This window comes from Neoarius graeffei, chromosome 21 (genome assembly GCF_027579695.1).
Source record: "Neoarius graeffei isolate fNeoGra1 chromosome 21, fNeoGra1.pri, whole genome shotgun sequence".
Taxonomy (NCBI): domain Eukaryota; kingdom Metazoa; phylum Chordata; class Actinopteri; order Siluriformes; family Ariidae; genus Neoarius; species Neoarius graeffei.
This window is the reverse complement of record NC_083589.1, coordinates 61,901,418-61,973,506: the sequence shown is the minus strand read 5'-3', so window position 1 is coordinate 61,973,506 and position 72,089 is coordinate 61,901,418. Positions and strand designations below refer to the sequence as shown.

Sequence of the window (72,089 nt, the reverse complement as noted above, 5' to 3'; positions counted from 1 at the left end):
TGTAAGGAGATGTTTCTTTAACATTTATGGAAGGAGTGTCCGGTGTCAGCACTTTGGAACAGGTCAGTTAGTCAAGTTGTCTGATCTGAGACAGAGGACTTTATGCTTTGCAGTTTCGCTCTTTCTCTTATTAACACTTTCACCACTGCAGAATTGAATAGTGTTGAAAGGGTTAATGTAACGAAAGGAAAAAGAAAGGCTGGTGAGGAAATGACTGCTTATGACAAGGAATAACTTGTCTCATGGATGTTGAAGAACATTACATATTAAACAAATGGTAAAAAAATACAATGCGTCCTTCTTTAATAAAGTAAAAGTTGTAATCGTTGGCAAATTGCTGTGGTGTAAGAGGAATAAAATACTTCAGTATGTGCTGTTATCAGAAAATAATCAACTTCAGGGTAGTAACAGTAACTCTGCTTCATCACAACATCCTGCCATCCCATGATTATTGTCCTATAACAGCATGACACAAGTGTTTTATTCCTTACGTGATGCACTATGTCATATTTTCATTGATGAAATACAGTCTGTGGCTGAACCTGTCTTAGCTAGCTAGCTAATTAGCTGAAGTTTGTTACATCTAATCCATTAGCCTTATCATTAGCGTCTACTTCCTGTCTTCAACTTTCATTTTATGTACTATATTAAAGATGCTGACTGCAAAGTCATCTGAAATGTTCAATTTTTTTATTGTGCATGGCATTTTCCTCTGTCTCACAAGAACAATATAATGTGGACAAACGGGGTGTGATCATTTTGATGTCCTGAGGGTCACTTTTCTCTGTTTTGGGACATTTTCCTCCCTCTTGAGGTAAACAGTACGGCCCTACGGAAACAAGAAACAGCTGAATGCGAGAAGCTTTAACTAATTAGCATAATTTTGGAACTGCGTTACACCAAGATGGTGATGCGTGGAAAACATCGTGACTCTGCATCGACCTTGGAGAGTTTTGAGTCACAGGGATGCAATTTGTGGTTGACATTTGCGAATCGATCCATGAAACAAAGGACAAATATATATTTTCTCCGTTACTGCTTGTGTGTTCTTGTTTCTTTCTCTGTAAGATCAAAACATTAGGTGTATAACTCTATACTCGCTACTGTGGAGTCAAACCCATGCATTCTAAGGCTAAGAGAGCTAAGCGCTAGCTAGAATGATTTTAGTTATCTGTCCAGAAAAATGGCACATCGTCTAATCTTCTTCTATTTTGGAGTTGCACTCACTAGGCAAGTTTTCCTTTTCTTTTCCGCTGGTGGGAGAGCCGAGTCCACCATGTTCGCACACACTGACTTGTTTTGGTTAAAAGTAGGTCAAATAGACACGCTCCACGGTGGCATACCTGTCAACCCTCCCGTTTTTCCCGGGAAATCCCTTATTTTGACTTATTTCCCGCTGTCTTCCCGTTTTTTTATTTTCCCGAAAATATCCCATATTTTCACAATATAAAAAAGTCGGTAGGTCCAGAATTCATGACGCGCCTCTGACAGGAGTTTACAGCAGGAAGTCAGGCCATGAATTCACGTCCCCACCCTCTCAGGCATCAGTAATTACATAACTCCGTCCGGAGGCGAGGCTGAACAAGTGATTAGGTCCAGTGTTGCCAGATTGGGCGGTTTCCCGCCCAAGTTGGGCGGTTTCAAGTGCATTTTGGCGGGTTTTGAACATATTTTGGGCTGGAAAACGTCAGCAGTATCTGGCAACACTGATTAGGTCTGAGGTGAAGATGGCGATGCTAATAGCTAAGAAAAACATTAGCCTCTCTTTCTTTGATGATTTCAACAAGTGCGTGGCTGGAATGTTCCCAGACTCTTCCATCACAAAGAAATGTTCCATGGGGAAAACGAAAGCCTCCCAAATAATCAAAGGTTAGCTACATATGTTTACATTAAGTATGTCCTGGCTAAGACCTCATAAATAGCCTAGTGTCAACTAATTGGTGTATTAACTGTTTTATCCACTCATTGTCTATTTTATTTTCTATCTGAAACTTACCCATTTTAAATCACTCTTGGTTTAATATCTTATATTACTCTTTATCTCTTTATTACTCTATCTATCTATCTATCTATCTATCTATCTATCTATCTATCTATCTATCTATCTATCTATCTATCTATCTATCTATCTATCTAGTGTTCCGAGGCCATGACTATGGTAAAACCATAATAAATTGCAATGGAATTGAATTTATTGACTGGTTATATAATGACCTTTCTTATTTTAACATAAGATACGTATTTTAGCCCTTAATTTGGGAAATAACTGGTACCACTGAAAGCAAATAAAAATAAATGTATAGTTTATTCACAAATGCACTCTATAAACCATAAGCATATTGAGTTTGGGTCTTGGCTATCACCAACATGCACCAGAGTACAGGAAATCACAAATACTAGATAGAAAATTGCCCCCCATTCAACTACACACCCACTTTTGGTGAAGGGTATGACTTTCCGAAATTTTCCCTTATTTTGAGTTAAAAATCTGGGAAATATCCCTTTTTTTTCAAACCTCAAAGTTGACAGGTATGCACGGTGGTCACGAGATATTGTTGCTCACTTGCTTTGGCAGTCTCTGGAATCATAAAATGTGGGATGCTTTTAATCTCGGCAAAACATTTACACACAGGATACACAGCGTGTGTGCGCAGCAGCGAAACATCTCAAAACTCCAACAGCAACAGAAATAGAACATTTTGCCCAGAATTCAAGTTTGCAGTCAGAACCTTTAATATAATATTCTACATATAATTCATATTATAAAAAGGTATGAACTTTACTGTGAGCATCTTCTGTATGTTGATGCATGTTTTGCTTGCACTGATTCTGACTGAAACCACAATCAAAGATGTAACAAGTTTAACTGTCAAATGTAGTGTAAAAAAATGAGTGTAGAAGAATTTCAGATGTTTTTGGTCATTTGTTTGAGGGTGCACTCATTGGGCTGGTGAGATCCTGGGAGAGGGGGCTGTCAGGGCCACGTGCAGCAGGCAGGGGGGTGGAAGGAGGCTTTTCCGTGCCGGGTGTAAAATTCGATTAAGTAGGGGACGAGCGTGTCTGAACGTGGCTGTTGTGCGGGCCGGCTCGCGTGGCTGTGGGTTCCCAGTGTGTGGTTTGTGAGGTTAAGTGCTGTGAGAAAGAGCTCCATTATACTGAGTGAGAACTGCGCATGTGGCTGGCCCACTTGAGCCTCTCTCTCTCTCTCTCTCTCTCTCTCTCTCATTCAGAACTGCGTTGTGCTGAAAGCCTTCCAAAAAAAAAGTTTCATTCTCTCTTCCACCACCTACCTCCTCCCTCTCTGTCTCTCTGTCCTCTCTCTTCTGTTTCTGTCATGCTCTCTTGCTCTGTCTTTTCTGTTGAGGAAAAAGCGAGCATACAATGGTGGTGGAAGGGACCGAGCGGATTCCTCAGCACCCCTGTGGACTGCCGACTCGGCAGAGCTGTGAGATTGTACTCATGGGGAGCATGTGCAGAAGACTGGTTCCTCATCAATCAACCACATGAATGCAAATGTAAACAACAAGCACACACACTCCATACTTTCCATAACCAACTCTCAACCTTAATCCAAATAACCAAAACCAATCGTTTAGGTACAACCCCGATTCCAAAAAAGTTGGGACAAAGTACAATTGTAAAAAAAAACGGAATGCAATGATGTGGAAGTTTCAAAATTCCATATTTTATTCAGAATAGAACATAGATGACATATCAAATGTTTAAACTGAGAAAATGTATCATTTAAAGAGAAAAATTGGGGGATTTTAAATTTCATGACAACAACACATCTCAAAAAAGTTGGGACAAGGCCATGTTTACCACTGTGAGACATCCCCTTTTCTCTTTACAACAGTCTGTAAACGTCTGGGGACTGAGGAGACAAGTTGCTCAAGTTTAGGGATAGGAATGTTAACCCATTCTTGTCTAATGCAGGATTCTAGTTGCTCAACTGTCTTAGGTCTTTTTTGTCGTATCTTCCGTTTTATGATGCGCCAAATGTTTTCTATGGGTGAAAGATCTGGACTGCAGGCTGGCCAGTTCAGTACCCGGACCCTTCTTCTACGCAGCCATGATGCTGTAATTGATGCAGTATGTGGTTTGGCATCGTCATGGTGGAAAATGCAAGGTCTTCCCTGAAAGAGACGTCGTCTGGATGGATGGCACGGTGAATTGTGTTCACAGATAATTTTCTCTGGAAATATTCCTGAGCCCATTTTGTGATTTCCAATACAGAAGCATGCCTGTATGTCATGCAGTGCCGTCGAAGGGCCCGAAGATCATGGGCACCCAGTATGGTTTTCCGGCCTTGACCCTTACGCACAGAGATTCTTCCAGATTCTCTGAATCTTTTGATGATATTATGCACTGTAGATGATGATATGTTCAAACTCTTTGCAATTTTACACTGTCGAACTCCTTTCTGATATTGCTCCACTATTTGTCGGCGCAGAATTAGGGGGATTGGTGATCCTCTTCCCATCTTTACTTCTGAGAGCCGCTGCCACTCCAAGATGCTCTTTTTATACCCAGTCATGTTAATGACCTATTGCCAATTGACCTAATGAGTTGCAATTTGGTCCTCCAGCTGTTCCTTTTTTGTACCTTTAACTTTTCCAGCCTCTTATTGCCCCTGTCCCAACTTTTTTGAGATGTGTTGCTGTCATGAAATTTCAAATAAGCCAATATTTGGCATGAAATTTCAAAATGTCTCACTTTCGACATTTGATATGTTGTCTATGTTCTATTGTGAATACAATATCAGTTTTTGAGATTTGTAAATTATTGCATTCCATTTTTATTTACAATTTGTACTTTGTCCCAACTTTTTTGGAATCAGGGTTGTGGAAAAATAAAACTGCATCTTTTTTTATTTTTTATTTTTTAAATAAAACTTGTGTGCACCAGTCAAAAGGCCAAACTTGTCAGATATTCCTATCCTTGTGAGGAAATTTGGGCTTCAAGATATAAAAACATACCCCTAAAGGTACAATAATGTACTTTATTTTCTAAGACTGCACAAACACAGGTCCAGATGGGACGCTTTTCTTGTAAAAACATATAAACATATTTAATTATCTCATCTCATCTCATTATCTCTAGCCACTTTATCCTGTTCTACAGGGTCGCAGGCGAGCTGGAGCCTATCCCAGCTGACTACAGGCGAAAGGCGAGGTTCACCCTGGACAAGTTGCCAGGTCATCACAGGGCTGACACATAGACACAGACAACCATTCACACTCACATTCACACCTACGCTCAATTTAGAGTCACCAGTTAACCTAACCTGCATGTCTTTGGACTGTGGGGAAAACCGGAGCACCCGGAGGAAACCCACGCGGACACGGGGAGAACATGCAAACTCCACACAGAAAGGTCCTCGTCAGCCACTGGGCTCGAATCCAGGACCTTCTTGCTGTGAGGCGACAGCGCTAATCACTACACCACTGTGCCGCCCCATATTTAATTATATTTTATTTTATGTATTTACACAAAATGTTGAAATATACAGCATGAGTTTTGCATGATGCATGGATTAAATAATGAAAAAAAATGTATCAATTTAATTTTAGGCTGAGGTATCATCTTTGTTCTGATAAGACTTTTAACAAAAGCAAACAATTAGGAAGATAAATATTTACAATAAATTTCATCAAGCACTGACCATCCTCTGAAAGGAACAAGAGCAACACTTCGAAGCCTTGATGCTGGCCCAGCAGGAAGATCGGCAGGTGTTCTGGCACCTGCTTGCGTCAACAGGAGTGTTGACCATCACCGCAGCTGGCACCCCCACAAAGATGGGCCTACAGGATGATCCAGAAGCGTTCCTCGCCCTCTTCAAGCAAGCAGCCGAGGTGTGGGGGTGGCTGCTGAAGCAGCGCGCGGTGCATCTCCTCCTGCTCCTGACTGGCAAGGCGCAGCTCCCTGCTGACAGCCAACTGGTGTATGCTGACCTGAGGAAAGCCATCCTGCAGCAGGTCGGCAGCGCCTCGAAACAACATCGCCAACGGTTCTGGACGATGGCATTGGAGGAGGTCGGCCGGCCGTTTGCATTCGGCCAGCAACTCCGGGATGCCTGCCGGCGGTGGCTGAGGGCGGAAGACCACGACGCCGACGAGATCATTGATCTGTTGGCACTGGAACAGTTCATGTCTTGACTTCTGGAAGGAACAGCAGAATGGGTCCAGTGTCATCGCCTGGCGTCCCTGGAACGAGCCATCGAGCTGGCGGAGGACCATCTGGAGGCGGCTCCAATGGCAGGCAGATGAGTCTTTCCCCTCACTTCTCTTCTCTCTCTCTCTTTTCCCCCGTCTCTCATTCCCCTCCCCACCCTGTTCCCCAGCCACGGAGGCGGCGGCCGGCTCCTCCCCAGCTGGCCCGTCGCACCCGTGGTGTCCTCCCATCTCCCTCTTCCGTGTCTGTGTTGTCTCCTCCTCAGGTGAGTGACACCCATAACACCAGTGCAGAGGAAAAGCCTGAGCCGGTGTGCTGGCGTGACGGGGAGTCAGAGCATCTCCAGAGTTGGAGCTCCTCAAGGGAGGTGAGAGCTGTGATCCGGATCTCCGACGTGCCAGAAACCGTCCCCAATTGGGCCGGAACGTATCACATACCGGTAAGTGTTCAAGGGGATACATATCATGCTTTGGTGGATTCCACTTGTAATCAGACCTCAATTCACCAATGCCTGGTGCAAGGTGAGGCATTGGGGAGAGCACAAGCGGTGAAAGTGTTGTGTGTGCACGGGGATGCTCACAATTATCCCTTAGTGTCCATCCATATTCTATTCCTGAGCCTAATGCATAGAGTAAAGGCGGCAGTTAGTCCTCGTCTCACCCACTCGTTGATTTTGGGTACTGATTGGCCAGGGTTTAAAAAGCTGATGGAATATTTAACACATAGTGGGTCCTGCACTAGTAGGTCACAGGAAGATCCCGGTGTGGCACTGACTGGAGAAGCTGTCACAGAGCCGTCTACATCAACACCGCGTCAGAGTGAGAAGCAGCCTGCTCCTCCTCTCTCTCTCGGGGATTCCCTTGGGGATTTCCCGTTAGAGCAGTCGTGAGATGAGACTCTGCGGCATGCGTTTGACCAAGTGAGAGTAATCGATGGCCAAACTCTTCAGCCATGCGCAGCACCAACCTTCCCTTATTTTGCTATTATTAAAGATAGATTGTACTGAGTGATGCAGGACACTCAAACGAGTGAACAAATAACCCAATTGTTAATCCCAAAGAGCTGTAGGGAACTCGTATTCCATGCAGCTCACTTTAATCCTATGGCTGGACACTTAGGGCAAGATAAAACACTAGCCTGAATAATGGCCCGGTTCTATTGGCCAGGGATTCGCGGGGATGTCCATTGGTGGTGTGCGGCATGCCGCGAATGCCAATTAGTCAATACCGTGGCCACTCCAAAAGCGCCGTTGCGCCCTCTTCCTCTCATCGAGACCCCGTTTGCGTGAATTGGGATGGATCTCGTCAGGCCATTAGATCAGTCAGCACGGGGAAATAGCTTTATTTTAGTTCTGGTGGACTATGCAATGCGATATCCGGAAGCAGTGCCTCTCTGCAATATCTCAGCACGCAGTGTTGCGGAAGCGCTCTTCCGCTTTATCTCCCGGGTCAGGATTCCGAAAGAAATCCTGGCAGACCAAGGCACTTCGTTTACGTCACACACACTGCACGAACTGTATGGGTTATTAGGGATTAAGTCTATCTGCACCAGTGTCTATCACCCACAAATGGATGGCTTAGTAGAGCGATGTAACCAAACACTCAAGAACATAATCTGGAAATTTGTAAGTGAAGATGCGCGTAATTGGGATAAGTGGCTCGAGCCCCTGTTATTCACAGTACGAGAGGTCCCGCAAGCCTCCATGGGGTTTTCTCCCTTTGAATTATTATATGGGCGTAAGCCACGTGGCATTCTGGATGTGCTATGGGAAAATTGGGAGAAGGGACCTTCACTGAGCAAAAATGAAATCCAGTATGTTCTTGACCTGCGTGCAAAACTCCACACCCTCACACACCTAACCCAGGAGAATTTGTGGCAGGCACAAGAACGTCAAAGCCAGTTGTATGACAGGGGCACATGCCTTAGAGAGTTTACGCCGGGAGACAAAGTGCTCATATTATTGCCCACGTCGAGCTTCAAATTAGTCACCAAGTGGCAAGGGCCCTTTGAGGTCACATGGTGAGTCAGGGACATCGACTATGAGGTGAGGTGAGCGGATAGGGGCGGGGCATTGCAAATCTACCACCTCAACCTTTTAAAATGCTAGAATGAGGGGGTCCCCGTGGCGCTGGCGTCAATAGTCTCTGAGAAGGTGGAGCTGGGGCCGGAGGTGAACAAGATAACATCTCAGACCACTCCGGTCCCTTGTGGAGACCACCTCTCACCGGCTCAACTCACGGAGGTGGCCAAGTTGCAAAAGGAATTTTCCGACATGTTCTCACCCCTTCCTGGTTGTACCCACCTCATAGAACACCACATCGAAATGCCCCCGGGGGTGGTAGTGTGTAGCCGCCCTAACTGCTTGCCCAAACATAAGAAAAAAGTGGTTCGGGATGAACTCAAGGCCATGCTCGAAATGGGCATAATCGAGGAGTCCCACAGTGACTGGAGAAGCCCAGTGGTCCTGGTTCCCAAGACCGATGGATCGGTCTGGTTCTGTGTGGACTATAGAAAGGTCAATGCAGTGTCTAAATTTGATGCATACCCAATGCCTTGCATTGATGAGTTGCTTGATCGGTTAGGCGCTGCTCGCTTTTATTCGACACTGGATCTAAAAAGGGATATTGGCAGAACCCCTTGACTCCTCTGTCCCGAGAGAAAACGGCCTTTTCCACACCGTTTGGTTTACATCAATTTGTCACGCTCTCTTTTGGGTTGTTTGGGGCACCTGCTACATTCCAGCGGCTTATGTACAGGGTCCTCCGCCCTCACACTGCCTACGCGGCCGCCTATCTGGACGATATAATAATCTACAGCCATGATTGGCTGTGGCACTTGGAACACCTGAGGGCCGTTCTAAAGTCGCTAAGGCGAGCGGGCCTCACAGCTAACCCGAAAAAGTGTGCAATTGGGCGGGTGGAAGTACGGTACCTGGGGTTCCACTTGGGTTATGGGCAGGTGCGTCCCCAAATTAACAAGACTGCAGTGATTGCAGCCTGCCCGAGGCCCACGACCAAAAAGGAGGTGAGACGGTTCCTGGGGCTGGCTGGCTATTATCGTAGGTTTCTACCTAATTATTCGGACGTCACAAGCCCACTAACCGATCTCACTAAAAAGGGGGCTCCAGATCCGGTCCAGTGAACGGAGCAGTGCCAACAGGCCTTCTCTGAGGTAAAAGCTGCACTGTGTGGGGGGCCACTTTTACAGTCCCCTGACTTCTCTCTCCCCTTTTTTTTGCAGACTGATGCATCGGACAGAGGGCTGGGGGCTGTTTTGTCCCAGGAGGTGGAGGGCGAGGAGCGCCCCATGCTGTACATCAGCCGGAAACTGTCGATGCGTGAGAGTAAGTACAGCACAATTGAGAAGGAATGTCCTGCCATCAAGTGGGTGGTCCTTGCCCTCCGATACTACCTGCTGGGGTGCCCTTTCACTCTCTGTTTGGACCACGCGCCCCTCCAGTGGCTCCACCGCATGAAGGATGCCAATGTGCGGATCACCCGTTAGTATCTCGCCCTCCAGCCATTTAAGTTCGAGGTGATCCACAGGCCGGGGGCACAGATGGTGGTGGCGGACTTCCTCTCCCGTCGGGGGGGGAGTCAGCTTCAGGCCGGACAGCTTCCCGGCCTGAGTCGGGCAGTGGGGGTATGTGGCAGTGGGGGCATGTGGCAGCGGGGGCGTGGCCAGGCAGCAGTCTGTAAATGGAGGGCGGGGTCAGGGAAGGTAAGTGGCTAAGTCATTCCACCTGCTGTCAATTAATGTGTGTGTGTTTGTGTGTGTTTGTTAGAGGGATGGAGCATAAAAAGAGGGAGAGAGCAGAGAAAAGGGGCTCCCTCCTGACCACAACGCATGTGTGTGTAGAGTGAGTGAGTGAATGAATGAATGAATGAATGAATGAATGCAAGCTGAAAAGCTAGTAGTAAAGGGAAATAAAGAGTTTGTGTGTGACCATCAACTCACCTGCCGTGCTTCTGTGCTCCACCCACTTCAGGAACTGCCACAACCACATTCTGCTCACATTACAAAGGCATGGCTGTGGAAGAAGAGGACATGTCCCCTCTGTCCCCAATAGAGAATGTGTGGAGAATTTAGAAGCGAAAAATATGACCATGATGACTCTGTACTGTTCCACACCTGTTTACCTGTTTACAGGAAGAACAGGACAAAAATAACTCCTGAGACACTTCATCACTTGGAGTCTTCAGTCCATAAACATCTTTTAAGTGTTGGGAGAAGGAATGGGAACATTATACACATTATGAAGTGGGAAATGATTTACTGTCCCAATACTTTAAAAATGTGTTGCAAAAATCAAAATTTAAATGTTTTTATTTTGAACAAAAGAAAAAACAAAACAATAAAATTCATGAGGTGAAACATCAAATAATGTGCTGCTGTAACTGATTTGAGGTTGTAAAATCAATGTAAAAAATATCAGTCCACAGATTACACAGTGTGTACTTTAGGTTTGAACTTAAAAAATGTCCATGAGGTTTAAGTATGAGCTGGAATTTGATTGTAAATGTAGTTATTTTGATATTGACAACAAAGGTTTGCATTCCCTGGAGCATTTGAGAAGATAAAAATGAAATGTAGGTTCATCCTGCAGCATATGCCCGTGTGTCTTATGTGTCTTATTTATTTATTTATACTGTAGCTGGAGGATATGTAAAGAAAACTGTTGTAACTCTGCAGTTATAAAGGCAAACAGTGGGCATCCATCCATTATCTGTAGCCACTTATCCTATCCAGGGTCGTGGGCTGGAGCCTATCCCAGCTGACTATGGGCGAGAGGTGAGGTACACCCTGGACAAGTCGCCAGACTTGGCGTCTCTATGTGTCATCACAGGGCTAACACAGAGACAAACAACCATTCACATTGACATTCACACTCACAGTCAATTTAGAGTCACCAGTTAACCTAACCTGCATGTCTTTGGACTGTGGGGGAAACCGGAGCACCCGGAGGAAACCCACGCGGACACGGGGAGAACATGCAAACTCCGCACAGAAAGGCCCTCGCCGGCCACGGGGCTTGAACCCATGACCTTCTTGCTGTGAGGTGACAGTGCTAACCACTACACCACCGTACCACCCCCAGATGGTGGACAAATGTTGATCATATTTTTGGTCCCGCCCACTATAAATCAAAATCTGATTGGTTAATTCATCTGTCACTTCTACATAAACATACACTGTCATGGCCTTCTGTCCCGGCAATGAAGTCCTAACCTCTTCTCAGCCTAGAGACAACAAACAAAACAATCTCAATCTCTATTCAGGACAGTAACCCTTTCATTTCTGAAGCACATTTGATAGAAAATGAGGCCGAATTAGAATTAGAAGAGAATAATTATAATGAAATTATGAAAGAATGAAAGAAATTAAATATAACATTTGAAATGCTGATATGTTTGGGACCTCTCTGAAGGACTAGAAGGCCCTGACACTTCCCTTCTGAGCTACACTGTATTATTGTGTATATTATTGTGATAAAGTAAAGCAAACTACAATTCCCATGATTCCCAGCAACCCTTCATTCTATCGGAGCTTCTGATTATACACACCTGAGTGCAATGCTGGCTTCTGTGTGTGTGTGTGTGTGTGTGTGTGTGTGTGTGTGTGTGTGTGTGTGTGTGTGTGTGTGTGTGTGTGTGTGAGAGAGAGTGTGTGTGTGTGAGAGAGAGAGTGTGAGAGTGAGTGTGTGTGTGTGTGAGTGAGTGAGCGCGATCACTTTATTTCCCTGAAAAGTTATAACCTACAGGGATGACAAAGAAAAAAAAAGATATCAGATTGTTTTTGCATCAAACTGGTCCTGGGAAGAGTAATGTCACAGGTTAAAAAGGTTTGAGTCCCAATTTTTAGTTTATGGAAGGGATCAAGACCCAAGAAGGTATTTCTGCAGACAGAACTGTATACTTTGGGGGGCAACAAACCCAAGAACCATCTTGGTTTCTGAAGCAGATCCTCTGTTACCCAAATACAATACATACATTTATGCAAATTGTTTAGCTGAACAAAGAAAGCTAATTGGATCAGAGACTATCTTCAGAGATAGTCATTAGCTTAGAAATGGCTAAGTTTTCACAAACTTTTTTCTTAATATAGTTTACTTTTTAGGAGCAAACAGCAATAAACTCCTCTACCTGCAAAATGTGCTCATGATGCAATTCTTCATTAAGCTAAACATTTTACTCTCGAACCACATCTCTTTCTATAAGAACTCATTTAGGGCTTTCACAGCAGTGGGGGTGAATACTTATGCAATCACAAATATTTTATCTTATGTTAATTCCCACTAACTGTGGGCTGTTTTCTCGTGTGTAGATTTGTGATCGGGCGGCACGGTGGTGTAGTGGTTAGCGCTGTTGCCTCACAACAAGAAGGTCCGGGTTCGAGCCCCGTGGCCGGCGAGGGCCTTTCTGTGTGGAGTTTGCATGTTCTCCCCGTGTCCGCGTGGGTTTCCTCCGGGTGCTCCGGTTTCCCCCACAGTCCAAAGACATGCAGGTTAGGTTAACTGGTGACTCTAAATTGAGTGTAGGTGTGAATGTGAGTGCGAATGGTTGTCTGTGTCTATGTGTCAGCCCTGTGATGACCTGGCGACTTGTCCAGGGTGAACCCCGCCTTTCACCCGTAGTCAGCTGGGATAGGCTCCAGCTCGCCTGCGACCCTGTAGAACAGGATAAAGCGGCTACAGATAATGAGATGAGATTTGTGATCTAAAACCCTAGTTAAGGTCATTTCAGATCCAAAACTACAAAAGATAGAAAAGTTCAAGGGGTGCGAATACTTGTGCATGCCTCTGTATATAAATTATTTGTAAGATTTTTTTTTGTAATGAATTGTGTTCTGTTTGTTTTGTAAGCATTCTATCCATTTGTGTGCTAAGACTGTGTACCTTTTGTAGTTTCCCCTCAGGAGAGAGAAAAAAATTCAATTACATCATATTCAATGTAACTATAAATTGATTAAAATTATTTTAATAAAATGGAAATGATGAATGTTCGCAAATTTCTTTGGAATAAAACACTCATGGTTGTTCTCCTATAAAATCAAACACCTGTTGTGTTTTATTCCTTATTTGAATACACAGACACTGTCAACTCCAGAATTATTGGCACCCTTTTAGAGAGAGTGCAAAAATTTTATTTATATACTTTAAATCACATTATCAGAAATGTACCATTTAATTAATCCTTAAGGTTGTCAAATTAATAAAGCAACTACCATATTAGTGGTCATCTTCATAGCAGGCTGTAGATTTGCTACTCTAAATTTCCCCTAGGTGTGTTCATGTGTGTGCACGGTGCCCTTATGATGGAATAGAGTCTTATTCATGTCGTTCCATCTCATTTATCCCAGACCAGGATAAAGCACTTACTGAAGATATTGAATACAGATGCAAATTTCACATGTGTAACTGTTTGGATGTGAACTAATGATGCAAGAACAAAAACAAAGCAGCCATGGACCACTAAAATTAGTTTCCGATTCATGTGGTTTAATATTATAAATGGAAACACCACTGACTTCAAGCAGACATTTTGCAATTAAAGCCATCAATCACTTATTGAATCCAAAGCAAAGGAAATGTGTCGATGTGCAAGAACTTAGAACAAGACAGAACATAACCCCTAATCCATGCTGATATGAAGTGAGTGAGTGAGTGAGTGAGTGAGTGAGTGAGTGAGTGAGTGAGTGAGTGAGTGAACCCCTAAATCAGAGCTGTGAGATCAGTGAAAAAACTCATTACAAGCAGGACAAAGACACGAGTTTTACATTCTGTGCAGTAATTTTAGCTGTTAAAAATTGGATGTTTCTCAAAAGCAATCCCTAAATGTCACACGGCACATCTGCTGAAGCCGTGCACGCGTGTTTGAACAGATCTTCTGTGTTGGACATTCAGTGCTTTCGCACATCCAGCTACTATCTGGCCATAGACCAGCAATTGTCTGCTAATGACACTGCACTTGTATAGTGTGAAGCACAGTAAGCAGGCTTATTAAACTAAATGATGTTGGATGACTACAGCACGCTAGGATGACCCTAAGGATGCAGCACGGGGTCAGAAAGCAGACGTCCAGTAGCCTGTTGAAGCTGGTTCACCAAACGTCCTCTATTACTTTTTTTTTTAAATGTGTGTTTTCTTGTTAGTGGTTTGTTCTAATGTTGCAAGGGGATTGGTCGATCTGTGAGGGTTTTATATTGCAAACAAGTTTTATATTGTCCAGTTTATCCTATATTTTTATTTTCTATAAAACTTGTCTATACTGGACAATATAAAGCTTATCTACAGTATCTTACTTATATACTTATGTTTTCCCTTATGACAAAATCATTTAGATTTAACGTGAGCATATTTTTACCTCTGCCAACATTGTTGGAGGAGGATATGTTTCTGCCTATGTATGTTTGTTCCCAACTTAACTCAAAAAGTAGTGAACAGATTTGGATGAAATTTGAAGGAAAGGTGAGCCAAGGAACAATTGATTAGATTTTGATCCAAATCCAGATGTGTGTGTGGATTTAGGGCTTTATTTATTTGTCTATTCCCAGTGTAACTCAAAAAGTATTGAATGGATTTGGATGAAATTTGGTGGGCAGCTTTAGTTTCAAGTGATTTGATTTTATTGTTGAAATGATATGGCTTGGTGGAGATATGCACTCTACCAAGTGCCCTTCCAGTTATCACATCTGATTGTGAGTAATATACAAAGGTGGAACATACTTTGTTACTATACTATGGCATATTTATACTTGAATACTTTTACAAAACCACATATTTAATAATTGTTTTTATTCCTTACATTTTTAGATCGTCAGAGTACTTACACAGGTACAAATCTCAAAGGTCTCTTTTTCACATCAATCAATCAAAACCCATCATTTTGAAGTGTACACTATTTTTTAAAAGTAAACCTTTCCTCTCAAAGTCAAAACAAAGAAAAAACACTGGCAAAGATGTTCATTTATTAAATACACACACACACACACACACACACACACACACACACACACACACACACACACACACACAATGTATTTAATGGGATGTGTTTATGATTCAAATATATGAAATTCATACATTGCTGTCAGCTTCCATGCACCATATAAATGTAATTTGAAAATGAAGTTAATTGAAAAGGATGAGTCCAGCTATCAAGGTTTTCTGAATATCACAGTTTGGTTTAAAATGCATTGTATGTCGGTTTTCTGGGTGGAACTGTATCATGTTGCCATTTGTTGTTAACATTAAGGTGGATGTGCATGTGATTAAGTGCGGAAAGTTTCCTTTCTTTGTCTTATTAGGTTTTTGAAGCTTCATGAGAGAGTTGGTTTCCATCACACTGGTTTCTTGTTTCATGGCGTCCTCTTGTGGTGGACATACTGTGGAGTAAGGCGAGAGGACAGTTCTAATTAGCTGCAAGTGATTTGACTTTCTGACCAAAATAAATGCAAGATTTAAATTAACTTTAGGGTGTGTATACAACTTTGTGAATATATTTATATCTTTTTATTTTTTTGTACCTCTGACACCTTTGTTTCTGCTCCTCCTTATTTCTGCTCCTCCTACTCAAGCGAGTAGGACGCTTCTTTGCTTTGCTCCTGCTTTCTTGATCTTTATTTCTATACTTTACTTTCTCATTGAATTTCCACTATTTTTTTTCTCAGTTTATTTTTCATCTTTATAAGCTTTTAATTTTATTTTAATTTCCACTTTTTTTTCCATCTTTATAAGATAAGTTAGTTTTTAATATAAAATGCCAGGAAGCAAAAAATCTTGCAGAAAATGCATGGAACTAGAACAGAGGATTTCTATTCTGGAATCAAAGATTAATGCTCTGCCAAAAACGGACAAATTAAAAGCGATATCTCAGGAAAGGAGTACAGAAACAGTGGCTGAGAATGCAGAGATTGCACTCCGACAGACCGAGGACATTGCAGATCGAGTGGAAGAATTCATCAATCAAGCTGGGCAAAATGTGAGTACAGAAAACTGGCAAATGATGGGTGGCAAGCCCAAAAATAAAAACAGAAGAGTAATTACTTCAACACCAGCTCGTTCTACAAATTACAATAGGATCTACAATCCTATGGAAAATCCACAGCCCATAAGGATTCAGAACAAATTTGAATGCCTCAGGGATGTGGAAGAGGATTTTTCAAGCGGACAAACACATAGTAAAAAGAGATCGCACCAAGATCGAAGAGCTGTGGGAAGAGGCAAAAAGCAGCTCGTAACACCACCTGATCCCACAACCCTTGTTCTTGGTGATTCCACTGGAAGACAATTAAAAGGTTATGGGATGATTATTTGTTGTCTTCCAAATGCATCCATCTCTGACACCAAAGACAGCATTTTGAAGCTCATGTCCGAGCATAAACTATTAAACGTATTATTGTGCATGTGGGAGCAAACGATGTTTTCAGAGAACAGCTGTTTGTCCAAGATGATTTCAGAAAACTTTTTTCTGAGCTCTATAAGACTGGAATTCAATCTTTTATCAGTGGCCCACTCCCAGCGAGAGGAAGCTTTGCATTTTCTCGACTCTTCAGTCTTAACACCTGGCTTGGAAAAACTTGTTCTTCATTTGGTATGAACTTCATAGACAATTTTAACCTTTTCTGGAATCACAGAGAATTTTACAAGCCAAATAGCACTGAACTCAGCTGGATTGGAGCCAAAGTCTTAGTAGACCATTACAAACTTGCAATCTTTTCTCAGCCAGCACTGAGGAAAACAGTTGATAAGATGTCACAGACTGACATAGTTGCAAAGCCTAAACAATCATCTTTGCAAGTCATCATCAAGGACACACAGACATCTGACTTGCAAGACTCCCAACATTCAAAGACAGATGACTCCACTTCCCCTCGGATGGATTTCCCAAATAGCATGAAAAAATTGCTCCCAATGGCTACACTCTCTTTTTCCAGCCCAAATCTGTCGAGACAAGCAGTGTACCCAGTTCGCCCAGGACTTTCAGCTGGCTACAAATCTTTTTCACCATCCAAAAGATACGTCATCTCCAATCCTTTCACCCTCAAACCAAATGGAACATTTAGAAAGTCTTGTTTGATGTACTCTGGGTCCCTGCAAATGGGTGTAGTGTTGAAAACCAGCTGGGACCCAATGTGCCTATGCCACTCTCTATTCCTGTGTTGATAAGAAACAGAAAACATAGAGCACATTTAACCCTGGGGGTGAACCAATCTAATCTCCTTCCTGTTTTAAAACAACATCAGAGTGCACAAGCAGATATTACTTCTAGACTTTCTGTAAAGCTAGCTCTTCTGAATGTTAGATCACTTTTAAACAAGTCATTTTTAATTAATGATCTTATTTGCAAACACAATCTTGATTTTTTGCTTCTAACTGAAACTTGGCTGGATCAAGCAAATAGTGCTACCACCCTTATTGAAGTAGCTCCCCCAAATTTTAATTTTTTGAATGTTACCCGACAAGGGAAAGGTGGAGGGATTGCAAATATATTCAAAGTCTCTTTTCAATGTAAACAATCCTCACTTGGTGATTTTACGTCCTTTGAACACTTATGTGCACTTGTTACATGCTCTCCTAACATATTATTATTAACTATTTATAGGCCTCCAAGACATTCAGCCAAAGTCTTTCTTGAAGAGTTTGGTGAACTGTTATCAGTCATTTGCTTAGAGTTTGATTGTCTTATTATATCTGGGGATTTTAACTTGCATGTAGATAATGCTGATAACATTTATGCCAAAGAACTACTTGCAATTATTGACAACTTCAACCTAGTACAACATGTACAGGGGCCGACCCACTCTCGTGGTCATACCCTTGACCTTGTCATCACAAAGGGTCTTACTGTTTCTAATACTGTTGTTGACCTGGCCTTATCCGATCAGTTCTGTGTTTTCTTTGATGTTTCTATGTCTCCTCACATTCAGAACAGCTCAACGACTATGGGTAGGAGAGTCATAAAAGACAACACATGTGCTCTCTTTGAGCAAGCTCTCTCTCAGAACTCAACCAAAATGTCAGACTCTGTAGATGATTTACTGGAATTTTTTAATTTAAATATGACCCAAATTATGGATGATATTGCTCCATTCAAAATCAAAAGAATCAATGATAAGTAGAAAGCACCATGGAAGCAGTACCCGGCTGTTAAACTGCTAAAGAGAGAATGTAGAAAGACTGAAAGAAAATGGCACAAATCTAAACTTCACATCCATTATCAAATCCATAAAGAGATGCTTTGTAATTATAATTATGAAATTCGTAAAGCAAGACAGTCTTTCTTCTCCAACATCATCAACAGGAATATGAACAATGCCCGTGTGCTATTTTCAACAGTAGAGAAGCTAACTAATCCCCCACCACAATTAGCACCTGAACTTCTCTCAGTTAATAAATGCAATCAGTTTGCATCCTTCTTCAAAGGTAAAATTGATAAAATACAGCAGAATATTTCTCATAATATATCTCAGTTGCAAAAAATTGAAAAACTGCAATCACCAATGACACAGATAGATAACTTCAACACAATGTCAGATTTTTGTTTAATTGATTATGAGACTCTTGAAAAAACTGTACAAAATCTCAGTTCCGGGCAATTCCATGTAAATGTCAACCTCACCATGCAAAAATAAAGCAACATGCAATACATCAAAACCACTCCCAGAGATATCACCTAGGCCTGTACTAAATAAATAAACAAATAAATACATACATAAATAAATATTTTGATCACCTAATATGTCACTGTCAGTCTTTCTTTCTTATAATGTAAAACCCAAGCTAAAATCAACTTTGATCATGTACAATTCTATATTATTGCCACAAGCCACAGAAATGTATGCTAAAATCCACAAAACAGCAAAACAATAGCCATCCTAAATATTATTTAAGAACTTTGATAGTTTTAGCTGATATTTAGAGAGTTTTTCAAAGGGTTATGGTGGTTAAATTGCTGATTTTCTAAACATATGCCATGTCTATTTCAGACGCGTCACATCCATAACGGAATTTCGTCACATCCATAACGCTGACTTTTCCTTCCGAAACTCTGCATGAAATACAAAATATTTTAAACAAAGATTTTTTAATATTCACCTTGGACCCCTCTATCAAATGGATATCTCCATTTCGACATTAGGTTTACAATTTCACAGAGTTTGATAAAAATGTACAGTCACCCAAGAAAAGTAATACTTTTTCTGTCACATCCATAACGCATCTTTTATTGGCATTTTCTGGCATGCCCTAGATGTACTATGGGAATTGTTCTTGTTCCATCACTTCTCCAGTATGGTACAGCCTTAAAATATGCAACATCTGTTTAAATACTGGGAGACAATAAAACATGCACTGGGTCATTTGTCACCATTTTGAGTTCAAGTGTCACATCCATAACGCTGGAATTGCTCTTCCTCAACATCTGAATTGGACATTCTGCCCACCAACTTTTTTTAAGTCTGTTCTTCATTTATAATTACAGATGCGCTTCAAATCATGAATACATCCCTGGAGACTGGCATTGTTCCTGTGTCCCTAAAAAAAGCCATTGTAAAGCCCCTTCTTAAAAAAAATAATCTGGATCCTTCAGTATTAAATAACTACAGGCCAATATCAAATTCACCATTCATTGGGAAAATCCTTGAAAAAATTGTCTTCAATCAATTAACTGCCTTCTTGATAGCAAACAGCCGTTTTGATCATTTTCAGTCAGGATTTCGTGCCAATCATAGCACTGAAACAGCACTGATTAAAGTTTTAAATGACATACGTCTTAATACTGATGCAGGCAAAACATCAGTCCTGGTATTACTGGACCTCAGTGCAGCTTTTGATACTGTTGATCACAACATACTGCTATATCGACTTGAACACTGGGTTGGGTTGACTGGTAAAGTTATCAATTGGTTAAATTCATACTTAAAAGATAGAAGCTTCTCTGTTACCCTGGGAAATTGTTCCTCAACGTCAATGTCCTTGACCTGTGGTGTCCCCCAGGGGTCGATTCTTGGACCATTACTTTTTAACCTTTATATGCTCCCACTTGGGCAAATTAGCAATAAAAATTCAATTTTGTATCACTGCTATGCAGATGACACCCAAATTTATTTTGCTCTATCACCTAATGATTATGCCCCCCTTGAATGTCTCTACCAGTGTATCGATCAAATCAATAGCTGGATGTCACAAAATTTTCTTCAGCTGAACACAGATAAAACAGAAGTAATTCTATTTGGAAAAAAAGATGAAAGACTCAGGATTACCACTATTCTTGACACAAAAGGGATTAAAACTAAAGAAATGGTTAAAAATCTTGGTGTTTTCATTGACAGCGAGCTAAACTTTGACAGTCACATGAAAGCAATCACTAAAACGGCATTTTATCACCTAAAAAACATTTCCAAACTAAGAGGACTTATGTCAAAAAATGATCTGGAAAAACTTATACATGCCTTCATCTCTAGTAGGGTTGATTACTGCAATGGCCTTTTCACAGGCCTGCCAAAAAAGACCATCAAACGACTTCAGCTGGTTCAAAATGCAGCGGCGAGGGTTCTCACACGAACAAAAAGAACAGAGCACATTACTCCAATTCTAAGATCCCTTCACTGGCTTCCAGTAAGCTACAGAATTGACTTTAAAGCATTGCTGCTGGTGTACAAATCTCTAAATGGTACAGGACCCAATTACGTCTCTGATATGTTGCAGCGGCCTAACCCAATCAGATCTACCAGATCAAAACAGAAAAATTTACTATTAAAACCAGTTGTTAAAACAAAGTGTGGTGAAGCAGCTTTTAGCTACTATGCAGTACAGCTATGGAACCAACTGCCAGAGGACATTAAAAATGCTCCTGCTGTTGGCAGCTTCAAATCTAGGTTAAAGACTAGGCTGTTTTCAGATGCTTTCTGTTAAATAATTAATATTGTCTTCTTTACATTTTTTATAATCTTTACTTTCTCTGCATGTTTTAAATTTACTTTAATTTTAACTTTATTCTATTTTATTCTTTATTCTATTCTGCTGGTTTCTTTTTTTTCTCCTCCTATTTGAACTTCTACTTCATTTTATTTCTACTATTGTTTCATTCTTATTATTTTCTTTTAATTCTTTTAATTAATTGTAATAAAATAAAAATTATTTTATGTAATTTTATTTCTCTATTGTTTACTGTTTTTGTTTTTACTTCTGTAAAGCACATTGAACTGCCACTGTGTATGAAATGTGCTATATAAATAAACTTGCCTTGCCTTTGCTGGAGGAGGTTGTTTTCACCTCTGTTTGTTCCCAATCAGTGGCGATCCTAGAGTGATTTACTCCCCGGGCGAAACCCCCCTGCTGGTGCCCCCCGCCCGTCTTTTTTTTTTGGGGGGGGTTGGGGGGGGACCTTTTTTTTTTTGGGACCGTTTTTTTTTTTCGCGCCCGCGCTCGTGCCGCCCCCCGCGTTGGGCTCTGTATTAGCCAACAGAATGTTAACAGCTTTACATGGTCGTTTAAACATTTCTCGTCATGTGTTGTACGTCGCGGACGCGGCCCGTTATAAATTTGCTGTTACCAGAATGGCAATGATCAAGTCGTAATGTATTACTTAAGACTCTGTGTAATGTCATAGTAGTGTAGTACTATGGTAGTAAAGTCTTTTTCATGACTAGTACAACGTTCCGCTGGCGGGATGTGCATATTATGGGGCTACGACAAGTTAGGCACACACACTGATGACGTCACCGCGCCGCGAGATTTTGTTAGGCGCCATATTGGAAGACCAAGTACACATCTATGCAAGTACATACATACATAAAACAAACTACAGCTGAAATGTAGCCAGGGCCGGTTCTGCCCTAATCTGGACCCGGGTGCAACATTGAAGCAAACCCCCCCCCCCCCCCCCCCCCCCCCCCCAAAAAAAAAAAAACCACCAGCCTAAATCAGGACAACCATCACATAACTATAACTATAAACATTTTAGATCAACTATTTTAACTAAATGGGCTATAATAAATAAGCCTGCAGGCAGCCACGGCGGGCTGCCTCAGAAAAGTAACCATTTGTCCTACCTTAACTCGTTTTGCATTTTCTGCCTCCTTTTTTGTATTTTCGACCCTCCGTTTATTTTCTTTCCTTTTCTGAAAACCCGATTTGTGTCCAGACATTTTGTTCTGCTACCAACGAACTAACTCGTCAGGTCTCGTCTCTCGAGCCCGTGATGATTCCCGTGGGAAGGGCAACAACTGATACATTTGTACAAACAACCAATAAACAGCCAATAGGGAGGTTGCAACGTTCAGGCTCTTCTTTGCTCAGAGACACTCAGTAATGCACTTATTCTCTGTCTCCTGGCAGAAAGCTCCTTGGTTTGCTTGTGTCTCAATCACAGCTGGTATTCTGTAGAAAGACTTCTTTTCACCTTTCCCATCAGCTTTGTTGGAACACCCTAACACAGCACAAAAGTTTACCATTGTAGGTTTATGATGAATCAAGTGCATCGTGGGTTTAAATTCCGCGTGCTGACGTTATTTCCCCCTAATCACGAGTTTGTTGGTCTTCCAATATGGCGCAGGGTTTGTTTACTTCCCGTTTCCGGTGACGTCAGTGAAAAGGGTCTATTGGGCTTCCCCATCCAAAATGTTCACACACACACACACGCCCGTCTTGGGTTTTTTTTCGGGGTTTTTTTTGGGGGGACCTTTTTTTTTGGGGGGGGGACCGTTTTTTTTTTTTTCGTGCCCGCGCTCGTGCCGCCCTGCCGCGATGCCGCCCCGGGCGGCTGCCCGGTCGGCCCACCCCCAGGACCGCCCCTGTTCCCAATTTAACTCAAAAAGTAGTAAATGGATTTGGATGAAATTTGGAGGAAAGGTGGACCATGGGCCAAGGAACAATTGATTAGATTGATGCAAATGCAAATATGTAGCTTGGCAGAGGTATGCACTCTAAACTGTATTAATGCCAATTCCTCAGTTACGGTGTTCAAGTCCAGTGAATAATCTTTAGTCTAAAACAACCAAAATGATCATGTAAGCATAAATCATACCAAAAAGGTTTAGCCAAATCAATAGGAACACCTGTGCATCTGCTCATTTGTGCAGTTATCAAATCATTCAATCATATGGCAGCAGCACAATTTAAACAAACAAATAAGCAATTAATTAATCAATCAATCATGCAGATACAAGTGAAGAGCTTCAGTTCATATTCAGATCAGAATGAGGGAAAATGTGATTTCTGTGACTTTAAACAGGGCTGCCAGCTTTTCAAAATTCCTTGGAGTGAGATTTTTTTGGGGGGGGGTCGACGGCAAAATTTTTCCGCACACCATGCAGTAAGTGGGAATTTTGTATTCAGTTTGATATTCACTTGTCCCCCTGCATTCTGGTGTTTTGTTTGTGGGTCGTCCAGCTGGAGATGGACAATGGGGGGGTTTGAGATTTTGGATTTAGTAGATGTTCCTGCATTCTGGTGGATTTTTGGAGTGGCCTGCTGTGCCATACCTACATTCTTACACACCCTGACTTGCCAGGCCTTCAGCTTGTGGCCAACAAAAGCACCAAGTTTTGGCTTAAAAGCCCCCACACTAGAAAACTACAGATGACTGCCAATGTTCCTGTAGCCCTATAGACCTGTGTTTCAGATTTAAAGGCAAGTTCATGTTTGAAAATATTTCATCAGCTAAGCCTAAACACCTTCTGAATTGAAACTAAATGTTAAGTTTTTAATAACTGTTGCAAAAAATAAGATTGTCCCTCACTGACTATTCATTATGCATTTAAGGGCTTTCCCCACCACTGGGTTCAGCAGAAGATTGGCATGGGGAAAAATATTAACAGCAAAAGAACAAATAAAATGCTTAAACAGTAAGCAAAATGTGCATGTGCTACAAGAAACATTAAAATGATTAAGTTTGAACAGTATTGAAACACAAAAAGCTGAACCTTGGCCATAGGTGGGAATGTGCACACAAAGTTGTGCTTAAAAATTTTGGTCATACTTAAATAAGCTCGTCTCGTCTCGTCTCGTCTTCTTCCGCTTATCCAGGACCGGGTCGCGGAGGCAGCAGTCTAAGCATGAAAGCCCAAACTTCCCTTTCCCCAGACACCTCGGCCAGCTCCTCGGGAAGAACACCGAGGCGTTCCCAGGCCAGCCGAGAGACATAGTCCCTCCAGCGTGTCCTGGGTCTTCCCCGGGGCCTCCTCCCGGGGGGACATGCCTGGAACACCTCCCCAGGGAGGCGTCCAGGAGGCATCCGAAAAAGATGCCCGAGCCACCTCAGCTGGTTCCTCTCGATGTGGAGGAGCAGCGGCTCTACTCCGAGCTCCTCCCGAGTGACTGTGCTTCTCACCCTATCTCTAAGGGAGCGCCCAGCCACCCTGCGAAGGAAACTCATTTCAGCCGCTTGTATCCGCGATCTTGTTCTTTCTGTCATTACCCAAAGCTCATGACCATAGGTGAGAGTCGGAACGTAGATCGACCGGTAAATTGAGAGCTTCGCCTTTTGGCTCAGCTCCTTCTTCACCACGACGGACCGGTAAAGCGATCGCATCACTGCGGAGGCTGCACCGATCCGCCTGTCGATCTCACGCTCCATCCTTCCCTCACTCGTGAACAAGATCCCGAGATACTTAAACTCCTCCACTTGAGGCAGGACTTCTCCACCAACCTGGAGAGGGCAAGCCACCCTTTTCCGGTCGAGAACCATGGCCTCGGACTTGGAGGTGCTGATTCTCATCCCAGCCGCTTCACACTCGACTGCAAACTGCCCCAGTGCATGCTGAAGGTCCTGGTTTGAAGAAGCCAACAGGACAACATCATCCGCAAAAAGCAGAGATGAAATCCTGTGGTTCCCAAACAGGATTCCTTCCGGCCCCTGGCTGCGCCTAGAAATTCTGTCCATAAAAATTATGAACAGAACCGGTGACAAAGGGCAGCCCTGACGGAGTCCAACATGCACTGGGAACAGGTCTGACTTACTGCCAGCAATGCGAACCAGACTCCTGCTCCGTTCGTACAGGGACCGGACAGCCCTTAGCAAAGAGCCCCGAACCCCATACTCCCGAAGCACCCCCCACAGAATACCACGGGGGACACAGTCGAATGCCTTCTCCAGATCCACAAAGCACATGTGGACTGGTTGGGCAAAATCCCATGAACCCTCGAGCACCCTATGAAGGGTATAGAGCTGGTCCAGTGTTCCGCGACCAGGACGAAAACCGCATTGTTCCTCCTGGATCCGAGGTTCGACTATTGGTCGAATTCTCCTCTCCAGTACCCTGGAGTAAACTTTCCCTGGGAGGCTGAGAAGTGTGATTCCCCTGTAATTGGAGCACACTCTCCGGTCCCCTTTCTTAAAAAGAGGGACCACCACCCCAGTCTGCCACTCCAGAGGCACTGTCCCCGACCGCCACGCGATGTTGCAGAGGCGTGTCAACCAAGACAGCCCCACAACATCCAGAGACTTGAGATACTCAGGGCGGATCTCATCCACCCCCGGTGCCTTGCCACCGAGGAGCTTGCAAACCACCTCAGTGACTTCGGCTTGGGTAATGGACGAGTCCACCTCTGAGTCATCAGCCTCAGTCTCCTCAGTGGAAGACATGACGGTGGGATTGAGGAGATCCTCAAAGTATTCCTTCCACCACCCGACAATGTCCCCAGTCGAGGTCAACAGCTCCCCACCCGCACTGTAAACAGTGTTGGCAGAGTACTGCTTCCCCCTCCTGAGGCGCCGGATGGTTTGCCAGAATTTCTTCGAGGCCGACCGATAGTCCTTCTCCATGGCCTCCCCGAACTCCTCCCAGTTCCGAGTTTTTGCCTCCGCAACTGCCCGAGCTGCAGCACGCCTGGCCTGCCGATACCCGTCGGCTGCCTCAGGAGTCCCGGAGGTCAACATGGCCCGATAGGACTCCTTCTTCAGCTTGACGGCATCCCTTACTTCCGGTGTCCACCACCGGGTTCGGGGATTGCCGCCACGACAGGCACCGGAGACCTTGCGGCCACAGCTCCGAACAGCTGCGTCCACAATGGAGGTAGAGAACATGGTCCACTCAGACTCAATGTCCCCCGCCTCCCTCGGAAGCTGGGAAAAGCTCTCCCGAAGGTGGGAGTTAAAGACCTCCCCAACAGAGTGCTCGGCCAGACGTTCCCAGCAGACCCTCACCATACGTTTGGGCCTGCTAGGTCTGTCCAGCTTCCTCCTCCGCCAGCGGATCCAACTCACCACCAGGTGGTGATCAGTTGACAACTCAGCCCCTCTCTTCACCCGAGTGTCCAAGACATAGGGTCGGAGATCAGATGACACGACTACAAAGTCGATCATTGACCTCTGACCTAAGGTGTCCTGGTGCCACGTGCACTTATGGACACCCCTATGCTCGAACATGGTGTTCGTTATGGACAAACTGTGACTAGCACAGAAGTCCAATAACAAAACACCACTCGGGTTCAGATCGGGGAGGCCGTTCCTCCCAACCACGCCCCTCCAGGTGTCACTGTCATCGCCCACGTGAGCATTGAAGTCCCCCAGTAGCACAATGGAGTCCCCAGTCTGAGCACCCCTCAGTACCTCTCCCAGGGACTCCAAGAAGGCCGGATACTCTATACTGCTATTTGGCCCGTAGGCACAAACAACAGCAAGAGCCCTCTCCCCAATCCAAAGGCGCAGAGAGGCGACCCTCTCGTTCACTGGGGTAAACTCCAACACATGGCGGCTGAGCTGGGGAGCTATAAGGAAGCCCACACCAGCCCGCCGCCGCTCACCACGGGTGACTCCAGAGAAGTGGAAAGTCCAGCCCCTCTCGAGGAGCTGGGTTCCAGAGCCCAAGCTGTGCGTGGAGGTGAGCCCGACTATCTCTAGCCGGTACCTCTCAACCTCCCGCACAAGCTCAGGCTCCTTCCCCCCCAGCGAAGTGACATTCCATGTCCCAACAGCCAGCCGCTGTGTCTGGGGATCAGGTTGTCGAGGCCCCTGCCTTCGACTGCCACCCAATCCACACTGCACCAAACCCCTACTGCTACCTCTGTGGGTGGTGAACCCACAGGAGGTCGGGCCCACGTCACCTCTTCGGGCTAAGCCCGGCCGGGCCCCATGGGCAAAGGCCTGGCCACCAAGCGCTCGCATACGAGCCCCAACCCCGGGCCTGGCTCCAGGGTGGGGCCCCGGCTGCGTCCTACCGGGCGACGTCACGGTCCTGGATTTTTTCTCCATAGGGTTTTTTTTTTTTTGTGAACTGCTCTTGGTCTGGCCTGTCACCTAGGACCTGTCTGCCTTGGGAAACCCTAACAGGGGCATAATGCCCCCGACAACATAGCTCCTAGGATCATTCAAGCACACAAACCCCTCCACCACAATAAGGTGGCAGTTCTAGGAGGGGTTAAATAAGCTATATTAATATATTTCTTATTAATTTATTTCTTATCTATGTTTCTTATTAGTAATAGAGCATTCGTCAGGGCCTGTTATCTGACAAATATTCTCTACCTGTCTTGCCCTCTTTGAAACCCTGTCTCCTCAGTATATTGTTCTCTGTCTTTTTTTTTTTAATTATTCACAAGTTCAAGTTCTTTGATATTACAGGTGACCATGCTTTATTTACTTTAACTGAGCAATTACATACATCATAAATAATTAAAAATAAATACTCTGTAAATAAACAATAGGTATGGTGGCTAATGGCTATTCTTGCATTTGTAATATTATCTCTTACAGTACTTGCTTTATTTTACAACATTTCCAGTATGGCTTCAAATAAAGTCATAAAGTATGATAACATACAGTAAACAAACTAAAAATGCGCCTTAATAAACGTGTGCTAAGGAGGTGCTCTCCCGTGCTGCTTGTTGGGGAAGATAGAGGCTGTGGCACGGCAGGAGGCCTATAATGATTTAGCATGCCTAGTACACAGCTCTCGATATGGCATTAAATATTCTCACAACACTTATAGGCTAAAACGATTCAGAAACTTTATATAAGTTCATAATTACGCCAGGCGGCACGGTGGTGTAGTGGTTAGCGCTGTCGCCTCACAGCAAGAAGGTCCTGGGTTCGAGCCCTGGGGCCGGCGAGGGCCTTTCTGTGTGGAGTTTGCATGTTCTCCCCGTGTCCGCGTGGGTTTCCTCCGGGTGCTCCGGTTTCCCCCACAGTCCAAAGACATGCAGGTTAGGTTAACTGGTGACTCTAAATTGAGCGTAGGTGTGAATGTGAGTGTGAATGGTTGTCTGTGTCTATGTGTCAGCCCTGTGATGACCTGGCGACTTGTCCAGGGTGTACCCTGCCTTTCGCCCGTAGTCAGCTGGGATAGGCTTCAGCTTGCCTGCGACCCTGTAGAACAGGATAAAGCGGCTACAGATAATGAGAATGAGATGAGATGAGATAATTATGCCAGTAACACCACACATTGGCGTGCATATGTACAAACCTGTCTGAGACACCCGTCTTCAACTCGGATACCTTCTTCTCCCTCCTCTTCCTCTAAATTGACGGTAGGCAATTATCCAACTTCCAGCAAGTGCAGCATCATTAGATGCGCCACCTACCATAGGGGAGTGTGTACAGAAGGGAACACCTCTCTGCCTGTTTAGCCGTGCGTAAGGCGTAATTGATCAATCGCAAGTGGTTGGCGCGACGCAATGGGTAGCCTAGATCAGATAGATAAACTAGATTTTTTTTCTAGCGTGAGAATTCGGAGGTATGGCGTGTGAGGACAATCAAATGCGTGTGTCTCACACTCATTGCGTGAGAGTTGGCAGCCCAGCTTTAACCATGGCATGGTTGTTGGTACCAGATGGACTGGTTTGAGTATTTCAGAAGCTGCTGATCTCCTGGGGTTTTCACACACAACAGTCTCTAGAGTTTACACAGAATGGTGCAGAAAACAGAAAAGCATCTCAGAATTCATTACACATCAAACACTGAGCTGGATGAGCTACAACAGCAGAAAACCACATCACGGTCCGAATCTGAAGCGATCATGGGCACATATTCACCCAAACTGAACTTTGGGGTTCTTGGATGAACATTTTGAGAACCTTTGCTGTAGAAGGACAAGCTCCAGAACCCTTAATAATGTATAAAAGTTTAATCTTCTCACAGAACATTTTTTTAAATGGAGTATTGTTTATACATGACGTACAGATGTATTTTCTTTATAAAACACACCTGATCATATTATGCAAAAGACAAGAACTCAAGCTCAGTCCATAAATGAGAGCAAAACTGAGGCGGAGAGAGATTAAAAAAAAAAAAAAAAAAAAAAAATCCCCTGCATATCCGGTGTAACCGGAAATGAGCGTCGCGCGGGGCAACGAAACGAGCAAACAGAGTGAAGGGACTTTCTGAAGAGGGTACGTGGTGGTGTTATTATTATTTATTTTATTTTTATTAGTTTTTAAGCTTAGAGATCAGTGTTTAGGGTGGGATGCTGATATTTACTACACTGTGAAACGTTAATTTGAAATGATTTGGGATTTGAATAAATCTCGAGCTCGTTCGCTAATTCACTCCACACAGCTGCTAGCACGAGTCAGGAGGGTGTGCGCATGCGCATTTAGTCATAGCAGATAAGTGACCAGAATGTATTTGGGTTTTCTAGCAGTGAAAGTTTATAGAAATGGAAAAGAAACATATATATTACGCTGTGTAATGGATATTAAAAGTTATCAGTGTTAAATATTTAGCTCAAGGTGATTTTAAACCTAGCCAGCTCTCAGAAGCACTTCATTCTTTCATGTAGATAACTAGCTAACTAACTAACTAACTAACTAACCAACCAGCTAATCACCTGTTCTTTAGCTGTAATTAGATATAAAATGAAGAAACTGAAAATGTAAAGGAATGCACTGAAACTTTTTTCTTTCTTTGTTCTTATTAGCACTTTCACTTTCATTCTTTGTGCTCTTTCCCCCACCAATTTGTCTTTCTGCCTTTCTTTATTACTCTCTTTACCTGTCTATCTTTCTATCTGGTACTTTGTCATACCGGTTTCCTCTCTTTCTCAATCTCTCTCTCTCTCTCTCTCTCTCTCTCTCTCTCTCTCTCATAATATAATTTTTTAAACCTTTCCTTCTACCATTCTTTAACCTTTATCTCTTCCCCTCCTCTCACCCACCCTGTCCTTCTTTCTTTTTCTTTCTTTTGTTTCTTCCCCCTTTCATTAAACAGCATTATAGGTTTATTTATTTAGTTATTTACATTTATTATTATTATTATTATTATTATTATTATTATATATTTTTTTACTCAAATCGTGCACTCTGTAGTGAACAGAGTGGTTTTCGGACACTGTCAGACTGAGTATGGTGTAAAATATGACACAAGTGCCATGATGTGGCGCGTTAAGACGTGCAGTTTCACATCCAGTAAAGAAAACGAATCTCACTAGTGGCACGTTGAGCTAATGTAATATTTGTAATCAGTAGCGTTAAATTGCATTTAGTTATATTTTCAACTTAACGACATTTTTAAAATTTAATATCATGTCTTTTATATAAGACCTTCTTGATTATAATATATTTGAGATTTATGTTATGGTAGTTTAGTGCTTGTTTTTATATATTTTTAATTTAGATCCTTTATTAGTTTGAATGCATTTGTTACAAGTCTTTGACTCATTGTACATATCGACCATAAATAAAGCCATGATTGATTGATCCATGCTCTTTCTTTCAGCATAATCTGACTTTTATAACTCCTGATTTCTTGAAGACCTGCTCCTGAAATGGCCGGCATCACCAACAGAGGTTTGACAATAAATTACAAATGATTAAATGTTTACAGAAAATGATTTAAGAACCGGGTGGCACGGTGATGTAGTGGTTAGCGCTGTCGCCTCACAGCAAGAAGGTCCGGGTTCGAGCCCCGGGGCTGGCGAGGGCCTTTCTGTGTGGAGTTTGCATGTTCTCCCCGTGTCCGCGTGGGTTTCCTCCGGGTGCTCCGGTTTCCCCCACAGTCCAAAGACATGCAGGTTAGGTTAACTGGTGACTCTAAATTGAGCGTAGGTGTGAATGTGAGTGTGAATGGTTGTCTGTGTCTATGTGTCAGCCCTGTGACGACCTGGCGACTTGTCCAGGGTGAACCCCGCCTTTCACCCGTAGTCAGCTGGGATAGGATCCAGCTCGCCTGCGACCCTGTAGAAGGATAAAGCGGCTACAGATAATGAGATTTAAGAACCATAGAGAGAGAGAATACAGGGCTGCCGAGGAGTCTGGTATGTAAATGTCTCATTAGTGGAGTCTCTGTAAAACAGAGCTCATTACAGACGTGACTGTGACAGACAAGAAATGTTCATTAGAGTCTCAGAGGGATGCAGCAAAAAGAGATCGCGAGTCTAAATCCCTATTGTGCCACAGCCATCCGTCGCCGGGAGCTCAAGGGAGTGAAATTGGCTTGCACTTTCAGGGAGGGAGGGAGAGGTGGTGGTGTCATCATCTCTCTCCCTTGTCAATTACAGTGACTGTAGCCAATCATAGGCATGTCTTGAGGTGTCATGGGTGGATAGTGCTGTCTTTCAAGTGTGTTATGCTGAAAAGATGCAGTTGGCTGACTTTAGAGCCTCAGGGGAAGCATGTGATCATCTTTGCCCTCCCTGGTTGGTTGGTCGCTGTGGTGTGGTATGGTAGGGGAGAGCTGTCTAGTGAGGTGGGAATTGGCTGTGAATAAATTAGAGAGAAAATCAGTCATGTAGGTGTTTTGAGCTGCTTCCTGGAAGCCCCGCCCCCATTTGTTCCACTCACATTAGTTTTACCAATAATCTTGCATCCAGCTTGAAATATGTTTATGTTCTGAGTTTATTAATGTGAAATAATCTCTGTAAGTACACAGAATGTTTGGCTAACCTTGGACGCCTTTTTGGATCTTCTTTCTGGAGGGTTTTTTCCCCCCTCCACCCACATCACTGGACTTCTCTAAAGCTTCTTTATGACAAGTTCTAGTGTTAAACTATGAAACGGGCTGATTGTTACTGTATCGCAGAGGAAGCTCAGGCTGAGTTGGACTCCATCGAAGGCGAGTTGGAGTTGCTGGAGCTGCAGATCTCTGAGCTCCTGGAGAAGCAGGCCTCTCTAACCTCCAGGAAAAACAAACTCAGGAAAATTCTCGGCAGTTCGTCCGACTCTGCTCAGGCCTCAGGATCTGCAAAAGCATCCAAACCTGCGTTAAGCAAAAAGGACTTGCAGCACTATGAGGAGTCAGGTGAAAGAAATAGCACCTGGAACGCTAGTTAATTGCTAGTTAAATTGGTCACTGTTTGAGAATATTTGTGCTTTGTGTGATAGATTTCTCATGGTCAAAGGAGGTCAAGGGGAAACTGGCGACCGTGTTCAAACTCTCCAAGTTCCGACCTCTTCAGCGAGCCGCGATCAACCTCAGCATGTCGGGGAGAGACCTGTTTTTGGTGATGCCTACAGGCTGCGGCAAGAGCTTGTGCTACCAGCTACCAGCTGTCTGTTCAGAAGGTATACTTAATAAATAAATAAATAAACCTTTTATAATTATCATGTGATATATTCAGAGGCTTCCAAGATGACATTCTGAGTTTACCCCCCCCCTTTTTTTTTTAAGTTTTAAACTTCTGCTAATGGTTTTCTACATTACCCACAATGCTTTTCGACTCTGCTGATAATGGTGCAGTGGGATTTCGCCATTGCTTCATTTCCACCTAAAGACAGCGATGCAGCAGCACTTTAGTTTGAGCAGAACTAGAGAGACTAAAACTAATCAGCTTCCAAAGCTTCAACCTTCACACCAATACCACAGTCAACACCATCGTGCTCGTCATCTCGTATATCTCTAACTACCCAAGCCTAGTGTCTGGAGTAACTGTAGCTGCATTGCATCAGTATAGTTTAACTAATGGAAATTAACTCTCTCCCCCCCCCCCCCCCCCCCCCCCGAAATTAAGTGTTAATTATTCTTGCGCCTCAGGTTTTACGCTGGTCATCGCTCCACTGGTGTCTCTGGTAGAGGATCAGCTCATGTATCTGAAGTCTCTCAACGTCCCTGCTGTGACACTTAATGCTTCCAGTTCAAAGGTTAAAACATTTCAAGAGTTCATTACATCATCTCTAAGGATCATCACAGAGAAGCTAAACTTGCTAAACGTTTATTTGATGTTATAAATTCTCATTTTCCTCTTTCGGCTTGTTCAGGAGGATTCCAAGTCCGTCATGGCAGGTATGACTGATAAAAACAGCCCCTTCAAACTGCTCTACGTCACGCCGGAGAAGATCGCCAAGAGCAAACTGCTGATGTCTAAACTGGAGAAAGCTTATAATATGGGTCTGTTGGAGCGCATCGCTGTGGACGAAGTGCACTGCTGCAGTCAGTGGGGTCATGACTTCAGACCAGGTGAGAGGTTTTTTAAATTTATTTATTTATTTTTTTAATCAAACCAGAAGGTTTAGCATTAAAAATAAAGTCAAGTAACGTTACACACCAGCTGGGATAGGCTCCAGCTCGCCTGCAACCCTGTAGAACAGGATAAAGTGGCTAGAGATAATGAGATGAGAATGTTACCCACACACACACACGGAGTACCAGTCAAAAGTTTGTACACCCCTACTCGAGCCATTCGTAGGTTTTTCTGTATTCTGGCCATTTTCTAGAGCAATACTGAAGACATCAAAGCTAAGAAATAACGTAGTAAACAAAGTGTTTAAAAAAAAAAATTGATATTTTAGATTTGTCAGTGTATCCAGTGTTTCCCTTGATGACGCTTTACACACTATTGTCATGATCTTAACCAGTTTCATGAGGGAGTCACCTGGAATACTTTTCAATTAACAGGTGTGTCTCGTCAAAAGGTAATTAGTGGGTGAGTTTTTTGCCTTTTTAATATGTTTTGAGATCAAACAGTAAATAGTAAATAATAAACATAGCCCGATTCCACATCACAACTGTAGTCCTCCATATTATATCAAGAATCGTTCAGCGAAGTAAAGAAAAACGACATCCATCGTTACTTTAAGACATAGTGACCTTTTTTTTTTAATTAATAAAAATAAACAAACATCAAGTTAGAAGGTATGCCCAAACTTTTGACTGGTACTGTGCCATAACACTTAAAACCACTAATGGTCAGTGTTGTAGTCAAGTCACTAATCCTCGAGTCCCCAGTGTTCAAGTCTGAGTCGGGTCCACTATTGATCCGAGTCGAGTCCAAGCACAAGACTCCAACCGCACCATCTGACGGTGTCTGTTTTAGCTCCATTAACATTAGTTTGTTCCTGAACATGGCGTATGAACAGGTGAATGAGCTTCTCTTTGTCAGGGAGTGTGAAGTCTTCTGTCAGAGACGGTTGGGAGACGGATGGAAGTGCAGAAGGTGTGTTTATTAATACAAGTGAAGACGCTAAACAATCCAGAACAGCAGGCAAAATCGTAAAATGGTGAAACAGGTGATGGGTCGAGCGAGACACACAAACAGGCCATCAGAGACTCGGCAGGATCAAAGACAAGAAACAGGAAATCAGGGATGAGGAAACCAAACAAGGAAATAAGACTCGGTAACGTGTCAGCAACGCAACTCAATACTTTGCAAAATAAGTGTGCGTTCACAGTTTTTATATCAGCACGCTGATTGCGCCTTAATCCTGTGCAGTTGTGAGTCGTTTACAGCGCGCACGCAAGAGTCTGCTTGGCACGCGCGCTGTCCGGAGCGCCACCAAGAGTCTATCTGATGCATGTGCCAAGGCGTGCAGGTGTGACACTCTTGGATGAAATTAGTACAAAAATTAATGTAGATATAATAATTTGGTGTAAGATGTATTTATGGTATGTTACAAAAAATAAAGAGAAAATCAGAGTCCTCATTTCCAATTTATGAGTCCGAATGCAGTTAAAGGAAAACTCCGGAGTGATATGCTTTCTAGGTCTATTTTCGCATTATTGCGAGTGCATACGTTGAGTTGCTACCGCAGTCACATCAATCGGATGTGTTTTGAGAAAATTAGTTTTTTGCGATTTCAACCGGAAAGCACTAACACGGCAGTGCGAGGGGCGTGTCTTTTTGCCAATACAAAACGCTAGTTTTAAAACCATTGCAAAGCTCAAAACAACATGACAGTTCTGTGGAAGTGGGTAGAGGGTTCCTACAAACAAAACGAAGTGTGTCTAGCTCTGCAAGTGCACGGATAGTGTGTAGAAGAGTAAATACAAAGCCAGTGACCTTGCCTGAATTTGGTCTTCTCCAAACGCCATCTTCATGGGACAGTCCGCAAAAGTCGAGTGCCGAGTGCAGAGCCCATCCCTCTGGAAACGCACAACATTGTGCATTGTACAAAAAAGACACGCCCCGCGCACTGCCGTGTTGGCGCTTTCCGGTTGAAATTGCAAAAAACTAATTTTCTCAAAACACATCCGATTGACGTGACTGTGGTAGCAACTCAACGTATGCACTCGCAATAATGCGAAAATAGACCTAGGAAGCATTTCACTCCGGAGTATTCCTTTAATGCAGGAGTCTGAGTCGAGGTCATCAGCACTCAAGTCCAAGTCAAGTCATGAGTCCTTAAAATTAGGGCACGAATCGAACTCGAGTACTACAAGCCTGCTGACAGGTGATGTGAACGACACTTGATTATCTTGTTACGATGGGACCTGTCAAGAGGTAGGATATATGAGACAGTAAGTGTCATGAACAGTCAGTTCTTGAAGCCAATGTGTTGGAAGCTGGAAAAATGGGCAAGTGTAAGCAAGAGACTTTGACAAGGAATAAATTGTGATTGCTAGATGACGGAGTCTGAGCATCTCCAAAATGGCAGGTCTTGTGGGGCATTCCTTGGCAGACATGCCAACCATTACAGTTTGCTACAGGGTTGGGATGTCTGCCTTGGTATGCAGTGGTTAGTACCTACCAAAAGTAGTTTACGGAAGTGCCCAAGGCTCATTGATGCGTGTAGGGAGCGATGGGTAGCACGTCTGGGAGCTACCTTAACCAAGTGCTGAAAAAGTTAATGCTGGCTATGATGGAAAGCTGTCAGAACACACGGTGCATTGTGGTTTGCTATGTATGAGGCTCCGTAGCTGTCAGTGCCCTGCCCACCACTGAAAGCATCTACAATGGTTGCTGTGGGTGGTCAGGCACATGTGTGTCGCTTATCTGGGAAGAGATGACCCCAGGATGCACTGTGGGAAGAAGGCGAGCCAGCAGAGGCTGTGAGGAATGTTTTGCTGGGAAACCTTGGGTCCTGCTTTCATATGGATGTTACTTTGATCCGTACCACTTACCGAAACAACGTTTTTGCAGCTCAAGTACAGCGCTTCATGGTAACGGTATTCAGCAGGTGGTTAAAATGTTATGGCTGATCGGTACCGAATAAATAACAGCTTTCAACCCCACTGAAGTCAGAAAATAGGCCTGTGCTTTACTCTATACATACTTGTCTCAAAATGAATTACAGCTGGAAAGCGGGGATAAACATTCTACATTACTGACCAATATATTGTTGAATATGATATTCACAGTATCAGTGATTAATTCTTACTGACACGATTCTTTGTGTGACTCAGATTACAAACTCCTGGGCATTCTCAAACGTCAGTTCCCTAATGTCCCGCTGATCGGACTGACTGCCACCGCGACCAGCAGCGTTCTGAAAGACTGCCAGAAGATCCTGTGTGTTCAGGATCCAGTTACACTTACAGCACCGTTTAACAGGCCGAATCTCTATTATGAGGTAAACGCCAATATCTTCCCTATCTCCATTTCACGTGACCTATACTACTATATATAACATTTTGTTGTTCAGGTTTAAGAAGCAAAAAATAAAACACTTGGTGTCATGCTGGAATAGGAAAATGACCAACAATAAGGGGTGCGATGAAGTTTCTGGAGATTCTGTTACCACTCTGATGTTGCTTATTTTCCTGTAATGATATGTCCTGAAGTGTTTTATTCTCCTTATGACAGCAACTTGGTATCAACTGCAGAAACTGAGGGGGGAAAAAAAAAAAAGTGTAAACTTTTCCATCCTGAAGATGTCCGGATGCTTCGAATTACATCTTTAACTCTGACTTGTTACAATCACACCTGTTTTTTGCTTTACTTTTCATTAATTTGTTTTATTTTACAGGTTCGGTTTAAAGACAGTGAAGACTCAACTAAAGAAATTGCAGCACTGATTAAAGGAAGATACAAGGACCAGTCAGGTATGTGTGAATGACCCTGCTCTTGAAATGAGGTTCTTAAAACCAAAAAAAAAACCCCTCAGCTTGTCTTGTTACCAAGAAACCACAGAGTGTAAACTCCTGTCTCCTAAAGATGTCTGGAAACTGAGCTACTGCTTTACCTCAAAGCTCTGCACTGGAGACTTCTTCCATAAATGACATACTTTTTTGAAAATGTGTCCACGTGGAGTGTCCGCTGTAAAAGTGCCCAGATGTTAGTATAGACACAACTGTGTATTAGAACGAACGTGTTGCTATAAACCCAGCGGCGATCTCCCCTCCTGAAAAGCGAGTTGCTGAAATCTGCAGTTCCTCAAATGGCCACTTGAGGCAGGCTCCAAAAGTGAGTCAATTCCCACAGACCCCTGTGAAAATGTCCAGCTTTACAGTGAAAACGAACATTAACAGCCTGGTACAAAAAAAAACCCAGTTTTGGTCTCGGACACCTGTACGGGGGTGAAATTTTTATATAATTCAACAGTTGAAATTATATTGAGCCATACAGTTATGCATAATTAGGGGTGGGGCTGATATGAGTGACAGCTGGGTTTGTCTCATTGTGTTAGCTGCTAGCTGGCATTACCTCAGAGCTCAAGCCAAGTTGAACTCAAGCAGGTGATGGATTTGTGTAAATAATTTATGGAGCCTTGCCTATTTTCGTCTCGGAGCTTTTCCACGCGCAAACAACTTTTACACACTACTCCACCTGTAAGTTACTGAAATTTGCTTTATTAGTTTGTACTTACCCTTCAGTATTTTTGATGATGTTGCTGCCGATGAAGTTTATTGGGGTCTCCCCTTCAGTAACCTAGACTCAATTAAAATTGAGAAGACGATGCTCCTGGATCATATGTTATTGGACGGTTACATGTCTAGTAGTTGTTTATTATTGTGGGTGGTAAAAGAGAGCAACTGGACTTGCCTGAAGATTCTTGAAGATGTTTCACCTCTCATCCGAAAGGCTTCTTCAGCTCTGTCTGACTAATACCCTGTCCACACTAGGGATTTTGTACCGATACGATACTACTTTCGTACCGCAACACCTGTCCACACTAGCAACTATTCTGGTACTGTAGCGGTACTGTAGCGCTTCGCTGTAGTGTGGACAGATGAAGCGGTTCTGTATCGATACAGATATAATGCGCATGCGCAATGAACCATTCCTACTTCTTCCAGGCTATTCATACAATACAATACGCACGTGCTTTCCAGCTGTAAATAAAACGTCAAAATGGCTCAAAACGACCGTGGAGCTCCATGGAGCAAAGATGAAGTTATGTTTGTTGGAGCTTTGGGGAGACGAGCGATGCCAGGAACAGTTAGTGAAGAACGGAGATTCGTTTTCTTTGTTTCTTTCTCAACTGCCTCGCGCATTTTATACGATTCGACTGAATAAATGACCACCAGAAATACAGACTGTACATTGACAACAAAAAGCACACACGCGTTGTTTCATCCGCCATATTCTCGGAAGGAAGTTACTCGGTAACCACGGAAACATTTTGCGCACGCGCATTTCAACTACCGTGAAAGAAAACTGCAAACATTTCTCGCTAGTGTGGACAGATGCACTAAACTGTACCGCTATACTTTGTATCGATACAGTTATACCACTATCGTACCGGTATATATGTGAACACAGCTTATTAGGGAGTATCAGGTATTTATCCTCTCATGGATGAAAAGCAATCCTAAGGTGTCATTGAGTCCTCCTGTTGGTGTGGGTCACTGGGGGCTGGGTGTGAACGGCCTAGAGAGTCGTTGGGGTGATCAGTGGGTTGTTGGTTCTCTCTGTCCTCCTGTGAGTCACTGAAAACAGCTGGGTTTTGGTGTGCATTCAGTTGTCTGGGAAGTGTGCCAAGGACTGCATTGTAGGTGGCTGATAAATGGTGTCTTAGACCACCACCTCTGTTCAGTGATGGCTGTTCCAGGTTGACCAAAATGGCTTCTTTAACTCCTCGCTCATACCAACGATCCTCTCTGGCTAAAATGTGTACGTTGCAATCCTGAAATGAGTGTCCTTTGTTGTTAAGATGAAGATAGACAGCAGAGTCCTGGCCTGAGGAACTGGCTCTCCTGTGTTGAGCCATGCGCCTGTGAAGCGGCTGTTTTGTTTCCCCAATATGAGTCCGTGAATTCCTCACTGCACTGAATTGCGTACACTACGCTGTCCTGTTTGCGTCTGGGTATTCTGTCCTTAGGGTGGACCAGTTTCTGCTTCAGGGTGTTACTGGGTCTGAAATGTACTGGAATGTTGTGTTTGTAGAAGATCCTCCTGAGTTTCTCAGATAGACCAGAAATGTAGGGAATGACAATGTTCTTGTTTGTTCCTGTTATCCTCCTTTGGAGGACAGAGAGAACCAACAACCCACTGATCACCCCAACGACTCTTGAGGCCGTTCACACCCAGCCCCCAGTGACCCAAACCAACAGGATGACTCAACGACACCTTGGGATTGCTTTTCATCCATGAGAGGATAAATACCTGATACTCCCTATTAGTCAGACAGAACTGAAGAAGCCTTTCGGATGAGAGGCGAAACGTCTTCAAGAATCTTCAAGCAAGTCCAGTTGCTCTTTTACCACCCACAGTTTACCATGACCTGGATGACTGAGAATCTTCAGACATTTGTTTATTATTATTATTATTGTAAACAGGCCATTGAGGTTATGGTTTGTGTCTTGTAGAGCAGCTTCTTTTAGTTTAGCCAGTTGCGTGTTAGCTAGCTATGCAAGCTAGCCTGTTAGCTTCAAAATTAGTAGGTGTGTTCCAGCTGTACTATTCCAGCAGCCAGGCTTCACTATCCCTGCCCCTTTCTCCATTTGTGGACTAGCCAGGAGTTAGGCAGAGTCAGGCACTGCCAAGATGGCGACGCCCGTAGCCTCCTTATGTGAGTTTCAGAAATCCTATGAATGACTTCACAGAGGCTTTGTCAATTAATTTTTATCGTCGATGCTATAAACGTTGTTGCCCTTTATAGAAACATGACACTTTGTCCAATTACAATTGAGAATTCAGCAATGCAGTGGTATAAGATTTATTAGCCCCCCCAAAAAAATGCCTTCCAAGTAAACATATTTACCTAATGTATGTCAAAAATAAGCATGAACAGTAGGGGGGGGGGGTATGATTATAGCCTATGTGATGGAGGAATATCTTCTAAGTTTTTTTTTTTTTTTTTTTTTTTCTTCTCTACAGGAATAGTGTATGTGTTCTCACAGAAAGATGCAGAGGTGGTGTCTACAGAGCTGCAGAAGAATGGCATCCTGGCTCAGCCGTACCATGCAAACATGGAGCCTTCAGATAAAACCCTGGTGCATCGTCAGTGGTCGAGCAAAAAGATTCAGGTACAACCTCTGATAAAATCTCTGGCCAAATGAGAACCGGGAATGAAGTAGGAATTTATTAAAACAAAACACAAAATCTGATGTTTTGATGTGTTTTCAAAAAAAAGTTTGTTAAATTTGAAGTGTAATGTATTACAGTGTTAAGTAAATATACGTTAGCGATATTATTTTAGAAGAGTTAAAGCAGCCCATATGCTGGAACATATACTCAGCTCAAGCCTGTGTTGACTCGGGAAGTGGTGATTTGTTGGGCCAAGCGTTAGAAACCTGAGAAATAGAGCTGTGAAATGCACACTAATTCACCTGGATGTGCTTTGAGTATAAGGTGTACATCGTAATCTTCTTTCAGAGCAAGCCATGGGCGTGTCAGCAGGACAGTGATGGTGTGTGTGTGTGTGTGTGTGTGTGTGTGTGTGTGTGTGTGTGTGTGTGTGTGTGTAATGTTGTTATTTTTATATAACACACACACACACACACACACACACACACACACACTGAAAAGTCAGAAATGTAAGTCCTGTTTGTGTTCTAGGTGGTTGTTGCTACAGTGGCATTTGGAATGGGCATTGACAAAGCAGATGTACGGTTTGTTATCCACCATACCATCAGCAAGTCCATGGAGAACTACTATCAGGAGAGCGGACGTGCAGGTACGTTACTGCCAACGTCTACGGTTTAGTGTTGTAAATCTTTCTGGATGCAAAAAATACTGCAGCTTCACCACAAAATCGAAACTGAAGAACCAGGAAACCAAGACAGCAGGCGGTTGTTATATCGGCGTGTTGTTTGAGGAGCACTTCGTTTACATAATAAAGTTACGATAATGAAACCCAAGGCTGGAATAGGAGGAAAACATGAACAGAACTCGACACCAACGGCGTCGATGGCGATGCCTCTGCCCGGTAGACTACACACCTTATTAAGTTGTGATTTGGGGATGGACATTTGACCTCACAGTAATCTTGACCTGGTGAAATTACTTGTATCAGCCTTGGAGATATTGTGTTCACAAGGTTTTTCGACAGACATTTGACCTCAGTGACCTTGACCCTAGACCTTTTGATCTCAAAATCTAATCAGTTTATCTTTGTCCCCAAATGCACAAATGGTGAAAGTGTGGTGAAATTCCTTTCATTAGCCTTTGAGATATCGCGTTCGCAAGGTTTAGGGACAGACGGACAACCCGAAAACATAATGCCTCCTGCGCCTTGCAGAGGCATTAAAACAAGGCAAAGACGTGACCCAAGAATGACCCGTTTTATGAGTGAGCGAAGGACAGGCGCATGTGTTTTTTATGAATAAATGAAGAGCCTTATTAAAATCACATTAAATGAAATTGTTCTTACTGAGTAAATCATGTCGTCATTGCAACAAACTAAGAAATGATCGTTATTCCACGAAATCGAATCGTGCATGAGCTGATGGTGCTATAATCCATGTACGATGAGATTGAGTGGAATAACGATTTTATTCGATCCACATTCACTGGATTTTGAGAAACGGAGCATTTTTATTTTTTGCAAGTTCGATTAATAAGAACTTTATACAAAACGTCCAATAAAATCATTTCCACTTCGATGGACTTCTTGAAAACCTATCAATGGTGGCACAAATTGACTTGAGTGGGTTTTTTTGTGGAAAGTGCCGTCTTGCTGTTGTGCCGAGGTATAGAATAGCTTTAATTTATTTAATTCTTCCTTGGTTATTTCAGTTCTGTAATTTTCAAACTTCTTTGAGCTTTTGAACCAGTCTAAAAAAAATTCAACAAATTTTAATGCTTAAAGATGAAGAATGTAAACAAACCGGCAAAATGACGGGAGCAAGTTGTGAAAAATGCCATGATGATAATTCTTGGGGGGGAGAGATGTACATTCTTTCTATCAAATATTTTTATTTCATATTTTGTTGCTTTTGTTTTTCTTGGGGTTTTGTTTTCGAGTCAAGTTTTTATTTCGTCCTTGGTTGGTTCAGCAACGCCCGCTGCCATTTTTTTTTCTCTACTCACGGTATATGAGCTGATAGCTTAGTAGTCGAGTAGCCAATCAGAGTGCACGATTGTTCATATCCAGTGAATGTGGATAGAATAATAATTACCCCCTTTGGATGACCCTAAAGGTGTTCCCAAAATCAAGCTTAAACTTTCTAATCTGTAACCGCTGGCCAGGCAGATTACCCATCTACATACCCTAAAAATAAGGATGGGTCTTACTCATCTACCCACGTGCCAAGCACAAAGTAATGATGTCATATTAAATGTAGGTGTCCGGGTCTAGTAGGAGGAGTCAGCATCATAAATTACAAAGCGTTAAATTCTTTAAAGCACCGAGAAACTTAATGTAAAGTGGTATCATGTACCAGGTACTGAATGTAAAATGGTATTACATTCAATAGTTTTGATGTTTGTACCTCTGATGCTCTTCATATCACACAATACAATGCACTACTGCATTTTCAATGTGTGTGAGCGTAGAAATAATTCAAACTGACTAATTTGCATCTGCTCTCTAAACGTCGTCCTCTAAACCGATGTTAGTGGAATCGGCTCTTAATAAGACATGGTGGAGATCACCTAACATTTTGTGTTGAAATGTGAGAACTGTGTGTGATGTGATGCTTGACTCAAACAGTGTTTTATTTTATTTTCAGGGAGAGATGACAATCCAGCAGACTGCATCGTGTTCTATGGGTTTGCGGATGTTTTCCGGGTCAGCGCCATGGTTGTGATGGAGAACACCGGCCAGCAGAAGCTTCAGGACATGGTGGCTTATTGCCAGAATGTGGACCGGTAATAAATAATACAACGCTGCCAATAGCACGTGCTTTTGTCATAGCAGTTGCGTTACAGTCCGTTGTGTAATATTAGGATGGAAATTCTTTAGCTGTGATGCAATGACTCGTCAGTGTGTGACGTCTGTGCTCAGGTGTCGGCGTGCCGTGATGGCGACTCATTTTGATGAAGTTTGGGACGATAAAGAGTGCAACCAGACGTGTGATGTCTGTCGCCATGGAAATGGTGAGAGAACTGTTCTGAAAGTTTTTAAAACTTTAGCGTCACAGCTCACTGATGCGAGCCCAAACCGGTCCATGTCTTTGTGCCAGACTACATCACCATGGACATCACCAAGCACGCACGTGATGTGGTGGAAATCGTCGAATTGGCCGCGTCTCTGGACGAGAAGATGACTCCTCTGAAGGTGTGCGACACCTGGATGGGGAAAGGCAGTGCCAAGGTCCGTAAAATGGCCAAGGTGACGACGACCCTGTCACGCCAGGAGGTGGAGTCCATCATTGTTCATCTCTTACTGCACGGCTACTTCAGGTACTGTTTAATGTCACTCGTGAAGGAGAACGTGAAGTGAAACTGTTTTAGTTCCTCTGAGATGTCAGAAGTGAAGTATGGCTTTAACTTTTTCCACATTTTGTTTTAAAGTGAAGATTTCAGCTTCACACCGTACACAACGTACTTTTACCTGAAAGCAGGACGTAAAGCTGACTTACTGAAGAACGAAAACCACTCTGTCATGATGAAGATGAGGAGGAAAGGTTCTGCGTCCGTCTCGAGTGTAAATATTACTTTAATTCATTTCTTTCATATAAAAAACACAGATCAGTAATGTCTCTTTCTTCACCCTTTAATTTTAATCTGTTAAATTGATATCCATTTCATTCAGACTTTTTAAATAAATGATACCATTTCATCGTAGATCAGTTTCTTTTTAAACTTAACTAATTTTACTCACGTGCACCTGTAGCATGTAGTGGTCTCCCTTTTTTTTTTTTTTAGAACCTGAGATTTCCTCTGAGGTGCATCATCGCTGGTCGCATCTCGGTGTCGTTTATAAACACTAACCAGATGACTTTTATTCAGGGCTGTTAACCTTAAAACCTATTAATGGGTTTGGTAAAAATAGATAAATGTCAGCGTTGTCTCATTTAGCCTTGTCTTGCTTTAGCAAGGGAGTGATGAGTTTCTTAGACTACGTTCAGACCGCACCCTGAAACGACTCACATCCGATTTTTTTGCCCATATGCGACCTGTATCCGATTTGTTATTGACAATGTGAACGACACCGATCTGATTTTTTCACATGCGACCCAGGCCGCTTGGATATGTGGTCCTAATTCCGATGCATATCCATTATTTTCACATGCGACTGCAGTCTGACCGGACAGGTCGCATTCATGCAACCTACACGTCATCAACAAGAGACAAACGTCACTATTCTGCGTTGGCTAATCCCGCCTCTTTGGTGGAAACTTGAAGAGTGCGCTTTTTTTTTGTTTGTTTGTTTACATATTACGTAGATGTGCTTATTACATGTCAGTTTGCGCATGCGGGACACTTTTGGGTCGTTTTCCGTTCATATTGGAGATCGCATACAAGTCTCATATAATTGGTAATGTGAACGGCCTAACAAAAAAATCGGATTTCGCAAATCGGATATGGGTCGTTTCAGGTTGCAGTCTGAACGTAGTGATAGTATAGTGATACATTACATTAATGGCATTTAGCAGACGCTCTTATCCAGAGTGACATACAACACACCCAGAGCAGCCTGGGGAGCAGTTAGGGGTTCGGTGTCTTCCTTAAGGGCACTTCAGCCATTCCTGCTGGTCTAGGGACTCAAACCGGCAACCTTTTGGTCCCAAAGCTGCTTCCCTAACCAATAGGCTATGGCTTCTCAAATTATACAGCATTTTGGTGTATAATTTGGAATAAATAACACAAATGGAACAAGAGCCACAGATAAGTAGTAAGTAATAAATGAATGAATGAATGAATGGATGAATGAGAAGAGTTTCTCATGTGGTTGCCAGGTCCTCCTTTTATATTTCTGTGGAATTGATGCACAAAAAGCTCTCCATAAATGAATGCAGTTAATGCCACACACAAATGAGAGCAAACCTTTAAATGTTTTGTGTAAATGCACATGTTGACATTGCTAATATGAGTTTTCACTCAAAATTATGCCATTGAAGTCTTGCACCGAAGTAGTAGTGGTTAAATTTCTATAGTGTCTTTCACAATCTCAAGGTCACTGTACAGAAGGAGTTAAAAAAAAAAAGCCTAAGCAGTATGAGAGGAAGAAAAATGTTCATGGAAAAGATAAGTCTTCAACTGAGAGATGAAAGTAGAGAAAGAAGAGCAATGGCACTGAAGGTCCTTCCACAACATTTCCATTGGATTAAGGTCAGGACTTTGACTTGGCCATTCCAAAACATTAACTTTATTCTTCTTTAACCATTCTTTGGTAGAACGACTTGTGTGCTTAGGGTCGTTGTCTTGCTGCATGACCCACCTTTGCTTGAGATTCAGTTCATGGGCAGATGTCCTGACATTTTCCTTTAGAATTCGCTGGTATAATTCAGAATTCATTGTTCCATCAATGATGGCAAGCCGTCCTGGCCCAGATGCAGCAAAACAGGCCCAAACCATGATACTACCACCACCATGTTTCACAGATGGGATAAGGTTCTTATGCTGGATTGCAGTGTTTTTCCTTTCTCCAAACATAACGCTTCTCATTTAAACCAAAAAAGTTCTATTTTGGTCTCATCCGTCCACAAAACATTTTTCCAATAGCCTTCTGGCTTGTCCACATGATCTTTAGCAAACTGCAGACGAGCAGTAACGTTCTTTTTGGAGAGCAGTGACTTTCTCCTTGCAACCCTGCCATGCACACCATTGTTGTTCAGTGTTCTCCTGATGGTGGACTCATGAACATTAACATTAGCCAATGTGAGAGAAGCCTTCAGTTGCTTAGAAGTTACCCTGTGGTCCTTTGTGACCTCGCCAACTATTACACGCCTTGCTCTTGGAGTGATCTTTGTTGGTCGACCACTCCTGGGGAGGGTAACAATGGTCTTGAATTTCCTCCATTTGTACACAATCTGTCTGACTGTGGATTGGTGGAGTCCAAACTCTATAGGCTACGTTTACATTACGTCGAATCAGCGGATCATCAGATTAACGTTCTTAAAACGATTCGCGTTGACACTAAAACCGTTAGCCGTGCACACAGCAACACCAATACGCGGATACGCTCGGCTCCGCAGGCATCCTGCGCTCCAAATCACTCCGCCCTGAACAGCGAGTGCCCTCTGGAGGGTGCGCACTCCGGCCCTGCGCAGCTCACAGAGCGCGCGAGTGAAGTGAACAAGCCACGATTCGGGACTGAGCCGCTGTGTGTGAGATCCCAGCGCATATCACTTATTACTTGCAAGTGGAAGGATGGCAAGCCTAAAGACAATCATAACTACACAATGGGCAGTATTTGCATCAGTATTTGCAGTATTTTCATACTTTTATACTCTTTAATGAAAGGTGATACAAGGCGGAAGTCTGCGCCGTTTTTCAGCAGTCGCGTCACATGACCAACGCCAGCGAATCAGGAAGGTGGATGTCACAGTGACGTTGTCCAATGAGACGCCAGCTAGAGCTCAGCACAGCGTATTCGCGTATTCTCAATGTTTACACAGCACCGGAGCTGATACGATCTAGATTGAATACGTGGACGCTGGCGGATTCCCGTTTCCCCGCTTTTTCAGGGGGGTTAATGTAAACGGACAGTGCGTCCGTGAAGAAAACGAGACAGATACGGTCTAGTGTAAACGTAGCCTTAGAGATGGTTTTGTAACCTTTTCCAGCCTGATGAGCATCAACAACGCTTTTTCTGAGCTCCTCAGAAATCTCCTTTGTTTGTGCCATGATACACTTCCACAAACATGTGTTGTGAAGATCAGACTTTGATAGATCCCTGTTCTTTAAATAAAACAGGGTGCCCACTCACACCTGATTGTCATCCCATTGATTGAAAACACCTGACTCTAATTTCACCTTCAAATTAACTGCTAATCCTAGAGGTTCACATACTTTTGCCACTCACAGATATGTAATATTGGATCATTTTCCTCAATAAATAAATGACCAAGTATAATATTTTGCCTCATTTGTTTAACTGGGTTCTCTTTATCTACTTTTAGGACTTGTGTGAAAATCTGAAGTTTTAGGTTATATTATGCAGAAATATAGAAAATTCTAAAGGGTTCACAAACTTTCAAGCACCAGTGTACATCTCTCTGGATAAGAGCATCTGCTAACTGTCTGTGATGTAATGAATCAGTTTGTGTATTATTGCTAGTCAGAAGCAGATGGAGATGAGCAACGTTACAGAGGTGAAAGAATGCAAATTTGGTGAGTGACTTGGTATGAAAATCAAAATTGAGTGATGGATCAAGTAGTACTCCAAGATTTCTGACAACAGGAGCAGGCTGAACAAGAACAGTCAATACTGATCGAGAGGTTAGATGATTCCGATAGTGTGGATTTAATAAAAATGGCAGATGAGACAAATCTGGAAAGACGGACAGTTGAATAGGTCCAACTAACTAACTAAGGCTACGTTCACACTGCAGACTGAAGTGACTCAAATCCGATCTTTTCGCCCATATGTGACCTGTATCCGATCTTTTATTGACAATATGAACGATACAGATCCGATTTTTTCAAATCCGACCCAGGCCGTTTGGATATGTGGTCCTAATTCCGATTCCTATCCGCTCTTTTCATATGCGACTTCAGTCTGAACCGCCAGGTCGCATTCATCCGACTTACACGTCATCAACAAGCCACAAACGTCACTATTCTGCGCTGAAGTAGGCGGCGGGTCTCTCAAAAAAAGTTACAACATGGCGCATGACATCAATGCGAGGGACGCTTCGGGCTGTGAAGGTTCTGAATCTTCTCAATGGAAGGACGCAGAGGTTAGGGAGCTGATTTCCATTTGGGGGGATGCAGCTATTCAAGCTAGATTGGATGGGTCATACCGCACCCGGGCGGTTTTACTTCCGTAAACACTGGCCATGCTCACTGCGTGTGACGTCGTCGTATCCTGCAATGCGCATGCGGAACACTTTTAGGTCGCTTTTCGTTCATACTGAGGATCACATACAAGTCGCATATATTTGTTAATGTGAACGACCTCACAAAAAAATCGGATTTCACAAAAAAATCGGAATTGAGCATTAAGCCTTGCAGTGTGAACGTAGCGTAAATTAACTGATGTCCCCTAAAAGCTCCACCCACTTTCCCTTGTTTTGTTGTGTAAAATCAGTGTTTGACTAATGTATAAGCTTGGTTAACATCAGTTAGCTATATTTATTAGAGATTCAATTGACCTTTCTGGGCCAGAAATAGTCAAGAATAGCACATATTTAATAGAACAGTAAATCCTTGACATGTCCGTAGGTGGGAGTGTGTGGCATTACTTATGTCCTGCCCTGTGACTTCTGATAAAGGATTAAGCTTTGTATGCATGTTTTAAAAATAATAAACACACAAGATCAAGGGCAGTGTGATTGAAACCCTTGATGCTCCCTGCAGAAGCTAAACTTTGTCCTGGGAACAGTCCTCCGTTATAAATAATAATAACATTTAAGCTCTTCTTCAAGGGCTATTCATATTTAAATTTGAGTTGCCTTTTAATTTCAGTCCAGGATGTAACTCTAAAGACCTGTTCTTTTCCTGAAACGATTATTTTAATGATTTATTTTGCACAAAGGTCCTCAAGATTGAGAATCAGTTTTTCTCCAACATTTGGACATGCTCCGGTGTGGATTTCATAAAGGTTTGGTTGCTTTAGTTCAAGAAAAAGCTGGCTGTGTGTTCACTTTTATTGAGCTGTACCCCTCATGCTCTCCAATAATCCTGATTGACTCTGATGCTAGCCCGGGTACCGTAAAAAACGCAGAATCAGGAGGAGGTGGAGAAATGTCAGGCACGCCAGTGAGGCGGTGCAGCAGGCTGTGATCGCCATGAGAAAGAAGAGAAGTAAAAGACGACGCCAGTGGCGAGCGCAAAGACAGTACGTTCAGAGCAGCGTGTGCAGCTCGCAGGATGTTAAGCCTGTTGTTAAATGCAGGAGCAGACGCTTTCGCTTCAGAGTCAAGCAGGTGACGACTTCATCAGCAGGGCACTTGGTTCCAATGTGAGGTGGAGGTGTTCTCGATTTCAGTCATCACACTTCGGTGACCTCTGAAGTATCCTCCACGGACTCTGCATGGTGTTATGGGGACTCTATCACTTCCCAGAGACGATGAGCCATACAGACCAATAGAACATGAGCACATCTGTTGGCGCTGTTCCTGCACTGAACTCAGGGGTGGACAAATCCTAGATTAATAGCGAATGCACCAGGCACGAGTGTGTAAATGTGCTGCTCATGCCCGCGGTTTGGTGTCAGGAAATGTATAATAATGTTAGTGGATATGGTGCGCTAGATCAGTTAAATGCATTAATACAGAATAAATGATGAGTTTATGACCCTGTAGTGAATCATGTTGGCCAATGTTTAAGCCACGAGCTTTGATGTTTTCGCTGTGTGTGTGTGGGGGGGTTGTTAAATAGATGGATTTATGGACTGACTGACTACATACGGGCGGCACGGTGGTGTAGTGGTTAGCGCTGTCGCCTCACAGCAAGAAGGTCCTGGGTTTGAGCCCCGTGGCCGGCGAGGGCCTTTCTGTGCGGAGTTTGCATGTTCTCCCCGTGTCCGCGTGGGTTTCCTCCGGGTGCTCCGGTTTCCCCCACAGTCCAAAGACATGCAGGTTAGGTTAACTGGTGACTCTAAATTGAGCGTAGGTGTGAATGTGAGTGTGAATGGTTGTCTGTGTCTATGTGTCAGCCCTGTGATGACCTGGCGACTTGTCCAGGGTGAACCCCGCCTTTCGCCCGTAGTCAGCTGGGATAGGATCCAGCTCGCCTGCGACCCTGTAGAACAGGATAAAGCGGCTACAGATAATGAGATGAGAACTTTACTTACTTAGTTTATTTACTTCACTTACTTAATTTTCCTACTTGAACCATAAAAAGTAATTTAAATGAAGTTTGTAGGTATGAGTGATATCCTAACAGACTATTCTTTACTTAAACTTTATTGACTTGCACCATTAAAAATAATTTAACTTCGTTAGGATATCACTCGTACTTACCGACTAGTCCTTACTTATTTTTAGCTCATCTGGTCTGTCATCCATAATTCAGTTAAATCGTATCTCCTCCGTCAGTTCTCCACAGATTCCCATTCCAACTGTTTTGTTTGAAAGAACTCATCACTCCGCACAAAACTTTGGTTGTTGTTTTGTCAAATATTTTGCTCATGAGTTACTAATTAGGTCAAATTAACAAGGCCTCTCACTAGAATTGTATCTCCTCTCATTTCTCACCTGATTTCAGTTCTGATCGAGGTGTTGGGTCGGTCTTCCATCAGGGAACAAAACCTGGTCATTTGTTTGTTGATTTTCCTGTTGTAAACAAATTGTTTACAGCTTTGTTTTATTTTCAGTTCAGTCGTATCTTCTCCCTCAGTTCTCACTGGATTTCAGTTCTGATTGTTTTATTTGAAAGAATTTGACCTTCTGCACAACACGCGGTCATTGTATTGTCAATTTTTTGCTAACAAATTAGTCATTAGTTCAACTTGACACATTTTCTTCTGATTAGAATTGTCCTTTTGTTGATGTTCCTGTTGTAAACAGTTTGTCGTGGAGGTTGGTTCTCTCACGTCGTCTCAGTTCTGTTTGTTTTGGTCGTCATGGTTGGTTTGATGGCAGGACAGATGAGACGCTGCGCCCTTGATGTTCTGGTTTTACGAACTTTACTGACTTAATTTTCTTTACTTGACTTGCACCATAAAAGGTAATTAATATCCTAACTCGTAAATCAAATTTAACTGATTCCTACAGATTATTCCTTATTTTTATTTACTTGCACATTAATTTACGGTATTTTAACTTGCTTGCTTTGCTTTACTTTATTCCTCAAGAGAAAATTTGGGTGCTACTGCAGTTTAGGAAAGAAAAAAAAATCTACAAATAATAAATGGTTATGCATTACACACACCACACACACACACACACACACACTTAACAAATCACACACAGTACAAAAGGACATGATTAGGTCCAGGAGACGACCTCACACAGATATTCACAATAACCAAAATGTTATACAAAAAAAATGACAAAAACAGACAATTCTGTGTGTGTGTGTGTGTGTGTGTGTGTGTTGGGAGGGTGCTGTAGGCATTGGGATTCAGAATGAGTAGCATGTGCTACAGTTACAGCATTGAGATCAATCTCACCACCATGAGGCCCGATCAGTTTAACAAAAACGTGCTTTCTGAAAGTCAGTCAGCAGCAGGGCTTTTATTTTCTGACTGTCAAACCTATTTGTCCTCGTAGAAACTAAAACTAATAGCCCCAACAGGAAATCTGATTGTCCTGACCTACTGATTTGTCCACCCCCATGAGCTACTTACTAACAGATTATTGAAAATGCTTTTTGGTGCAGGCTTTCTGGAACTCCACCCCATGATAAATGTTCAGGCTGTGTTCTCTTTTTCATTAACGGCTTATCTCTCTGCATTCAGTCTTGCCCACCCTCGAAGGCACGCTGGTTAAAAAAGCTCTTGTGCTGCCCACAGGTCAATCTGACAGGAGGCAGTGGAGATAAGAGTAGTGCCGAGCTAAAACCAAAAGAAGGAAAGAGACCCGCTGAGCGCGCTGGGAAAAACCCCGTGACCAAGAAAATCAAGAAAGAAACTGTTCCCTAATCCCATGAAGAAAAAGAACCCAAAAGTACAGTTTCTTACCCTTTTTTTTTTTTTTTTCAAATTCGCATGAAGATATTGTTTACTCAGGATGTCCAAAAACACTGTTCAGCACTTGTTTGTCTTGCTTGTCCATGTCTGTCACTTCCCTAACATCATAATGCACATCTTTTGGTAGAAGCGTTTTCATAACCACCACCCATTATTATTATTATTATTATTATTATTATTGTTGTTGTTACTTTCTTTTGGCTAACGCAGGATTGTTGGTTCACTCACATGGGAACATGTCAGGGGTGGCTCACATTAACACGCTTTGCATGATTCACTAATCCCATGGATTTGTAATCTGTTGCCCGTCTTCACTACACATTTACCGAATTTACAGATTCACAATGTCCTCTATTTCCTCAGATCGACCAATCAGCTGCTGAGCTACAGGAAGAAACTCACAGATGCTGGAAAGATATCAATACTGATCAAAGTACAAATGAAAATTTAATCAAAACAAATAGCGAGCACCCAAACCCTGAGAGGAGAATTCCCCAATATCAGGAAGACCCCAACCCTTTACAGGCGCCTCGAAGCAGCCAGCCGTCGGTCATTGAAGTGAATGTAGAAGTGAATGTTCAGGAACAGAAAGGCGTCGCTGGAAACGACGTCCAACGTCTTAAAACGGTTAAACAACAGCTGATGCCATCTAAAAGAAGACGACAGCAGTTTTCCCCTCCATCTTCGAAATCGGTTCTGGCCACCTGTCCATCAGAGACCTCCATCATTTCCGCAGCAGCCCTCGAAGAGCTGTGTGACCTCCACAACTACTACAGCAAACAGTTACGGAGGATAAACTACACTTCCCACGAGCAGCTGCAGGATTCCGGTTTCGGAATGCTGACATGTATAAGAGAGCCGCTACGAAGTCTCCGTCTCCCGTCCAGTAATACGATAGCAAAAGGCGCTAGAAATTTATGGACACGTGTTAGCATGAGAAGGAAACTTATCCAGAGATGACCGTATTTACTATTTTGGTTCGAAAACGTATTAAAGTTTCAAATTGTATTTTTGAAAACCCTTGCTTCAGGAACAGTTGAAGTGTTAAAAGACACCAATCAGTGTTTGATTTGTAAGTTTATTTACCTTTTTTATGCTGATGTTAAAATATCTAAAATAAATATAAGAATAGAATAAAAATCTGTACACGCTGTAGTATAGGTTTAATATATTCTATTGTACAGACATGAGTGTGTTACTGGGAAATACACCACTCGTGTTTTCATCCAGAACATGGAGAACCAAAACCGGGACATAAATCTCTGTGTCACTTGTGAAGAAATCGATGAATTGTTTTGATAAATTTGAGGACTGTGTCGATATAATAAGAAAATCACATGTTCACTTGAAGATATGAAATTTTTCTTCTCATGTTGAAAAACTCGCATTTTTCATACAAAATGCATCACAGATCTGAGTGACAGATTTAAATAATATTGTCAGTCTGGCTTTTTTTCGTGGTCTATCAGATATATTCCATTCAGCTAACATGATACTGAACGAGTCGAAGACGAGTAGCTGAATGGAATATATCTGATAGACCACGAAACAAAGCTCGATTATTATTATTATTATTATTATACATTCAGGTGTTCAACGTGTCTTTCTTTTTCAAAATTCAAAATCTGTATTTAATGAAGCAAACCTGGCAGCCATGTTTGTTTACAAATTGTCCCAGTCGCTCGCTAGCGCAGATGTTTTATGTCTTCGACGTGTGACGTCATGTCTTGACAACCATGCAATATCGTAAACCATATTCAACGCTCATCCTCCATTGGGTAGAGTGACGTAATACACGTAGGATAAGCGATATGCTAACAATATTGCATGCTATGAAACCCGCTAGAAGGGAATAGAACACATTATTCCATCGGAAAAGTGTCCTGTATATGTAATAATTCCTGATGTATCACTGATGACATCACTCCCAGTGTTTTCCTGCTGATTAGACGCGCGTTGTCAAAATGGCAAACCGGTTCAAAATTTAAAATTCTTTTTGATTCGCTTGCATTTTTTTTTTGTGGATGTGTCCATATAATACAAAGAATATTACACAGTTGCGCGAAGATATGAAGTTTATCTGTCTTCTCGTGTTAAATATTTTTACTCGTTTGGTTTACTCACTTGTGAATATGTTCACCACTCAGATAAACTTCATATCTTTGTGCCACTAAGTAACATCCCCTCTCTCTCCCTCATATAAAAATTAAAATGACAGCACTGTTAAGTTCTGGCTTCTGATTGGTCAGAGGAGGTTGATGGATTTTTCTATATGTTGCAGTAGTATAGTCACGGCTCATTCACAGGAAACTGTACAGCCGTCACTCCACATAAACAGATTAAAGAAGTTTTGTAATTGCTGATTTGTGGGGTTTCTGTAAGGAGACCGTTATTAACAGTAACAGTCCGGAGTAAAGCTGTAACGAAGTTCAGGACCGAGATGATTCCTCTGTGGTTTCTCAGTGGCTTTTTTTTTTTTTTTTTATTGGTGTTTTTGGTTCTTTGGGTTTTTTTTGGCCTTATTCATTTCAAAAAGGTTTGTGAAGGAATCGCTGCTATGATGTAAGTGAAGTAACTTTGGAAACAAATTGTTTCTTTAATAAATAAACTGTAGTTTTTTTTTTTTTTTAATTAATTCCTCTTTGCTGTGGTACAGGAGGAACAAACCATTTCGAGATTTGTTGCTACAGGAAAATGATCAACTTTAGGGTGGTAACATTAACTCTGCTTCATCATCCCACTCCATCACGGACTTATTTTCCTGTAAAAACACACCCTGAAGTATTTTTATTCCTCTTATACTACAGAAGGTTGCCAATTATAATTTTTAATTTGTTAAAGAATGCCATGTCAGACCAAGTGATTATGGTTTATAGTTTTATTTGTTGTGTTTGTTCATAAGAAATTGGTAAAGAGGCAACATGTAATATGATGGCCGTTTATATGGCTCTGCTGTTTTTGTTTTGTGTTTTGTTTGCCCCCATTAATACAATTTGTTTGATTAGAAATTCTCATTTGTAAGAGATAGTGTTTGTTTTTGTGAGGATTGTAGCCTCAGTTAAAAGTATCCGTTGTTATAATGCTCCAACAGATTAGCGTTTGCACTTTGACCAGTAATAAAGTTTCCGAGCTCAGTGGTACAGACACTCTGTCCATTATTTCAGCTGGTGTGATGAAATCAGCACTGAATTTTCTCCTGACCATCATAACGCAGTACTCCAGGCCTCCAGTAGATGGCGTCATAAACAGACTATCCACTGGGATCCTTCTGATGAAGGAAATGGTAATTTTGTTGGACCTTCCGTCATTATTTTATTAGTAATGTCTGTCTCTCTCTCTCTCTCTCTCTCTCTCTCTCCCCATTTCACTGTCAGAGAATCTTCTGGGTCGAACCCAGGTGAGAAAACTAGACCAGTTCAGCCATCCAAAGAACCCTTGAGAAACCGTTTCCCTTAATCAGTCACATTCTACAGCTAACAAGAAGTTCACTGTCCGCTAGTGAACATTTTGCACTTTTGTTCGTTCTCAAACTCGCTTTAGGAGCGTTTTCATTTCGTTCCTCTCCAGACGCCAGTAAATGAGCTTTGCTGTTAGAATGCTCCTTATAGGCCTGGGAAAGGTGGACATGTAATATGATTAATGTAATTTAATCAGTGGTGAACTTTTACAGATCCAAAGCTTGAGTTTCTTTTAATAACTTCATGGAAAAGAAGCTAAACAAGTGAAATGTGTATTAATCTATATTGCATAGTTTTTTTTTTTTACAATTCTATCTCTTAAACATCATTTTTGTTATGTACACCCTTTTTAACTGCCCCCCCCCAACTCAAGACAAGAAGCAATATATAGCAAAAAGTTGCAGCTTAATATATAATATATTAAAACCACTGTGAAGAGACAGAGGGGGAAAAGAGGAATTTAAAAAAAAGTTTTTAAAGAAAAATTGTGCCTGTCCATGTGCACATCAACAAATCAAAACTGAAACAATTTCACAGAGGGAAAAAAAATAGATATACAGTCCTGTGCAAGTCTTCAACACATGCAAAGAAATGTTGTAGAGAATGAGACTGTCAAAAAAAAAAAAAACACTAAGGAGCAGTAACCAGTAATAAATGAAAGTCAGTATTTGGTGTGAGACGACCCTTTGCTTTAAAAAAAACAACCAAACAAAAAAAAAAAAACAGTAGTCTGAGGTCAGTTTTATGTGGAAATGATCTGTAGGTTTTCCTGAGCATCTTACAGAACCAGCCACAGTTCTTCTGGACACTTTGACTGTCACACTCACTTCATTTTTTTTTTATTATTTATTTATTTTTAAATCTTGCATAATATGCTACTTTCTGACACATTTTTCTGTAACGTTAGTTTTCCAGCACAAAATTAAATGTTTATAACTCTAAAATGTTTTAGTATCCACTCGATATAGAAATCATGAAATAAAAATCTATAACAAAGTCTGTGTGAAAAAAAATATACATATATATATGGCGGCACGGTGGTGTAGTGGTTAGCGCTGTCGCCTCACAGCAAGAAGGTCCTGGGTTCGAGCCCCAGGGCCGGCGAGGGCCTTTCTGTGTGGAGTTTGCATGTTCTCCCCGTGTCCGTGTGGGTTTCCTCCGGGTGCTCCGGTTTCCCCCACAGTCCAAAGACATGCAGGTTAGGTTAACTGGTGACTCTAAATTGAGCGTAGGTGTGAATGTGAGTGTGAATGGTTGTCTGTGTCTATGTGTCAGCCCTGTGATGACCTGGCGACTTGTCCAGGGTGAACCCCGCCTTTCGCCCGTAGTCAGCTGGGATAGGATCCAGCTTGCCTGCGACCCTGTAGAAGGATAAAGCGGCTAGAGATAATGAGATGAGATATATATATTAGTGCTGTCAAAGTTAATGCGATAATAACGCGATTTTAAAAAATAGTACCATTAACACAAATTCTAATTTGGCCCTGCGAGACACCCGTAGTTTCTGTTGAGGCTTGTCGCGCGCTGCTTCAATAAGAGTACGTGTGAGTGATGGAGAAAGGCATAGACATATAAACATCCTCGCCGCCATATTGGATGTGGCAAAGTGGAGATTCTTCAGCCGTCTCTGGTATAGCGTCTAGACAGTAGCCGAGAATAAAGATGCCTCATTCATGTGCTGCGTTTAACTGTACCAACAGGTTTACCGTCCAAACGAGATCACATGGGATTACCTTTCACAGGTGAGACTGGAAAAATACTTTTCAATACTGTTCCTTCAGTCTTCAGTTTCCCAGCTCATCTCCACCGGGGGGGGGGTGTAGAGTTATAAGCAGTGAGAATTAGAGAATACAGTGCCACACTATGATGAACGTTTTTATTTTTATCTGTTTTTTTTCTTCTTTTATGGCAAATACTTCTCTTCAAAGCCCTGTGATGACCTGGCGACTTGTCCAGGGTGAACCCCGCCTTTCGCCCGCAGTCAGCTGGGATAGGCTCCAGCTTGCCTGCGACCCTGTAGAAGGATAAAGCGGCTAGAGATAATGAGATGAGATGAGACTTCTCTTCAAAAGAAACTAATGAAGAGTAAAATAAAAAATTTTTTTATTTTCACAGTGATATGCACTTTATTTTTCATCCCTTGGTTTTCTCATCTAATATGGAAGTTATGGATGTCAGTGGCTGTGACATGTTATGCTCTGCAATAAAATAAAAAATTGGTACAAAGCAAGCCCATTCACTTTTTTTATGCTGATAAGAGAATTACAATGGTTTTTCATGTGACAAAAATGTGCGATTAAATTGCGATTAATCGCGAGTTAACTATGACAGTCGTGACATTAATCGCAATTAAATATTTTAATCGCTTTACAGCACTAATATATATATATATATATATATATATATATATATATATATATATATATAAATGAGAGCCTAAGACTTTTACACAGTACTGTATATACAGGAACAAACATTTTTGAGATTTAAAGACATAATTTCAAATGAGAATTTCTGGAAGTGAAAGACAGTCTGTACTTTCTAGCTTGTTTTATTTTAATGTTTATCCACTTGTTTGTGCTCAAACTCGTTAAGGTCTTACATTTTTGGAGTTCGCTCTTCTGAACAAAAACCTGGGAGCGTTGACCAGCTGAGCTCAGGACTATTTGTTATCGGTTATCAGTTGTTATCGGACTATTTATGTTACCAATATGAGATGGGTCCCGTATCACAGACCTGAACCGGTTCCTGTCAATCACAAACTGAAGTGTTTATATCAAGCATGAAACACTGACCAAGCAAGAAAATGTCTACTTTCCCTCTCACTTTGAAACATGAGTGTTCTTACAATGAGGTCGAAGGTCACCAATTTGGCTGGAAAACATTTATCACTGGAGCGACAATGGGTAGAAGCTCCAAAGGAAAAGTAAACAGTTTCCTTAGTAAACTTTGACCTGTCTGTACAATCTTCTTCAGCCTTGATTGATCCCAGAGATTCCTTTAGTTTGGTGTGCGAGTGTGACAAAATTCTCATAATGCATTTTTTTTACATGGTTGCCGCTTGACAATTGGCTGCTGTATCCAAGTACAAGAGGATATATAAACTCTTAGATTTTTTTTTTAGTCCTTTTGGGCCAGTGTATGTTTCAGGATAACCCAGCATGTCGGTTATAAGCTCTATAACTCAAACAAAGGGCTGAGAAGTTTGTTTAAAGTCTGAAGGTAAGACCTGTGCTTCAGATGTTTCATTAATAGTCTGTAATCTTCCTGAATTTATTAACACACTCATGATGTTTGATGCTGCACCAGTTCTGGGAGCCAAATCAAATAATTGTAGGTCAAAATATCGCTGGAATCGTGTCCCTTCAGTCTACCAGGTTGTGACTACTACTACTTTAACTGGATCTCGTCTTCCTTCTTTAGTTCTTCTAAGTGAAAAATGAGAACAGTCATTTTGCTGGTTTGGATCTTTGCTGCAGTGGTTAAAACTTTAATGCTTCAGGCAAGTAAGTACTGAGTGCAATTACACAGGGACAAATACATAAAATATGCAACAATGTCTGATTTTGCGGTTCCTCTGGTTGCTGGATGCTTGTATAACTTAATCAAGACCATAGTGCTTGGTATGTTTCCACTGGTAATAAATAAGATTTTATTTCTTTCATTACCAAACCCTTGAATTAATTTCCCTTGGGTTGGTTTATTCCCTCCGACAGGTCTGAATGTATCATCTCTTCAAAACGTGTCTTTGGAAGATGAGACCTGGACTGACCAGAGTCCTGATCACCTACAGCAACCTCCAGCAGTGGGGGACGTCGAGCTACAATGGGAGAAAGACTGCAGAACTCGGATTACCGCAACAATAAAAGAGGAAGAGAAGACTGACGTTGTACACAATCAGAAAATTGGGGAAGACAAGCATCAAATCCTGAAAGAAGCAAAGAAGGTGGAGGAAGGTGGAAAAGAAAGCAATGAGAGAAAGCAATGTCATGAAAAAGGACAGGATAAAAGAGTGGACGAGGAGAACAAAACCAGAGATGAAGAACAAATTCAGGAAGAGAATCAGGGTGTAGATCCGTCTATAACTACATCAGTAGACACTTCCCGTGCTACTCTCTCTCCTTCTCAGTATTTCTTATCCACCATCATTCCATCTTTGATCACCACTCTGAGTACTCCGAACATTAAACCAATTAACCCTGATCTTGAATACCAAAATGCATCTCTCTTGGGTACTCGCACAAGTCACTTTTCAGCTCGAAAGAACACATCTATACTAACGACCAATAAGAACAGCACACATGAGGGTTCCAAAGAGAATGTTGATGCTGCTCCCAGGGTAATGGCAGTCATGGCTGGCTCTACCACCATGAGCTTACCCAGCACCTTCAAACCCAAACCAAAGACTAAACTTCGGAAAATCAAAGACAAGCAGACACCAAAAACAAAGAACAAGCTTCACAAGAAGGTGAAGAAGAAGAAGAAGAAGAGCACCACCAAAGCTCTGAAAAATGCAAAGCAGATGAAAAGGTTAAAACAGGAGAAAGATCAGCTGACCACTGCCTCATATTTTCCATATTTTGAAGATCATTACTGCCCACCAGACTGTGTTTGTTATGGAAGGTGTGTATTAACCACAGCTTTACATATGAGTTTAACCTCTTTAAAGTCCAGTGATTTTTAAAGTCATGTGCTGTCTTGTTCTTACAGGGTGGTGCAATGTTCAGACAAAGGACTGGACAAGGTTCCCTATGGTATTCCATACAATTCCCGCTACCTCCTTCTTATGAACAACCACATCAATAGCATTCCGCTGGACCTACTTTCACAGTACCTTTCTATTGAGTTCCTGGTGCTGAGCAACAACCATCTGGTAGACAGTTCCATCAAAGGTGCCTTTGAAGGCATCCAGACACTAAAGAGGCTGTACTTGGACCGGAACCTCCTCCAGAGTGTCCCTACTGACCTTCCAGTCTCACTGGAAGAGCTCCATCTGGATGGGAACAAAGTGAAAGTGATGTCTGAGGTGGCGTGGTCTCGCTGCCCTGGCCTGCTCATTCTCAGTTTGAGCAATAACAGTTTAGAAAGTATCTCATCTTTGTTCCCTGTTGGAGTTTTGTCTCCATTAAGCAGCCTTCGCACACTTAGCCTCTCCCACAACCATCTTACCTCTGTCCCCTTGCACCTCCCACTTAGCCTCCAAGAGCTTTACCTCAGTGGTAATCTCATCCAACGCTTCCAGCCAGGAATTTTTCAGGGCAAGGCACAGCTTCAAGTGCTGGACCTCAGTGCCAACAGGCTAACCAACAAGGGTTTGGGCAAGGGTGCACTCATGAATGCCACCCAGTTGGAAAGTCTCAACCTAGAAGGGAACTTCCTGAAGCATGTCCCTCGTTACCTTCCACACTCCCTAAAGACCCTTAGCTTAGAGGGAAACTCCATCTTGAGCATCACCAAGGCTGCGTTTCTCTCACTTCCACACCTGGAGCACCTCGGCCTAGCCCGCAACAAGATCTCCAAGGTGGTGCCTGGATCATTTCGGGTGCTTCCTTTGTTGCACCAGCTGGATCTTAGCCACAACGTGCTTCACCAGGTCCCACGTCAGCTTCCGGCTTGGCTCGTTTATATTGCGCTCAACCATAACAAGATTCGGTTGATTCCACGTGATGCATTCTGCTCATTCAAAAAATCCGAAGCAGCCAAAAGTCGTCTGATTAAGGTGCAGCTGGAGCACAACCTGGTAGACTTGGACAGCCTGGACAAGATGGCTTTCAGCTGCCTAAGAGGCTTTCAGGTGGTGCACTTTTACTGAAGCTGCACTTCATAGAAACAAAGGTACAAACCGCGATCAAGCAAAGAACTAAAACAGGTAGTTTGAACTTTATGGTACAAGAAATGGCTGCTAAAATACCATAAATAGACCAGTTTGCTACAGTTTGTTTCAATACTGATTCTGTCTTAACTGAATGGATTCAAAAGTTCAGGTGACAGAATTTTTTGGGTACCAGGGTGCAACAAACCCTGCCTATGACCCCAAGAGTAGCAGCAAGGAGACAAATCCATAGCATTGTTTCAATTCTGTTTTTAACATGCTGTTGTCAGCTTGCTCTCACTATATCCTACTGGAGGGCTATCTTAAGAGCTTTTTCACTGGTGTATTGACTCAATTTATCAGCAGGTTCTTTGGAGGGATAAGGTATCAACACAAATGTAGGCTTCAGCAGAAGAACTGGTCCAGAAATCATCTATCTGATGCAATTTAATTTCAAAGTTCTAAAATTTGAAGAGCAGGGCACTTTGTAACAAACGGTACACTGGAGAAATAAAAACATGCTTCTTGCATCCATATTTTGCACTTACGACTCACGGCAAGTGCATTCCTGTTTTAAAATCCACTCCTTTTTATCTCCTTCTGCTTGTTCTGTACGTGGCCGGGTGTGTTGATGTAGGTGTTATGCATGAAGGGAAATTTATGAGGACATCTTAAAGGAAGAAATGAAATGAGGCTTGAAACAAATGCATGGCTATCGTCACCTACATCTTCCAACCCAAGATCCTTTGCTTCAATAAGAAGAAAAACAGCCCACAAATATGGATAGATGGTTACATTTTATCTGATATACGGCCGACTCTATCATTGTGGGTACATTTCAAGTGTTGACTTTGTTAGTCATCGTCAGCTCTGTTATCATTAAACTGGGCAATCCACTAATAGAATTGATGATAACGGAGTTGACATTTCCCACTGTTTTGTTGCACTCCACACGCCAACCTCAAACTAGCTCCCACACGGCATGTATAAAAACAGAATTTTATGGATTTTAATCGTATTATTGTTTTTAAAAAGTGAGCAAAAGATTCACTCCAATATCACAATAGCAGAGTTGATGAATGAATAATCTACTGTTGGTGTAAAATCCTCAACATTTTGTTCAAATTAACGAGAGAAGAAACAGAACACACCTCACGGCCTTTCTGAAGTTTCTCGCCAGAGGAAGTGACATCACTCAGTGCAGGTGTTATGCATATTATTAAGTCTTTGTGGATTTTATGTGGTTTTAGAAGAGTTGACAAGAACATTGGGTCAGATAGAATTTTTTTTTTATTAGTGAAATCTCACATAATACAGAAAATAGACTTTCTATGTTACTGATTTTATAACTGTTAATAGAATAATCCCCCCAAAACCAGATTGTTAGACTGAATCTCTTCCTGTTTATTGGAGTTGAACGGATGACTCAGGAGTCGAAGACAACCAGTAATGTGGGGGGAGGGGTGGGGGTCATTTAATGTTTTATGGATAAATTGGGTCTAAAATGTACATCAAGCATCGCTACTGGTGGAAGTTTGTCATAATTTGCATTATTGTTCAAAACTGATTCAATAAAGATTTCTTTTGTGGAAAATAAAAGGTTTATCTCAGAGACGTGAAATGTACCCCGAATTCTAGAAAGGCCCACATAAGTGGCACGTTCCTTTTTTTGTTGTTGTTGACCTTATGTAATACATACATACATAAACTTTATTTCAGACACCAGAAGTCCATATGGCATTTAAATATATAAAAAAAAAACAGTATAAATGATAAATTAAGACAAAAAATAAAAGCAAAGAAATAACAACAAGCACATACGTAAGGACAATTATAAAAAAATATAAACTCTTGCACCAATGCCTCCTAAGCCTGGATGTAAAACGGTAACAGCTTTTTAGTGGACTGGCCAAGGCCTCAATTATAGCATTCTCAGACCTATCTATACGGCACATAAAACTATACATTAAATGTCTTAAAAGTGCCTCAAAAGTTGGCACTGCAGAGGACACAAATAATTCACTGGCACTATGCCACCTAGGGACCCTGAGTAGCAGCCTCATTGCATCATTATATGCTACCTTGAGTCGCTGCATACTACCCTTTTTAAAGCAGGACCACAATTGAGAAGTGTATAAAGGTGTGATGTACGTTCTGAACAAGGAGCATTTCACACCATTGGAGCACATAGAAAACTTACACATAAGCATTTTAGCTTGGGAATAAATTTTACATCTCTGTCGATAGATGTCCTTGTCATCTGACCAGTCATCGGATATGACATGTCCAAGATATTTTATTTCATCACACACAGCAAGAGTACCGCCTGCCAAGGAAAACGTGGGAAAATTTGATTTCCTGTCCCCAACGCTTCTAACTATCATTATTTGGCTCTTCTTAGCATTATACTGTATATCATGATCCAGGCCATACTGAGAGCACAGCACTATAAGGACACAGCAGGACCAAGTCATCTGCATACATCAAATGGTTAACAATAGTGTTGCCCACAAGGCAGCCAGTTTTTAGTCCATTTAACTGATCAGAGAGATAATCCATATACACATTAAATAAAATAGGAGACAAAATCCCACCTTGACGCACTCCATTACTGACAGAAAATGGAGCCGACACAACATTATCCCATTTAACCTGAAACATTTGATGAGCATACCAAAACACTAAAGGCTTAGGGACACCTCGATCTAACAACTTTAGAAATAATTTTTCATGATTGATTCTATCAAATGCTTTAGATGCGTCAATGAAGCACAGGAAAACGGTTGAGTTCAGGCTAGTGTATCTTGCTACAATCTCTTTGAGAGCATATATACATAGGTCAGTCCCATGCTTTCTTTTAAAACCAAACTGATTATCATGAGTATACACATACATTTCTATCTTAACTAGCAGTATTCTCTCCAAGACTTTGGACAAGTAATTACATTAAATTATGTTTTATAAAAGCAACTTCTTTCTCATTATTTCCTTTTATGAGCAATCCAGCATTGGAAAATGGTCAAATACAGCAAATCTGTTTCTCATTATCAATATTGGAAATATTTTCACAAATAGCTTTCTTTCTTTCTTTCTTTCTTTCTTTCTTTCTTTCTTTCTTTCTTTTTTGTTTCTAGGTGAAATCTTGGCAGAAAACAGAAGCTTGGCTTGACAATGATCATCACTGCAGGGTATAAAAGTGAAGAAACGCACATGGTTGAGAGTCTGGAAGAGAACGTGGAGTGTTATAAATGTTGGTTTGCACTGAACACAAAGGTGCGTCATAGAATAAGAACACTGAAAAGAAACCTGGGTTCTTCAGGGCGTTCTGGACAACTTCACAGTTAACATCGCTATGCACCAATAAAAAGGGTCTGAAATATACAATACACAGAAATGGTACTTTTAAATATTACTGTATGTACAAAAACATAAGACTTAAAAGGAGGAAAACAATTTGAAAGATTCAAATAGTTTTATTATACAGAGAGGATGTTACATGACATTATCTTTGAGTGGTGAATGTATATTTCACAAGTGAGCAAAACGAATGAGTGAAACTATTTTCAATACGAGAAGATAAATTTCATATCTTTGCACCACCCTGTAATGTTCTTTAAATTATTTGGACACATCCACACACAAAAAAAAGCAGGTTAATGTTGAGCCGGTTTACCATTTTGACAACGCGCGTCTAATCAGCAGGAAAACACTGGGAGTGATGTCATTGGAGTGAAATATTGGGAATTATTATACATATGGAATGTTTTTTTGATGGAATAAAAACGTGTTCTATTCCCTTCTAGCGGGTTTCATTCAGTTGGTTTGATAGCATGCAATATTGTTAGCATATCGCTTATCCTACGTGTATTATCACTCTACCCAATGGAGAATGAGCGTTGAATATGGTTTACGATATTGCATGGTTGTCAAGACAACATGACGTCACATGTCGAAGACGTAAAACTTCCACGCTAGTGAGCGACTGGGACAATTTGTAAACAAACATGGCCGCCAGGTTTGCTTTGTTAAATTTTGAAAGAGAAAGGCGCGCTGAACACCCGAAAGGAATGTGTGTATAATAATAATAATAAACAATAATAATAGCTGACTTCATTTCGTGGTCTATCAGATATATTCTATTCAGCTACTCGTCTTCGACTTGTTCAGTATCATGCTAACTGAATGGAATATATCTGATAGACCACGAAAAAAGCCAGACAATATTATTTAAATATGTTACTCAGATCCGTGATGTATTTCTTATGAAAAATGTGAGTTTTTTAACATGAGAAGATAAACTTCATATCTTCAAGCCAACATGTCCCAGATGGAGTGCAGATGAAAAACACAAGTGGTGTATTTCCCAGTAAAACACTTGTTTCTATATAATATAGCATAACATCTCACAAAAGTACAGTGTATTTTAGCATAATTTATCACAATATCAATATTATATTATCATATCAGCCAGAAGTAGTGGGTAATTATTTTCATGTAAAAAGTTAGTCAGAAAGCCTTGTCAGATTTCACTGACAGATTGTAAGTATTAAGAAGAAAGCAATTAAATAATAAATTATTTCCTGATTGGATAATTGCTTGGGATAACAAGGTGAAGACTAGAATTTTCTTGCAATCCCATGTGCTTAAGCAGGTGAGTAAAAACCTCACAGTACCTTCAGGTGATCTGGAGTCACACACGAGCAGATCCAGAACATTTCTATTGAAGTGGCCAAGGTGGTCCATCGAGCTCATGTGGGGCCAACAGTGAATAAGACTTTATACTACATTACCTAAATGTATAAATACTATCAATAAAAACTGTACTTTGATATTTTACATAGTTTAAAGAGTATTCAATATTAGGATTGCAAATGTTTTTAAATAGTCTCATCTCATCTCATTATCTCTAGCCGCTTTATCCTTCTACAGGGTCGCAGGCGAGCTGGAGCCTATCCCAGCTGACTACGGGTGAAAGGCGGGGTTCACCCTGGACAAGTCGCCAGGTCATCACAGGGCTGACACATAGACACAGACAACCATTCACACTCACATTCACACCTACGCTCAATTTAGAGTCACCAGTTAACCTAACCTGCATGTCTTTGGACTGTGGGGGAAACCGGAGCACCCGGAGGAAACCCACGCGGACACGGGGAGAACATGCAAACTCCGCACAGAAAGGCCCTCGCCGGCCCCACGGCTCGAACCCAGGACCTTCTTGCTGTGAGGCGACAGCGCTAACCACTACACCACCGTGCCGCCGTTTTTAAATAGTGTTATACATTATTAGTTTTCTACTTTTGCCTGAATGTGTATTTCAATCACAAATACTGTTAGGAACACTTGTACCCATCTTCTCTGATCCAGTCTGTGCCCAGGGAAGCCTCAGGTTCCTGTTCTTGGCTGACAGGATTGGAACCCGATGTGGTTTTCTGCTCCTGGAGTGCATCCACCTCAGGATTTTGACATGTTGAGTTTTCTGAGATGCTTTTTTGCTCAGCATGTTTGTAAAGAGTGGTGTTTTGGAGTTATCATAGCCACCTTGTAAGCTCGTACAAGCAGACTGGACATTTTCTGATGTCTCTCACCAGCAAGGTGTTTCCGCCTGCTGAACTGCCACTCACTGGATGTTTTTTTGTTTGTTTTTCGCACCATTCTGGGTAAATTCGAGAGACTGTTAAATGTGAAAATTCAGCAGTTTCTGAAATATTCAAACCAGCCTGTCTGGCACCAGCGACCAAGCAACAGTCAAAGTAGCTGAGATCAGACTTTTTCCCCCATTTTGATTTTTGATTATTTGTATAATTTCATGAAGGAGCAGGTGTACAGGTGTTCCTACACCTTGTGTGTGTGTGTGTGTGTGTGTGTGCCAGTGGCAGCTGGTAGTCTTTCAAACAGGGGAGGCTGGTCGGTTATGATATTTCCAGATTTTAAAAGAAAAAACACATCAATTTTGCCCATACTCTTGCCTCTGATCTGGCTGATTGTTGGCAGGGTCGCAAACTGTGAAATAACAGGTTCTTTTGGCCCATTAGCCTACTGTCCAATATACATGATGGTGGTGTTGGGGGGGAGGGGTATATTTTAACATTTTATATTTTAAAATTGTGGCATGTTGTTTTAAAATTGATCATTATTGAAAGCAGCTCTTTGTCAGGAACCTCAGCAGTAACAGCAGAGTGTTCTGGAATAGGCACAAGCACTGACCTTGGGGAGCCAAACATAGAGCTGGGGGCCACACATTTCATTCAATGACACTTTCCCTATATTTTACTTATTTTGACTGAGAAATGTTTTATTGACAATTTTGATAACCCTTCACTTTTAATCCAGGTCTGTAGTGTGAAATGTTCTCGGCTGTGTTTTTGTTTAAAAATGTTTTCCAAATTGTAGCTGTGTTTAATTCATATCCAGAAAAATATATCTCTCATCTCATCTCATTATCTGTAGCCGCTTTATCCTTCTACAGGGTCGCAGGTGAGCTGGAGCCTATCCCAGCTGACTACGGGCGAAAGGCGGGGTTCACCCTGGACAAGTCGCCAGGTCATCACAGAGCTGACACATAGACACAGACAACCATTCACACTCACATTCACACCTACGCTCAATTTAGAGTCACCAGTTAACCGCCCAGAAAAGTATATATTCCAATATAATATACTCAGCATAAACATTTTAAATAGATTCTATATTTTTGGTCCATCCATGACATATTACTAAAGTAGCCTATTTACTGTTGTTGATGTGGGTCACTTGCTGTTAGCCAATTCACTTTCTCGTACCAGGAGAGCTGAAAGGAACGAGTATTATTCCCTACCTTTTTCACCAAGTCAATTTGAGGCGTTGGTCTACCCTGCTCTTTAATTTTAATTTTTTCCTCGAAAGGAAGACTGGCAAATGGCTTCGCCAAAATTAAATCAGCAATGCTCGGCATCCGTGCGCAGCTTTCTTGCTAGCTGACTAGCCCCCTCAAGTTCAAGTTCAGTCACTCAAATAAACGAAATTTCTGGAACTAAGATAGCAAACTTGACAAGACTATATGTACACTTTATTTACAATGAAAATATATACAAACTAAAAAAGCTGGTAGAAACCGTATGTAATGAATGAAATCGAAATGTAAGCTGATCTCTTACAATACACCACAGCACTTGCGAATCCGCATGGGACTGAACTGAGATTCACCGCTGCCTGTCTATATTTGAAACGAGCTGACAATCAAAGAAAATATCCGGCTGCTTTCACCAATCACCAGTCTCCTCGCGGAAACTGCCATGTCCCTCCCATGTGAGGCTCGGAGTCCGTAGGCGGGCATTTTCGCAGTATTTGTCCAATAACCGTCTTGCATTTTGATATTGAAAAGCGCAGAGCTCCCAAATGCCATTGAAGTGCACTGAGGCTGGGCTGCATCGCGCTGTCACGAGGGGGAAAAACTCACGCACACATTAGGCGAACTGGGGAAAGTTATAACGGAATGATTTCGCACTGTAGTGGGTTGAGCACATATATTTCTATGATTCTGGATCTGAAATAGCAATGTTATAAGGTCGGCTATAACATAAGCCTAGCGCAATTCATCCTACATGATGTTCGTCATTTTTAGAGGAGGCTGAGCCTCCCTCGTTGTCTTAGAGCAATCGCCCGTGGTGTGTGCGCATGATAATTATCATAACTAAGGAATCACATTGTATTTTTTTATTATTAAATTAGCCATGAAAAAAAATGTAAATAATTTCATACCATTTAATAAAAAAAGATTAAATTTAATGCTACAAAGTTGTCCCATAAGGCCATCGCTTATAATTTAAAATTATTAACTCACCTCACCCTGATGCCTTTAGGCCAACGGCCTGTAAGTTGTCAGCCTCTTTTTGAATGCTCTCCATACTGTTCTATCCACAGCCATTTTCTTGACTGCTTGGAAGTCTGGTTCTTCTCTTCTGGTTATCTCAATGATCTGATCCAGCCATCTTTTTCTTGGTCTACCTGCTGGCCTTTTCTTTTTGGGTGTCCAGTTAAAGATTCTCTTTACAAAGAGAATTATTAACTCACAAATAAAAACTAAACAGAAATTCCTCTACCAGTGTGTGCCTAGATAATGCGCACACACACACACACACACACACACACACACACACACACACCACTCAATTTAAATAATAATAATAATAATGGCAGTGTAGTGGTTAGTGCTGTCGCCTCACAGCAAGAAGGTCCTGGGTTCGAGCCCCGTGGCCGGCGACGGCCTTTCTGTGCGGAGTTTGCATGTTCTCCCCGTGTCCGCGTGGGTTTCCTCCGGGTGCTCCGGTTTCCCCCACAGTCCAAAGACACGCAGGTTAGGTTAACTGGTGACTCTAAATTGAGCGTAGGTGTGAATGTGAGTGTGAATGGTTGTCTGTGTCTATGTGTCAGCCCTGTGATGACCTGGCGACTTGTCCAGGGTGTACCCCGCCTTTCGCCCGTAGTCAGCTGGGATAGGATCCAGCTCGCCTGCGACCCTGTAGAACAGGATAAAGCGGCTACAGATAATGAGATGAGAAGTACTGTGACTAGAAACTACTACTACTAATATCTCATTTGTAACCTTAAACAGAAGAATACTGATGGTGATTCAATTTTTCTTTTCTAAGATTAAAAAGATTGTGATATAACAAATATCAAAATTCAGTGTTTTATTTTAATTATACACCTTTATTGTCCTGAATAATTATCCAAATATGAAGTATTTTTACTCATTTCTTTTACTTTATTAGTAGAAAATAAAAATAAACTAATAAACACAAATCTTTAATGACTTTTTGTTCATGTACTTCCTCATTACCTCCAGTCTGTGTGGTGTTTCAGTGGATTTTAGTGTTTTACTCTCTAATGATTAAAAAAACAATAATAACCCTGATTGATTTCGGAAAGGTTTCTGGGAAAATGGAGAATAAAAGTGACAAATAAAAACATGAATAAAATGGCTGGTTGACTGTGTTAAACGGTGTAATGACACATTTCGAGCACTAGATGGCAGGAGAGCACGGCTTTTCATTTCTTTCTTACTTTATTTCCGTTTCATTGTCAGTGTTTAATGCACGGATAAATACTTTGGAAGAAAATGTGAATCAGTATTACAGGATGATTTCAGTAGATTCTGCTTTTTGCTGAGAAAAAGTGTTTCAGTTTGAGCAGACCCTTTCAAGTCTGAACTGCTGTGTGTGTGTGTGTGTGTGTGTGTGTGTTTTTTTTCTTAATCCACTTTCACAAACCACAAGAAAGTGCTGAGAAATGTTGAATGCAATGTGAATGTAGATGGGGGGAGAGCAAACAACATCTCCAGTTTGTGAGTCTGGTGAATTCCATGTGTCTAGCAGTGATGCAGAGCTACGTGGCAGTGTGAGACAGCTGTAAAGATGGAGGGGGGAGTGAAAGAATGGCAGGAGGGGAAAGGAGGAGACAGGAGAGAGAGAGAGAGAGAGAGAGAGATTTGGGTTGAAGGTGAAGAGCTGCTCCAGTTCTTCCCTCTAATCCAGCAGGACCCTGACCACTGCTCTCTCTCTCTCTCTCTCATTTCATGGTGTGCTTGGACGTGTGCTTTGAGTTGAGCTCCATTAAAAGATTATCAGGGATGTAAACCAATACCTGGAGGACAAGCTGCTGTATCGACACAACACCCAGGGCTGATTTCACATCTTAATCCAAGGGATTAGTAATAAGCAGTTCTGATCAATAGGTTCTTGAAAGATGTTGAGCAGCACCACTCTTTTGGCCGTGCACTCGTCCTCATTTTGATCCCGTGAACCGTTCCATCCCATCATGGTTTGGCCGGGTGTGTTCTTTTATTGAATTCAGACCACGTGGACGAGCCGTCCGAGCTTGCAGAATGGCTTGTCATAGTTCAAGAATGTCTTGGGGGAAAATGGGAAAGAGAGAGGGAGAGAGAGAGAGGCAGGAAATTAAACCACACCCTGGAACAGAGCACAGACCATCTCTGAATGAGGCACAAAGAATGGATTTTAATCCTTAAAAAAAGATTTATTTTTTTCTTCTTTAGTAAAATGAAGCATGTTGATGTTTTGTGAAGTTTTCCTTCATTGCACTTCACCCACACTATCTCCTTATTTAATGCATGTTTTTAAAAATGTACCTTATGTACATACAGTTCTGTGTAAAAGTCTTAGTCACGTGTAAAGAAATGCTGTTGACCAAAAATGTCTTTAAAATAATGAAATGAAATGCTTCAACATTAAAAAAATATACTATAAGCAGTAATCAGTAAGCCATAATAAATGAAACAAACTCAGTATTTGGTGTGAGCTGTAGGTTTTCCTGAGCATCTTACAGAACCAGCCACAGTTCTTCTGGACACTTTGACTGTCACACTCACTTCTTCATTTTACACCAAAACCCAGCAGCCTTCATTATGCTTTCTTTTTCCATCTGAAAAGTGATCGCTTATGGAATACGCTGCTCAGATATATTACAAACATTTTTTTTCTGTAACATT

General features: G+C 42.1%; 2 protein-coding genes across 2 annotated transcripts; both read left to right on the top strand.

Annotated features, from left to right (window-relative positions):
• Positions 1-29,437: 29,437 nt before the first annotated feature.
• Positions 29,438-52,782, top strand: recql (RecQ helicase-like). The gene is made up of 16 exons (XM_060903461.1): positions 29,438-29,503; positions 30,828-30,898; positions 32,130-32,348; positions 32,432-32,611; positions 33,081-33,187; positions 33,305-33,503; positions 36,666-36,832; positions 37,229-37,304; positions 40,522-40,670; positions 41,203-41,320; positions 43,317-43,455; positions 43,592-43,683; positions 43,770-43,989; positions 44,101-44,233; positions 52,154-52,307; positions 52,694-52,782. Exons 2-15 carry the CDS (start codon positions 30,877-30,879, stop codon positions 52,280-52,282), a joined length of 1,950 nt encoding a protein of 649 aa, XP_060759444.1. The 5' UTR covers positions 29,438-29,503; positions 30,828-30,876; the 3' UTR covers positions 52,283-52,307; positions 52,694-52,782.
• Positions 52,287-61,600, top strand: wu:fc23c09. The gene is made up of 4 exons (XM_060903541.1): positions 52,287-52,307; positions 52,694-53,177; positions 59,505-60,411; positions 60,499-61,600. Exons 1-4 carry the CDS (start codon positions 52,287-52,289, stop codon positions 61,598-61,600), a joined length of 2,514 nt encoding a protein of 837 aa, XP_060759524.1.
• Positions 61,601-72,089: the final 10,489 nt, after the last annotated feature.

Coding starts and splice junctions, on each gene's coding strand:
- recql (XM_060903461.1), top strand. CDS start 30,877: ATGGCCGGCATCACCAACAGAG. Junction 37,305..40,521: donor AAGATACAAGGACCAGTCAG/GTATGTGTGAAT, acceptor TCTTCTCTACAG/GAATAGTGTATGTGTTCTCA. Junction 43,684..43,769: donor TGTCTGTCGCCATGGAAATG/GTGAGAGAACTG, acceptor TCTTTGTGCCAG/ACTACATCACCATGGACATC.
- wu:fc23c09 (XM_060903541.1), top strand. CDS start 52,287: ATGAAGAAAAAGAACCCAAAA. Junction 52,308..52,693: donor TGAAGAAAAAGAACCCAAAA/GTACAGTTTCTT, acceptor CTATTTCCTCAG/ATCGACCAATCAGCTGCTGA. Junction 60,412..60,498: donor GACTGTGTTTGTTATGGAAG/GTGTGTATTAAC, acceptor TTGTTCTTACAG/GGTGGTGCAATGTTCAGACA.